At 31.1% G+C, this 60,948-nt stretch overlaps 4 protein-coding genes and 2 long non-coding RNA genes across 9 annotated transcripts; 4 read left to right on the plus strand and 2 right to left on the minus strand.

The window, feature by feature from the left end:
* The first annotated feature begins 7,436 nt into the window (after positions 1-7,436).
* Positions 7,437-15,374, plus strand: LOC108450799 (probable disease resistance protein At4g27220). Of its 2 annotated transcripts, XM_053028495.1 has the most exons (7): positions 7,437-7,886; positions 8,044-8,099; positions 8,255-10,222; positions 11,116-11,971; positions 13,337-13,717; positions 14,204-14,365; positions 14,514-15,374. In XM_053028495.1, exons 1-7 carry the CDS (start codon positions 7,452-7,454, stop codon positions 15,246-15,248), a joined length of 4,593 nt encoding a protein of 1,530 aa, XP_052884455.1. In that variant the 5' UTR covers positions 7,437-7,451; the 3' UTR covers positions 15,249-15,374. The 2 variants fall into 2 exon arrangements, with proteins under 2 accessions (XP_052884455.1, XP_052884456.1); XM_053028496.1 differs by lacking the exons at positions 13,337-13,717; positions 14,204-14,365; positions 14,514-15,374 and adding an exon at positions 12,876-13,047.
* Positions 15,375-18,077: 2,703 nt separating this feature from the next.
* Positions 18,078-32,794, plus strand: LOC108451830 (polyubiquitin). Of its 3 annotated transcripts, XM_017749521.2 has the most exons (4): positions 18,078-18,237; positions 18,888-20,075; positions 25,375-26,514; positions 30,848-32,794. In XM_017749521.2, the coding sequence occupies exons 2-4, from the start codon at positions 18,888-18,890 to the stop codon at positions 32,627-32,629; spliced, it is 4,110 nt and encodes a 1,369-aa protein (XP_017605010.2). In that variant the 5' UTR covers positions 18,078-18,237; the 3' UTR covers positions 32,630-32,794. The 3 variants fall into 3 exon arrangements, with proteins under 3 accessions (XP_017605010.2, XP_017605011.1, XP_017605009.1); XM_017749522.2 differs by lacking the exons at positions 18,078-18,237; positions 18,888-20,075; positions 30,848-32,794 and adding an exon at positions 24,191-24,378 and having other exon boundaries at positions 25,327-26,865; XM_017749520.2 differs by lacking the exons at positions 18,078-18,237; positions 18,888-20,075; positions 25,375-26,514 and adding an exon at positions 29,701-29,854 and having other exon boundaries at positions 30,800-32,794.
* Positions 32,795-34,940: 2,146 nt separating this feature from the next.
* LOC128292814 (uncharacterized) lies at positions 34,941-37,400 on the plus strand. Its single transcript, XR_008282747.1, has 3 exons — positions 34,941-35,064; positions 36,007-36,078; positions 37,189-37,400. It is a non-coding gene; the product is annotated as an uncharacterized LOC128292814 (long non-coding RNA).
* A 6,225-nt stretch (positions 37,401-43,625) lies between these two features.
* Positions 43,626-51,205, plus strand: LOC128292885 (uncharacterized). Its single transcript, XR_008282855.1, has 2 exons — positions 43,626-43,669; positions 50,880-51,205. It is a non-coding gene; the product is annotated as an uncharacterized LOC128292885 (long non-coding RNA).
* Positions 51,206-51,607: 402 nt separating this feature from the next.
* LOC108451137 (uncharacterized) lies at positions 51,608-54,413 on the minus strand. The gene is made up of 5 exons (XM_053027651.1): positions 54,236-54,413; positions 54,075-54,154; positions 53,479-53,985; positions 52,922-53,099; positions 51,608-52,122 (listed from the first exon to the last, which is right to left on the minus strand). Exons 1-5 carry the CDS (start codon positions 54,411-54,413, stop codon positions 51,608-51,610), a joined length of 1,458 nt encoding a protein of 485 aa, XP_052883611.1.
* Positions 54,414-59,665: 5,252 nt separating this feature from the next.
* On the minus strand, positions 59,666-60,312 carry LOC108451972 (2S seed storage albumin protein-like). Its single transcript, XM_017749688.2, has one exon. It carries the CDS (start codon positions 60,235-60,237, stop codon positions 59,821-59,823), a length of 417 nt encoding a protein of 138 aa, XP_017605177.1. The 5' UTR covers positions 60,238-60,312; the 3' UTR covers positions 59,666-59,820.
* Between the last annotated feature and the right edge of the window lie 636 nt (positions 60,313-60,948).

Below are 60,948 nucleotides of genomic sequence, written 5' to 3' on the forward strand. Positions count from 1 at the left end.
AAAAATAGTTTCAACATTCAACAATAACATGATCGGACTGTACGGAATGCCAGGAGTTGGTCAGACAACTTTAGCCCAAGAAGTTGGGAAGCATGCTGGAGAACGAAAGCTCTTTGATAAAGTTGTGATGTTTACTATGTCCCAAAAGCCAAAGATCAACAATATCCAAGATAAAGTTGCAGATGTTTTTGGTTTAAAATTTCAAACAAGTAGCCGAGAAGGAAGAGCAAAAGAGCTATTCAAGAGTATGCAACGCATGAACAAAATCCTCGTAATTGTCGACGATCTCTGGGAAGAATTCGAATTGAAGAGTATCGGAATTCCATTCGGTGATGACCACAAGGGTTGTAAAATTCTTCTGACTAAACGTCATCAACAATTCTGCACTAAAATGAACTGTCAGAAGGAAATTCAACTTGGCATCTTATCCAAAGACGACGCATGGGTTCTATTTCGAGATAAAGCTGGTATAAAAGATGACGGTTCCTCCTTGAATTATGTAGCCAAAGAGGTTGCTGCTCAATGTAAGGGATTGCCTCTTGCAATTGTTGTCGTGGCCAAAGCTTTAAAAGGTGAGAGTTTAGATTTAGATGGGTGGAGAGCCGTAAATCAGAGATTCAAGGACTCAAGGCATTTGGATAATGAAGAAGTTCTCGGAGATGTCCTCAAGCCTCTTAAGCTTAGCTACGATTATTTGAAGAAAAGCAATAACCAAATGATGGAAAATGACATCCATATGTGTTTCTTACTGTGTTCCCTTTTCCCTGAAGATGATGAAATCTCTATTGAGTTATTGATTATGTGCGGAATTGGAGTAGGATTGTTCTCTAATGCTAAGTCGATTGAAGATATATAAAAGGAATAAAATTGGTATGGCACTAAAAAAACTCCAAAAATCTGGCTTGTTATTGGAAAGTGAAGATGCGAAAACGATGAGAATGCATGATGTGATTCGAGATTTTGCTCATTGGCTAACATCAACCGGGGAAAATAGGTTCATGGTAAAAGATGAGTTGAAAGAATGGCCGGATATTGATGGATGTTATACTGCAATCGCTTTGTGGAATTGTAGAAGATACGTGAAAAATTTTCCTCATAAAGTGAAACTTCCAAAGCTCAAGACTTCGTTTCTTGGGGGGGACTGGAAGGGGTATGATTTACTAGAGGTTTCCAGTACATTTTTTGAAGAAATGAAATCCCTCCAAGTTCTATATCTCGAACGTGTCAGTTTCTCACCGAAAGGATCCCATTCTTTACCAAATCTTAAAACTTTGTGTTGTATTGATTGCAAGATGGAAAACTTCTCATCAACACTGTCAGATATGGGAAGCCTTCAGATTCTTGCATTGATTGACACTAAGATTGATGAGATAAGTGAAGAATTAGTGCATTGTTCGACACTGAAATATTTACGTCTTCAACATAATGTACTTGAAAAAGAAATGAAAATACCCCCCAAGTTGGTATCAAGGTAAGAGTGCATTAGATTTAATTATCTTTTTTATCATATTCGTATTTTGTTTGACATCATTTATTTTCCTATTATTCACTTTAATAGGTAACACATTCTTTCCACGTGTTTCAAATAGTCAAGACAATAATATTACAAAAGAAAATTTTAATAAATTAAAATATAATAAAAATTTAATTTTAACATTTATATCATTTATCAATAAATGTTAAAACAACAAAAACTAGGTTTTTTAATTCAATGAATGTAATAAGTAACTAATTAATGGTAATAAAATACGAAAATGGAGCATTTTAACATGTACATTTTTAAAAAGATAAGCCTCGGTTTATGTACATATTTTATCATTCATCCATCTTTTAAAATGTGTAGCATGTATATGTATTAATGCTACTTTTTTTTATGAATATAATAGGTTGACTTCACTATAAGAGTTATATTTGACAAAAAAAAAAAGCAATATCAACTTATTGGAGTTGGATTCATTGTCTCGTTTAACTGCACTATTACGGGATCTTTTTACTTATCAAATTCCTCCAAAATATTTTATGTTCCCTAAACTGCAAAGGTATGTTATAGTTGTCGGTGACCATATGGGATATCACAAGGAGAAAACTCTTAGAACATTGACAATTGAAAGCTTATCATCTCCGTTGAGTGCATTTAACAATTTATTTTGCAATTTGGAAAAGTTGGGGTTATATAATATTAGTGGATTAAAGAACATTGTGCCAAGCATAGATAAAATGAGAGTAAATGAGTTAGACTTCTCTGCATCTTAAGTTATGCACAGATATGGAATTTTTGGTTATAACAAGAGATCAAAGACAAACTGATGTATTCTCTAATTTGGTGGAATTAAAAATAAAAATCATGTTTTCTTTGAAAGGGTTGTACTATGGTCTTTCTCCCTCCCATCGTGCAATTTCAAGCCTCACAAGACTAAAGATTGTGAGAATTAGATCTTGCCATAGATTGAAAACAATCTTCTCACCTTGCCTTGCTCAAAGTATGTTGTGTATACAAGAACTCTACATAAAATCTTGTGATGGACTAGAGCAAGTAATTGGTTTTGCTCGAGAAGAAGAAATGTCTAAGGTAGAGATATCTATTCTCCCCAATAATTTTGTTAATTTAGTTAACTATTTTTGCCTTTTGATAGCATTTTTATAAGATAAAAAATGTGAAAATTATAGACCAATATGAATTCCATCTTTTATTTAATTTATAATTAGGTTTTAATATTTTTATAATATAATAACAAATATTTTACATGAGTGAAAATAATTTAGAAAATACAATATAATGAATATTTTAATTTTTTAAAGAAAAACAATAAATTGAATCTATTTGAATGAAAAAATTCAATTCATTTATTTATTTTTGAAAAATTGAAGCACACATATTGCATATACATGTTTTTATATTTTATTTTGTTATAATTGTGATTTATTCAAATATGAAATTGAATGTGTATTTGAGTTTAATATACAATCAATTTGTAAATCTTTCAATTAATAATTTATCGTATGCTCAATTTCTTTATAATATTAAAACAAAACATTAAAATGAATAATTTACTAATATGTGTGTTTGAAATATGCAGAATGACTATCATCTTTATTGTTGGCCGACATTGAAAAGTCTTCACATACAATCTTGCAAAAGTTTGAAACATGTTTGTGCAAACATTTCGACTCAAGGGTTTCAATCTTTGGAATCTCTTTACATAAGTGATTGTCATCAACTTACACAAATCTTCAACATGGAACAAAACGAGTATGGACAAGATATTGTGCTTCCTGAACTTAGATTACAGGTACTTCTATATTTAAAATTTTTGAGGTTGAACAAAAGAATTGAAGAAAATTGAAAATTGATTTGAATTGTAGTCTTCAATTCAACTTACTATTGATTTTAAATCAATTTTGGTTTCAAAATTATATTTTACCTTACTATTTAAATAATAATGATTATTTAAATTTACCCTATATTATGATTCTTTTTTTGGAAGGCTATCATATTATGATTTGAAAATATATGTGAGATATTAAAACTAGTGTGTATATAAATATATATTGATAGTATTGTATAATGAATTTATTTGAGTAGTGGTTAGTTCTAACTAATAAATATTATTTGTTTATAAGAATTTGCAGTAAATTTAACTAATAAATATTGATATCATTGTCAAAATTGAGGTGCATATGAAATGGTACCTCCATAGTAGAGATTAATATTCTTGAACTAAAAAATTATATTCATAATTCATTGATTTTAAAGTTGAATGGACATTAAAATTCAATCTCTCTCATAGACTATTACAATGAATGTTGTACTTTTTTATAATCATGATTAATGATTTTGAAGTGGTTGGAGCATCACAGCTCCAAAATATACTAAATACATCTCTTTATATTATTTTTCATATGTTTTCACAAATGATACTCCTCAATATTATTTGAAGGAATATATTTTGTATAATATCTAAACATGTGGTTCATTCATGCAGAAACATTGTTGGCCAAATTTGAGAACTCTTCGGATAAAGAATTGTCTAATATTCTCATGCTTCATTGTACAAGCTCAGTTCATGGAGGTATTATTTGTTAGAACCGTAAAAATAAGATTTAATATAAAACTTTAATAAATTATGATCTATCATGTCAGATAATCAAGAATAAATAAATAAATAACTAGATGCGGAAGCATACTTGAATCTATTGATTTCTTGAAATCTTAGGATCTAGTGGTTTTGATCTTCCAAATTAGCACACATATAATTATGAGAAGGTGACTCTCTCTTTTCTAAAGATGTTATTATTTACTATCATAAAATGTTAGCCCAAATTTTTTACTTAGTTTGCAAGTGAATTTCATTTTTCACTCTTTAAAATAAAAATGTAAAATCAAAAAATGGCCTCCCATGTTTAAATAATTTGGTTGAAATTTTAGGGGTTTAAAATTTAAAATATATCCTTTAAAAAAACCAAAGATACATTTACTGTTGAAATGAGAAGTAGCATTCACTATTACTTGGAATATGTAAAATTATGAATATTTATAGGTAACATTTACTCTAGTGTGTTTTTGTGACATTTGTTGACATTTTTTTGTGTATGCAGGAATTGAGTCTTATTAACGTGGAAAATAGCTGCCAATTATGCAAAACTGATTTCCTTGTATTGAATGAAGATTGTATCGTAGTTGGAAATCATAAAGAAGTATTTCAAGTTAAAGGTGGGTACTCGCTCTCAAGCATAAAAAAATTGAAGTTGAAGAATTTATTTGAAATGCGGATTATATGGAATGATTTTTCTCAAGTTGTAACCCTTGAGAACCTTACAACTCTAAAGCTAAGTGGTTGCAAGAAGGTAAGGTATATATTTTCACCTGCGATGGCTCATAGTTTATCACATTTGGTGGATCTTTGCATTGAGTGGTGTGAGGAAATAGAACGACTCATTTTAGCCAAGAATCAAGTTTCTTCATCATCATCATCAAATGGTGATACTGGCCTCGGACCTATAAGCTTTCCAAATTTGACTAAAATCACTATTACAGATTGTGAAAATTTGAAAAGTCTTTTTCCTTTTGGATCTATTCCTGTTCTTCCAAAACTTGAAAGTTTCATGGTTGAAAGGAACTCTAAATTGGAACAAATATTCGAATTAGAAGATGAAGCGAAAGTGGCAGCTAAAAAGGAGATGAAATTTGATAAATTAGAAAGCTTATCACTTGAAGATCTACCAGGCCTCATTCACTTCTGCCCTAAAGGATATCATTTTGTATTATCAGCATTGAGAGAGTTGGGAGTAAGATATTGCCCTAATTTGACTACCGGTTTCTTTATTGATTCACAAGAATTTGTGCATTGCAAAACCAAGGTATACTTTATTCTATGTAGTTATAATATTTACAACAAAAAGGCATGTTTTTTTACTTGAATTACCTAACTGATCTTATAAATTATAAGAAAATATTACATTACAAAGTATATATGTGTTTCTTATTTTTCTTTGATGACATGAGATTAATATATCAGTTATATATTTTTTTCTTCACTTATTTTTTAAGACACCCCAATTGATTGAGCAAGTTGCGATTGAAGAGTTTGCCACTGTTTCAAATGCAATTTTCTCCAAGAATATATTTTGGAGTCGGGGATTTGATGGAAGTCAACTACCACCCATTACATGAAAGAATGGATGATTTTAAGGCAGCTTTCAAAGCCATGTTATATATATCAGTAGGTGGAGGTCTATGTTGTTCAGATTTTTTTGGTTTAGTGTCTAATATAATTTGTGTTTAACACAAGTTTATTGAATTTTTGTAAGGTTTTTTTTATATATTTAAAGGATCATATATATTTATTCATATCCAAATGGACATGAATGCAAAATGGAAAATGAAGATTTGAAGCATGACACAGCAAATTAAAACAAAGTCATCATGGAAGTTTTTCTCAACGAGTTAAAAGAATATATTTTAGTTTCATTTGATGGAAATACGGCAAGGCGAAGCCATAAAATGTTTTTAGGGGTCGAAATTAAATTGTAATTTTTACGATAGTAAAAATACAAATTCACCATTTTAATAGTCTATATCTTTATAATTTTTATAGGATTAAATCATTTTTTATCAATTTTTTATAGGATTCACTTCATCAAACTCTTATCTATGGTTAAATTTTATTATTAGTTTTTAGAGTAAACTATTGAAATAGTTATTTTTGTTTATTTTGGGTTACATTTTAGTTATTCATATTTAAAATTTTATGTTTTAGTCACTTACATTATTGTGTTGTGACATTTTAGTTAATGAGCTGTCAACAGTGTAACGGCACGTTAAATTATCATTTCAAACAAAAAATTTAGGTTAATTTATACAATCAATCCTCTTTTTTTTTAAGCAATTTAAATTTTTTTCTTTTATGTTCTATTAACTTCATTTTTTTTTCTTCTCTCTCTGTTTCCCTCACTTCTCCATTTCTTTTAACGTAATTTTTCCATGTTTTTCATTTGTTAAAACTAATCCAAAAGTTCGCCTCACACGAAAAAATTAAATTGTTCAAAAAAATAAAAGTATAAGGACTAATTTTAACAAATAGAAAACATAGAAAAAATACGTTAAAAGAAATAGAGAAGGGAGGAAAACAAAGGAGTAATGAGAGAGAATGAAAAAAAGTTAAAAAAATAAAAAAATCAAATTGTTAAAAATGAAAAAATATAGGGACCAATTTTAGAACTTAACCTAAATTTTTTGTTTAAAATAATAATCTAATGTTACTGTTATACTGTTAACAACAATTAACGGCTCAGTGACAAAAATATTACAACACAATCTAATATTTTAAATATAAGTGACTAAAATATAACTTGAGGCAAACACAAGTGACTATTTTGATAGTTTACTCTAGTAATTTTTAAGTTCCATATTTAAATTTTATACTTTATTTTTATTATTTTTAGTTTTTAATTTTTTGATACAAGGTCCGAAACCATATTAAATAGGTGTCTGATAAGAATTTTAACCATTACTCCATTCAAGTCAAGACTTCAAATGGTAATTATTAAATTCATTAGGTTAACTTATACTATTTTAAAAATTGACACGACAAACATATTAGAGTTAACTGTAACAATAATCACACAACTATGCTCATGTTCCTAATTTTAATCACCCACCATTAAATTGATAATAACTTATTTATTAGGTGATATTTATACACCATAACTAAGCAAAGGAAGCAGGTAAGGTAAAAGTAGTAAAAAGTAAGAGCGCAAACTCATCAATTATTCATCAAAAAATAACAAGGTGAAGAATTCACCAACAATACCTAAAAAGTGGTGAAGAAACAGACAATCTCCATAATTAATTACTCTCTTTTCTTTTCTTCAACTATTTGAGGAGAGCAAAGCAAAGTAAACTCAAATCAATTGCGTCAACTAACAATTTCACCATCAATAATTCATCGACAATGGCTGTCCCACTAGCGAAAGTGATGAAGAAACCCACAATCTTTACATCACGACTTGTCATCGTCACTCATAAAATTAGTCTAGTCTCCATTCTTTCCTTTAATTATTTGAGGAGCGCAAAGCAAAGAAAACTCAAATCAATGGCCTCAACTAACAATTTCACCACTTTAAATATGCAATTAAGGGAAAAAAAAAAACAAAAAACCTGCTTTCATATCCATTGTTTTTTCATCATCCGAATTGTTTTTTGCTTTCAAATTCTCAAATCTGTGTTTCTGATCGTTTTCACTCTTTGTTTTTTAGTTTTCACATCTTCTTGTATCGTCTCAATTAAGGAAAAAAAAAACCTTCTTTTATTTCTGAAAACCAATCTTTCTTCATACCTTGATTTTCCGCTTGGCAAAAGAAACAGTGCAGAGGATAGTTCAGTGAAGGTAAGTCTTGAGGAACTGCTCCTCATCTTCCTTGCTATATATTTTCATCTTTTTGTTGAATGCCATTCAGTTTGTGTTGGTGTGGATCTCTATTTTATTTATTGGCCTTCACAATTTTCTATTACCTGCTCTAAATTACTCTTTTCATCTTTTACAGCTACTTATTTCTCTGAAGCTCTATTTACTTTCTGGTATTCACAGACAGAAAGAGAGGTAAGTTCATGAATATTTTCTAGCTTCTTCAATAATAATCGCTTTGGTTTACAACAATAATTACAGCTTCTTAATTGCTACCTTCCATTCCATTTTATTTGTCACAATTGATAATCTTCTTACTAATAACCAAAGTTTTTGTTCAACCTCATCAGACCATCAACAAAAATGGCCGAATCTGTTGCCTCTGCTGCTGTCGAAAATATGACAAACCAGGCAATGGAATGCGCATCACCCTATCTCCGTTACTTTTTCTGTTATGGACAGATTGTTCAAGATTTCACGAATCAACGAAACGCACTTAAATTGAGGAAACAGAGGGTGGACACTCGTGTCGATGAGGCTAAAAGGCAAATTGAGGTCATCTATGAGGACGTTGAGGACTGGCTTAAAAGGGCTGAGAAAGAACTGGAACAAACCCAGAACTTGCAAGATGAAATAGATCGCGTCAAGTGTTTCAAATGGTGTCCTCAATGGGGCTGGCGATACTGCTTAAGTAAGAAACTGGCAGAGAAGACTCCTATTATCTCTAAACTTTTACAGACTTCTAACTTTGCACAGGTGGGCTCTCGCGGTTCTCTTCAAGGAATAGAGTTCATCACATCCACGCATTTCATGGACTCTAAATCTTCAAAATCAGCTTTGAACCAGATCATGGAGGCTATGAAAGCTGTCAACATGATCGGACTGTACGGAATGCCAGGAGTTGGTAAGACAACTTTAGCCCAAGAAGTTGGGAAGCATGCTGGAGAACAAAAGCTCTTTGATAAAGTTGTGATGTTTACTATGTCTCAAAATCCAAACATCAACAATATTCAAGATAAAGTTGCAGATGTTTTTGGTTTAAAATTTCAAACAAGTAGCCGAGAAGGAAGAGCAGAAGAGCTATTCAAGAGTATGCAACGCGTGAACAAAATCCTCGTAATTGTCGACGATCTCTGGGAAGAATTCGAATTGAAGATTATCGGAATTCCATTCGGTGATGACCACAAGGGTTGTAAAATTCTTCTGACTACACGTCGTCAACAGGTCTGCACTAAAATGAACTGTCAGAAGGAAATTCAACTTGGCATCTTATCCGAAGACGAAGCATGGGTTTTATTTCGAGATCAAGCTGGTTTAGAAGGTAACAGTTCCGCCTTGAATAATGAAGCCAAAAAGGTTGCTGCTCAATGTAAGGGATTGCCTCTTGCAATTGTTGTCGTGGCCAAAGCTGTTAAAGGTGAGGGTTTAGATTTAAATGGGTTGAAAGCCGTAAATCAGAGATTCAAGGACTCAAGGCATTTGGATAATGAAGATTTCGGAGATGTCCTCCGGCCTCTTAAGCTTAGCTACGATTATTTGAAGAAAGGCAATAACCAAATGACCGAAAATGACATCCAAATATGTTTCTTACTGTGTTCCCTTTTTCTTGAAGATACTGAAATACCTATTGAGATATTGATTATGTGCGGAATTGGAGTAGGATTGTTCCCTAATGCTAACTCGATTGAAGATAAAAGGAATGAAATGGTTATGGCACTTAAAAAACTCCAAAAATCTGGCTTGTTATTGGGAGCTGATGATGCAAAAAGGATAAGAATGCATGATGTGGTTCGAGATTTTGCTCATTGGCTAACATCAACCGGAGAAAATAGGTTCATGGTAAAAGATAAGTTGAAAAAATGGCCTGATATGGTTGAAAGTTTTGAATGTTATACTGCAATCGCTTTATGGAATTGTAGTAGTAACATAAAATTTCCTGACAAAGTGGAATTTTCAAAGCTCAAGACTTTGTTTCTCAAGGGGGAGTGGAAGTGGAGGCGGGATGATGTCCTAGTGGTTTCCAGTACATTTTTTGAAGAAATGAAAGCCCTCCAAATTTTATTTCTCCAACATGTCAGTTTCTCAGCAAAAAGATTCCCTTCCTTACCGAATCTCAAAACTTTGTGTTGTGTTCGTTGTGAGCTTAAAATCTTCCCATCATCGCTGACAAATCTTGAGATTCTTGCATTGTTTGAAACTAAAATTTTTGGGATAAGTGAAAAATTAGTGAAATTGCCTACACTGAAGTACTTACGTCTTTCAGGAGTTCAATTTTATGAGGAATCAGAAATCAAAATCCACCCAAGCTTGCTATCAAGGTAATCTTCTTTTTTATCATATCCGTATTTCTTTTGAAATCATTTATTTTCCTATTAATTACTTTAATAGGTATTTTTTTATTTTAGAATACTAGTTTTAACACATAATCCTTGCACGTGGAGATATCACAATATATATTTCAAATATTCAACTTAATAAATATTTAAAAATAACTTAAAGGTTAGCCCTTAACATTTGCTTGATTTATCAATTTAGTCTTTATTCTTTTCTTTTTAGTTAAATTTTGTTTTGAACATTTTAAAAAAGTCAATTTGAGCATCAACTTTTTAAAATGTGTTAGAATTATTTTATAACGGAAATACTAACTAAAATGTTAAGTTTTTAAACATGAAAGTCCGCATGGTAATTCATATTTACTTCATGCTATTTTTTTTATAGTTTTTGAATTTCAAAATTTTTATTTTTGAATACATTTATAAATTTTAAAGTATTTTGTTTACTTGATATACAAGATATATAATGTAATTTCTGCATGAAGTATACATTCATGTACTAACATGTGAACCAATAAATTCTTTTATTAATAATGATCAAGTAAATATGAAATATTCAATAAAATATTAATTAAGGAAGTTTAATACGGTAGACACTTCAAACTTTAATAGATCATCAAAATTAATAAATTCTTTTCAATATAACTATACAAAATTAATATACAAAATTACTCAAAGTTTAATTTAATAAAAAAGCCAATTAAGGAATTTTACTTTTTTCAAAATTATATGATTTAATCTTTTGCATAAAAAATAAAAATGTGTTTTTTTAAACACAAATAATTGACTCACATGAGAGTTTTTTTTTCCTTTTTTGGACCTAGTATTTATGTCACATAACTTGATAATTAATGCTGCTTTTTTTATGAATATAACAGGTTGAATTCGTTGCAAGAGTTACATGTGCATAGCCAAAACACTATCAACTTATTGGAGTTGAATTCATTGTCTTGTTTAACTGCGCTATCATTGAGACTTTCTACTGATCAATTTTCTCAAGAAGATTTTGTGTTCCCTAAACTACAAATGTACACTATAGTTGTAAATGAGCATTTTTCCTATGAGTCGGCGCTTAGAACATTGAAAATTTGTAACTTCCCATCCTCATTGAGTGCATTTAACAATTTATTTTACAATGTGGAAAAGTTGAAGTTACAGAATGTTAGAGGACAAAAGAACATCGTGCCAAGCATAGGTGAAATGGGAGTAAATGAGTTGACTTCTTTGGAGCTTGAATCTTGCTATGATATGGAATTCTTGACTGTTATAACAAGGGATCAAGGGCCAAGTGTTGCATTCTCCAATTTGGTGGAATTATATATACAAAGCATGGGTTCATTGAAAGGGTTGTGCTACGGTCTTTCTCCGACTAGGTTCTTGCAAAACCTTAAGCAAGTGATCATCAAAAAATGTGAGCAGTTACAAGTGATATTTCAAATTGATGAACTTTCTGAAAAGGTGCAATGTCAGATACCACTTCTCTCAAATTTAACAATATTGAATCTAGATTCATTGCCGAACTTGGAGAGCATATGGAAATTAAAGCCATCACATCAAGAAATTGTAAGCCTCACGAGACTAAAGGTTGTAACAATTTCAGGTTGCGATAAACTAAAAACAATCTTCACAACTTGCCAAGCTCTAAGTATGTTGCATCTACAAGAGCTCACCATAAGGTACTGCGATAAAGTAGAGCAAGTCATTGGTTTTGTCCAAGAAGAAGAGATTATTGAGGTATGGATACCTATTCTCTCCAAACTTTTTAATCTTCTTAATTCTTTTAGCTTTTTGATAGCACCTTTCAGGGATGAGACAAATTGCAAGAAAACCAAAAACTGACTTGAAGTGAATTGCTTGGTTTAGTATTTATTGAGTTTAGATTCTTATATTATTTGTGTATTTGGTTTGTTGGAAGTGTAGTTGCCACTAAAGAAATTTACTTTTATTACTCAAAACAAATACACCAACGCAAAATAAAAATATATTTTCCTCCCCCTCTCAATTACTACCTAACTAGTTATACATTCACCATTCACTCTTTGCTTATTTCCACTCTCATGCACACAAACTCACACACCTTTGTTTTGTTGCATACTATTTAGAAAACATGTTTTTATTTATTAAAAATTTTAATTTGTTAAGTAATTTAATTAAAGTTAAATTAAGTTAGAGAATATATTAAATAAGGATGAATGCATAATAAGACTTTTTACATTTTTAAAAGTTGATGATGTGGCCTTTTATCGTTGGTGCCTGAATATTATATATTTTAGGATTATCTTAATATAATTTATTCCCTTTCTAATTTTTATATTTCACATATATGTTTCGATATTTTTAATTTTTATAATAGTGATTTATTGATTTTTGAAGTTGTAACAACCAAACCGCTGTAACCTCTAGCTTTTGTTCAAGCGCCATGCTATTTTTGTTCCAACTTATTAGTTGTATACTAAAAAAAATCTAAGTATAAATATTGCATATTCGTGTTTTAATATTTTATCTTGTTATAATTGTGATTTATAAAATTCTAAAGTTGAATGTATATTCGAGTCAATTTTTATATTAATATGTCTATAATATTAAAATAAAACATTAAAATAAATAACTTAGTAAGATGTGTGTTTGAAACATGCAGAATGATTGTCCTTTTGTTGCTGGCCGAAATTGGAAATTCTTCGAATAAAATTTTGCCAATGGTTGAAATATGTTTATGTAAACACTTTGACTCTGGGGCGTCAATCCTTGAAATCTGTTTCTATAGAAAGTTGTCCTGAATTTATACAATTCTTCAATATGGAACAAAATAAGTATGGACAAGATATTCTGCATCGTGGACTTGGATCACAGGTACTTCTATGTTTAATTTTTTTTAAATTTGAAGAAAATTGAAAATTGATTTGAATTGTAATGTTCAATTCAATTTTTATTGAATTTAAATCAAAATTTGATTTTAATCAATTGTAATGTAGTATATTATGATTTGATAATATATGTGAGATATTAAAATTAGTGGGTATGTAAATATATATTGATATCATTGTATAATGAATTTATTTTAGTGGCTGGTTTTGACTAATAAATATTATTTAATGACAGGAATCTTTTGTAAATTTAACTCATTTAGAGTTAACTTCAATTGCATTGTTGAATTTCAAATATCTCTTTTCGGAATTCACTGCTCGGACTTTGGAGCATTTGAAATTTCTCATGATTCGGGATTGCTCCTTTTTGGAACATTTAATCGAAGAAGTGGAAAAAGTGGATGAAATATATGTTTCAAACATGAAAAATCATTATCCCCTGTTCTGGCCAAAACTGGAAAGTGTCCATATAGAATATTGTGAAAACTTGAAATATTTGTGTTCAAGTACATTGGCTCAATGGCTTCCCAACCTGAATTGTATCAGTATACTAGATTGTCCTCGACTTATACAAGTCTTCAACATGGAAACAAATAAGGATGATTTTGAATTACAGGTACTTTTCTATATTTTTGCTTGTTTGTTTTTGGACTCAAATCATTTTTATGTTCATAAAATAATTAATATTTCAACTTTATTTTAAAAATTTAAATTTATCAATTGCATGTTAATTTGCAACTTATCAAAATTCGTTTGTGAAGACTTAATATTTTTATTCAAAACTTTTCAAATATAGAATTGGACCGAAAAATTTATATTCATGATTCGTTTATTTTAAAATTGAATGAGCATTAGAATTATATCTCTCTCATTAGCAATTACAATGAATATTGTATTTTTATTGTTCTATAGTCATGATTAATGATTTTGAAGCGGTTGTTGTATAGAGTTAAGTATGTTCAAAGATGAATTTATTTCTTTTCATATGTTTTGATAAAGAAATTATTTATAACTTAAATTGTGTTTTATAAATGATATTTCTCAATTTTATTTAAACAAATATATTATGTATAATATCTAAATATGTGGTTCATTCATGCAGAATCATTGCTGGCCAAAATTGGAAACTCTTGATATAGTAAATTGCCAAATATTGAAATATGTGTTACCAAACACTCTACTTAATGTGCCCTTTCTGCAATATTTAACAGTGATAAATTGTCCCCAATTCTCATGCTTCATTGTACAAGCTCCGCTAATAAAGGTATTATTTAAATTGTTTACATTTTGTATATGGATTAGAGAAGTAGTATTCTCTATTACTTGGAATATGTAAAAATATGAATACTTACGGGTAACATTTACTCCAGTGTGTTTTTATGACATTTGTTAGGATTTCTATGTGTACGCAGGAATTGGTTCTTAGAGACGTGGGAAATAGCCACCAATTATGCAACATTGATGTTCATGTATTGAATAAAGATTGTATAGTAGTTGGGAATCATGAAGAAGTATTTCAAGTTCAAGGTGGATACTCGTTCTCAAGCATAAAAGAATTATACTTGACCAATTTATTGAAAGTACGGATTATATGGAATGATTTTGCTCAAGTCGTAACCCTTAATAACCTTACATCTCTAAAGGTAAGTGATTGCAAGAAGTTAAGATATATATTTTCACCTGCGAATGCTCGCAGTTTATCACATTTGATGTATCTTTGCATCAAGGGGTGTGATGAATTAGAACAAATCATTTTAGCCAAGGATCAAGTTTCTTCTTCATCATCAAATGTTGATATTGGCCTCCAACCTCTAAGCTTTCCAAATTTGACTCAGATCATAGTTACAAATTGTGGAAATTTGAAAAGTCTCTTTCCTTTTGGATTTGTTCCTGTTCTTCCAAAACTTGAAAGTCTAGAATTGAAAAGGAACTCTAAATTGGAACAAGTATTCAAATTAGAAAACGAAGTGGAAGTGGCAGCTGAAGAGGAGACGAAATTTGATAAATTAGAAAGGTTAACACTTGAAGAGCTACCAAGTCTCATTCACTTCTGTCCCAAAGGATGTCATCTTGTATTGCCAGCATTGATAGAATTGGAAGTAAAAGATTGCCCTAAGTTGACTACTAGTTTCTTCATTGATTCATAAAAATTTGTGCATTGCATAACAAACCTGCAATCCTTTAATCTTACTTTGTTCTATGTAGTTATAACAATTACAACAAAAGGCATAAAATTTTTACTTAAATTACTTAACTAATCTAGTAAATTATTATATGTTTCTTATTTTTTCCTTGATGACATGAGATTAAAATTTCAGTTATAATATTTTCTTCAATTGTTTTTTAAGACACCCCAATTGGTTAAGCAAGATGCGATTGAAGAGACTGTCACTGATGCAATTTTCAACAAGAATATAAATTGGAGCCACTGGGGTGGGAGTCAACTACCACACATTACATGAAAGAATGGATTTTTTTAGAACAGCTTTCAAAGCCATGTTACATAAATCAATAGGTGAAGATCTATATTGTTTGGATTTTTTTTGTTCAAGTGTCTAATATAATTTCTATCTAACATGAGTTTATTGATTTTTTTTAAGGTTTTTTTTTATATATTTAGAAGATAATATATACCCATATCCAAATGGACATGAATGCAAAATGGAAAATGAAGATTCGAAGTATCATAAGTTCAAAAATATCAACTAAATGCAGGTAAAAACATGGTTTTCGATTTAAATTTTTAGTTTCTTTTTCTTTTCTAAATTTACCTATGTAATAACCAAATATAGTGTGATTCACCTGTGTTTATTTTTATTATTTTGTTAAAAATAGGTGTGTTGATAACTTTGTTTCTAACTGGTTTAAAAGTTTACTTTAATGGAGTTGTGAAGCAAAAGGATGTATCGTCTCTTACTTCCAACTAATAATTTAGTTAATTATAGTTACGTTGCACCTTTAATTTACACCATAGTAAACCATTGTAGTGTTTTAACTTATTATTATGCTTCTATTTTTAATAGTTTTACATATATAATCTAATCCAACGATATTTCTCACCGAAAATAAAGTCATGATCAGCTTATTATCTATTTATTAGCCCAAACTAGTACCTATATAGGATTTTATACACATAAGATTGGTCGAGATGACAATGTATCCCTATGACCACTAATCACTTGCCATGTTCCCATGATCTTACCTTTCAGGTATTAAAATACCCCTATCATTTAATTAGAATGATTAGAAAGCCCTAAACCCCATATGCTCAAGGCTTAGTGCAATACAGGGGCATCTGTGCTTTTCTAAAAGCATGACACGATAGATTAGAACAAAGTCATCATGGAAGTTTTTCTCAACGAGTTCAAGAATATGTTTCAATTTCAATTGATGGAAACAGGGGAGCAACCACTAAGGAAGGTTGCCAAAGCAGTAAAGTGGTGGTGCAAGCTCAAAGGGAAGTAAGTGCATATTTGTGTCTTAGTTTCCACGTATACCTATGAACTACTTTCAAAAGACCAAAGTTTACTAACAATTATTTCAAGCACTTGGTGAATTTTCAGACTCTTGAAAAATATGAAATTGAAGACCCTTCAGCTGAAACACCTCTTCAACTCCACAATTGTTAAGTTTTACATCTTCCAAATTTAGGAAGTGGTCTCCTTGTGTTTTAGACAGTTGAGTATTATTCTTCTCATCATGAAGACTTAACTTCTGTGAAAACAAAAGTCCAGTTGATTATATCAGTAAGCAATTAAAAAATTATTGAAGTCTGCAATTACCATATCCTCTTCAGTTACAGTGTTTGTTTCATCTTTATGTCCGAATACATGCTCTAATTTAGACAATTCTTCCACTTTGAACTCTTCGAGTATTGGAAGACAGAGAGAAGCACTTAAAGGAAAGACACATTCTAATTTGTTGCAGTTGTTGATCCATATTATTGTCAAGTTAGGAAAGCTTATTTGTCGTCGAAGACCATTTGAAGATGATAGAGAAGTTTGATACTTGAAAATGATTTGGTCCAGTTCATTACCTCATCACAAATTTAGGTCTTTCAATTGCAGAAAATTTGGAGAAAACATGGGTGTGAAGATATGTCTTAATCTCTTGCAATCAACTATTTCAAGATGAGTAAGATTTTGAAGTACTTGCAACTCTTGCATATCCTTCAAATGTAGTTTCTCCAGACTTGAGACAAGGAACCTGCCTTCAAGTTGAACACTTATACACAGTTCCCAATTTTTATATACTCCATATGCATTGACCTGTGTCTCCCATGGAAGCTAACTCCATTGCTTTGTTAACAGCTATTTCCAACTTTCGAGAGCCATAATTTATGTCAAATAGTTTAGTGTAGTTCAATGTCAGAACAAAATGTGTTACATAGAAAAGAAAAGGGTACTATTAAAAGAATACAATTCCTCAGATAATATATACTGTTTAAGTTAATCATTATTTATAAATGATTCACTAATTATATTTTCATCAGTTTCTAGCATGTCAAAAAGAACATAAATTAGAACAGAAATATCTTAATTTGACCCCTCATCATGTATTGAAAAACAAAAGGGGCCAATAGGATGAATTCTTCAACTTCTGACACTTCCAAAAATAGCCGCATAATAACACAATTTGGCAGACAGAAAGTGCTCAAGTTTCTTAAAAATTAATTAAATATTAAACACCCAAAATCATATGTAATACACGTTATATTAAAATTAATTATTTTCAAAAATATTCCTTTGTTGAATATGTTAAAATGTTATAATTATGATTTGAATTTTATATTATAACATTTTAATTAAACTAAATAATTCAAATAAAAATATTATTTTAATTAGCCAGATAATTTAAAATAAGGAATTAAAGAATATATACTTACCAAAATTAGCCACTTTTCCTAGACGAAACGGCAGCGTCTTTATCCAAACTTAGCTTTCTACGTGGCTTCATATGGACCGGTGATTTTGATTTTTTTAACCCACTTTTCTTAACGAAGTCGGCAATCTCTCCCTATAAATTAATCAACAAATTCCCCCAAGTTTCTCATCAAAATTGAGAATTTTCAATCGTCTTCTCTTTTAGTCCTCTCGATCCCAAAGCAAGCTCTCGATTCCGATTCTCTCCCAGAAGGTAATCTTCTCTTTGCAGCTTCTTTTTCTATTTCCGGTTTTGAGTTCTTTGTTCGTGATTTCTCGTAAATTTGTATTGGGTGTAATTAGGGTAAGGTTTCATCGATTAAATTGGATCTATTTCGATAAATATATTGGCATCTGTTTGTAAAGATCTTATTTTTTTCAGAATTCAAGATCTAAAATCCTATTTTGTTTTGTCCAGTCGATTGATTTGCGAACTTTTGTATTGTTGATTTTAGGGTTTCATGGGTTAGATCTGATCTGGCTTAAGGATTTTATTTACTTCATTTGAGTTTTTTGATTTAGTGTCTGATTTGTTTAGTGCTTCGGGGTTGTATTAACTGGCTTAAATGGAAGTTATTCTTGACGTTATATGGTTTTAAATAGCGTTGAACAATAATATTGATGTGATTCCGCTTGATTGATCAATAATATTCTTGATTTTTTTATTTTTTTATTTTTGCTTTTGATAATGGTTTATCTATTAAATTGTCGGGTATTCTTGATGTTCTTCGATTTTTAAGTGGCATTGATCAATAATATTCTTTTATCTATGTCAAATTGAAGTCTAGTAATTTGTTGGATTATTTCGGGAACTTTTTATAAAATTTTTTAGTTGTGAATTAATTGTTTTTTTGTTGGGAGCAGATGCAGATCTTTGTGAAAACCCTTACTGGTAAAACCATCACCCTTGAGGTGGAAAGCTCCGATACTATTGATAATGTCAAGGCCAAAATCCAAGACAAAGAAGGCATTCCTCCAGACCAACAGAGGCTTATTTTTGCCGGAAAACAACTCGAGGATGGCCGAACTCTTGCCGACTACAACATCCAAAAGGAGTCCACCCTCCACCTAGTCCTTCGTCTAAGGGGTGGCATGCAGATATTTGTGAAAACCCTTACGGGCAAGACCATCACCCTCGAGGTGGAAAGTTCTGATACGATTGATAATGTCAAGGCCAAGATCCAAGACAAGGAAGGGATCCCTCCAGACCAACAGAGGCTTATCTTTGCAGGTAAACAACTTGAAGATGGCCGAACCCTCGCTGATTACAACATCCAGAAAGAGTCTACCCTCCACCTTGTCCTTCGTCTTCGGGGTGGGATGCAGATATTTGTAAAAACCCTCACCGGAAAAACCATCACTTTGGAGGTGGAGAGTTCTGATACCATTGATAATGTTAAGGCGAAGATTCAGGACAAGGAGGGTATTCCACCAGATCAGCAGAGGTTGATTTTTGCCGGAAAGCAGCTCGAGGATGGGAGGACGCTTGCGGATTATAACATCCAAAAGGAGTCAACCCTGCACTTGGTGCTGCGACTGCGTGGTGGAATGCAGATTTTTGTGAAAACTTTGACTGGAAAAACTATTACATTGGAGGTGGAGAGCTCAGACACAATTGATAACGTGAAGACCAAGATCCAAGACAAGGAGGGTATCCCACCTGACCAGCAGAGGTTGATTTTTGCTGGAAAGCAACTCGAGGATGGGAGGACTCTTGCGGATTATAACATCCAAAAGGAGTCAACCCTGCACTTGGTTCTGCGCCTTCGAGGAGGGATGCAGATATTCGTTAAGACCCTGACTGGTAAAACCGTAACACTGGAGGTCGAGAGCTCGGACACCATTGACAATGTTAAAGCGAAGATTCAGGACAAGGAGGGAATTCCTCCAGACCAGCAGAGGTTGATTTTTGCCGGAAAGCAGCTTGAGGATGGGAGGACGCTTGCGGACTATAACATCCAAAAGGAATCCACCCTGCATTTGGTTTTGCGCCTTAGAGGAGGAATGCAGATATTCGTGAAGACCTTGACTGGGAAAACCATCACCCTGGAGGTGGAGAGCTCGGACACGATTGACAATGTGAAATCTAAGATTCAGGACAAGGAGGGGATTCCTCCGGACCAGCAGAGGTTGATCTTTGCTGGAAAGCAGTTGGAGGATGGTCGAACTTTAGCAGACTACAATATTCAGAAGGAATCCACTCTGCATCTTGTCCTTCGCCTCCGTGGTGGTTTCTAATTGGGTGTCTTCTGCTTGTTTTCATAATTTTCATTTCTATGGAACTGTTGGGTGTTTTAAGTGGCGAAAGCCATTAGTAGTTTGTGGTGTTGAATGAACACACTGTTTTGTGGTGCTGAAATGGTCAGTGAACCACATCTTTAGTTACTGTATTGAATAAAGTTTGATGTTCAAATAATATTACTGTCTTATACTTAAATCGAGCTTAGCTCAGTTTGTGATTATATTTTAGGTAATAAGCATGATTTCTGTATTATCTCTTTTGTTTCATATGTTCTCTCCCTGGTTATATTATGGTTAGTGAGGATGGTGAATGTGCCCTTAATATTTCTAGAGGAAACCAATTAAGAAATAAGATTAATACCTTCAATAAACAGCGGTCGTCTTAATTTTCTTTGTTGCTCCTGAGTCTGTCACTATGGATTTCGGGATTGGTTTTTAATATTTATGTTTTTAGTAAGAGATAATATTCATTTTAAGGTCTAAAAAATCTTTAAATATTATAAAAATGTTAAATGTAAAATATGTTACTATTTTCTAAAATGTAAATTAATTTGCAAATATAATATTTATGTAACATTTAATTTAAAAAGCAACTTTACATGTTATTAATTAATTAATTGATATTTAAATTATTAGATATCTAAATTGTCTCATTAGAATTATGCAATAATATATTTTTCTTTTATCATTTATTATTTACGATAAATATTTTCATTTAACATATACTTTTATAAAATTAAAATTAAAATGAACTTTGTAATTCTTTTATTTTATTTTACAAATAAATAATTTTAATTTAGTCTTGATTTTTTTCTTTTGAAATTTAGCAATTTATGCTTTTCGAGTTAATTTATATTTTATTTAAAATAACTTTATATGTTTATTACATTGAAATTTTAAAAAATTTATTATATTTTCAACATATAAAAATTTGTAAAGATATAGACTCTATAAATTTATATTTTTATCATCGTAAAAATACATAATTAGAAATTTTATCACACATGTATATATAATATCAAAATAAAAAATAGATTAAATTGTAAGTAAAATTAAATTTAAATATAAAACACACACACACTAGATTAAGAATGCTAAATTAATACAATTGTTTTCATTGATCATGAGTTGGTGTCGTGTTCATTTGTAATACTAATTCAATCAACATTATTCATATATAAAATATATAAAATTTATAACATAAATATATTTATTAAAGTTTCAAATAAAAAACTTTATATGTATGGTGTCCTCGATTCAAATCTTGTTATGGATAATTTTTTATTGGTTATGAAACTATAAGAAAAAAATAAAAATACCCACAAAATCATATAACTTACTTTGCAAATAAAAGGTTTTTTTGGTAATTTCCTAACTAAGCTGAGACTTGATTGATGGGTGAAGTATAGAAATACAACTGTTGGAAATAATAAATTCCACATACTAAAATAAAATTGTATAAAACACATTAAAATGGAGCTTCCTTTTGGTGAAAAAAAGAAGACAAAAATGCCCTCAAATAATATGATTTATTTTAATTACGAAATAACATTTCTATAATTTCTCTAATTGAGTTAGTGCCTGATTGACTTATGACGCCAACTTAGTCAGAGCATAAATAACAATGAGTATAGATATATAAGATAATAAATTATACATATTAAAATAAAAATAAAATACATTAAATTGGAAAATTCAAAGTTTATGAAAATAATTGACGCAAGCTCAAATGAAATAAGCGTTTGTGTCAATATATATTATTATATATATTCAAGATTTTTAAATATTAAGTAGATAAGTTTAAAGGTTTTTTTAAATTCAAAAAGGATAAAATTATTAGAAAGTATTAAAATACACATGGATGTTATGTCAAGTAAAGTTAATGGAATTAATTTTTTCATCTATTTTGGAGTGATTTGATAAACGATAAAAATTCAAGAGCTAAAAGAGAAGAAAAATTAAATGGAGGGCTAAGATGATTTTTTTTATTATAAAGTTGAAGGGTTAAATAAGTTTATAACATCCCAAAAACCTCCTTGGTTGCAAACAATTGTGATAGATTCTTAATGAAATAATGTATAAGATTGATGAAAGAGAAGGTCGTAGGACACTAAATGAAATTGAAATAAGAAGCATGACATGACGTATTAATTTAAGGTAGGGATTATATTATAAAAATATGAAAAGTGTTGTAGCCCTAGTGTAAATATTTAAAAAATTTTGAGGTCAAAATATAAATACAAAACAACTAAAGGACCAAAACTGCAAATACCCCAAGGGAGGAAAGCACTAGAGAGTAAAATAAATTGGTCAATAAGGACCAAATTGAGTAAGTAGAAAAATAAGAGAGACTAAATTGCAATTTTATCAAAGTGAGAAATAACATAAAAGTGAATATTGAGATATTATGAGGGCAAAATAGTCATTTCTCAATCAAGATAATTATCATAATAATAAAGTATGAATATTTGCTGTTGAAATATGATTGGTGGAATATTTTATTATTATCTTTATGTTTTAATATTTGCTGTTGAAATATGATTGGTGGAATATTTTATTATTATCTTTATGCTATTTTATTATAATATATTTTAATATTTTAATTAATTAAATTAATGATTTAGAAATTCCTCTCATCTCTTCACGTTACTATATATATAAGAAGAGGAGGTTTTCATTTTGGTACGATTTGGTCCCTTGTCATGTGATCCCGCTATTTCTCCCAAATTTCTTAGAAATTTCCATTGGCACCAAAGAAGAAAAATGAAGTAAAGACTCTAGAGAGTATGTTTATCAATTTAAAAGCAAGAAATTAGTAGATGGAAATGGAGAAATTAGAAGAAAATAGAAAGATAGCCATGAAGTTGAGGAAGAAAAGGGAAGAGAAGCAACCGGGAGGAAAATAATAAAGGACTTGTAATGCTAAGCAGTAGACATAAACTATGGAATTGCTAATGTTTAAGAGAAATTTAAATGAAATTGTTGGGACATCAAGCGAGAAATTGTTGTATGATGAATAAAAGAAATATTTGTCGATAAATTGAAGTGTTATATGGGTTTAAATTGATTAGTACATGTGTTGGATTACGTGGTATTGATCTTAAAATAAATATAAAGAAATTCTAATTTGTTTAGCAGAAGAGGACTCAGGGTTGTGACACTAGCCACAGGATGTCACGACATGAGCATCAAAGAATCTAGTGTAGTGATACTGGCTCCATGATGTTACGAAACTGATCTTGTTTTCCTTTGCTTTATTCTTTTTAATTTGAAAGAGTTCCGAATGGACCCTGAATGCAATCAAACTTTAGAGAAAGCCTAGAAGTGGCACAATAAACCTTAAATGACTATATTCATTTAAGATTTTTAGAACATATATTCTTACAATATTCATTTAAAAATTTCATTTTAAATTATGTTCTTTTAACAGTTAAATTAATGATTTTAGTAATAAAAAAACCTATTGATATAACCTAGATAGCTTAAAGATGTAATTAGAATGATTTGAAGCTTAGAGACTAAGGGTGAGTTTGGATGGGCGGTGCGTTTAGCTGCGGTTAGTGTAAAAACAACGGTGGCGGTGAGATTAGATACTATAGCGATACTGTAGCGTGAGACAAAAAGTAAGCTAAACGCACCTCACCGCAGTCAATCGCCCATCCAAACGAAGCCTAATTTAAAATTAAGGTCATAGTTTAAGGACATTTAGTGCAATTAACCCTTTTCCTAGTGATATTAAACTATGCTAATATTTAGTGCAATTATTTTTTATAGTTACAAGAAAATATTTTTTTAAATTTTTATCATATAAACTCTTTTTTAATAGCACTCGAACTTACGTATTCTTATACCGATAATAATTTCGATACCAAGAAAATCATCCATACCATAAAATATTTTAACAAAGACAAAACAAGTTTCATAAAAATTTGTTGACCTAACAAACCTAACCCAAAATAATGACCCAAAACGGATACGTACCCAATTTACAGTCATATCTACACGATTAAGCCGGCAATCTCTCCCTATAAATAAATCAACAAATTCCCCCAATTTCCCATCAAAATCCAATTATTTCAATTATCTTCTCTTGATTCCAAATCTCTCCCAGAAGGTAATCTTCTCTTCGCAGCTTCGTTTTCTATTTGTGGTTTTGATTTCTTTTTTCTTGAATTTTCGTAAATTTTTATGCCGTGTGATTAGGATAAAGTTTCATCGGTTCAATTGGATCTATTTTGATAAATATATTGACATCTATTTGTAAAGATCTTATCTTTTTTCAGAAATCAAGATCTGAAGTTCTATTTTGTTTCGTCCGGTTGATTAATTTGCGGCCTTTGGTATCGTTGATTTTAGGGTTTCATGGGTTAATTCTGATCTTGCTTAAGGATTTTTATTTACGTTATTTGAGTTTTTTAATTTAGGGTCTGATTTGTTTAGTGCTTCATGGTTGGATAAACTGGCTTAAATTGAAAGTTATTCTTGATGTTATATGATTTGGAATAGCATTGATCAATAATATTGATTTGGTTCCGCTTGATTGATCAATAATATTCTTGATTTTTTTAGCTTTTGATAAGTGTTTGATCTATGCCTAGGGTTTCGTCTCTGCAGATGAATAATTCTTGTTGGATATTATCATTTATGACTTGGGTTTCATCGATAATATTCTTGATTTTTTTTAGCTTTTGATAATATCATCAATGTTTTTTAGTGCTTCATATTTGAACAATTTTTGTTGAATTCTTTTGGGAAGTTTTCCCATAAATTAGTTGTAAATTAATTCTGTTTTCTATCTATGTTTATTTACTTTATTTGATTTCTTTTATTTCGGGTCTGATTTTTAGTGCTTCATAGTTGAATAAACTGGCATGAATCCGAAGTTATTGATTGATCAATAATGTTCTTGATTTTTTTAACTTCTGATAATTGTTTGATCCATGGCTGGGGTTTCATCTATGCCAAATTAAAAACTTAGTAATTCTTGTTGGATTCTTTTGGGGTATAATTTTTTTCAATAAGTTCTGTTAGTTGTAAATTAATTGTTTCTTGTTGATAGCAGATGCAGATCTTTGTGAAGACCCTTACTGGTAAGACCATCACCCTTGAGGTAGAAAGTTCTGATACTATCGATAATGTCAAGGCTAAAATCCAAGACAAAGAAGGGATCCCTCCTGACCAACAAAGGCTTATCTTTGCCGGAAAACAACTCGAGGATGGCCGAACTCTTGCCGACTACAATATCCAAAAGGAGTCCACCCTCCACCTAGTGCTTCGTCTAAGGGGTGGCATGCAGATATTCGTGAAAACTCTTACTGGCAAGACCATCACCCTCGAGGTGGAAAGTTCTGATACAATTGATAATGTCAAGGCCAAGATCCAAGACAAGGAAGGGATCCCACCAGACCAACAGAGGCTTATCTTTGCCGGTAAACAGCTTGAAGATGGCCGAACTCTTGCGGATTACAACATCCAGAAAGAGTCTACCCTCCACCTTGTCCTTCGTCTTAGGGGTGGGATGCAGATTTTTGTAAAAACCCTCACTGGAAAAACTATTACGTTGGAGGTGGAGAGTTCTGATACGATTGATAATGTTAAGGCCAAGATTCAGGATAAGGAAGGGATCCCACCGGACCAGCAGAGGTTGATTTTTGCTGGAAAGCAGCTTGAAGATGGCCGAACTCTTGCTGATTATAACATTCAGAAGGAATCGACCCTCCATTTGGTGTTACGACTCCGTGGTGGCATGCAAATTTTTGTGAAGACTCTCACCGGAAAGACTATTACTTTGGAAGTTGAGAGTTCTGACACCATTGACAATGTAAAAGCTAAGATCCAGGACAAGGAAGGGATTCCACCAGATCAGCAGAGGTTGATTTTTGCTGGCAAACAGCTCGAAGATGGTAGGACACTTGCAGATTACAACATCCAGAAAGAGTCTACCCTTCACTTGGTGCTCCGACTGCGTGGTGGAATGCAGATTTTTGTGAAAACTTTGACTGGAAAAACTATCACATTGGAGGTGGAGAGCTCAGACACAATTGATAATGTGAAGGCCAAGATCCAAGATAAGGAGGGTATCCCACCTGACCAGCAGAGGTTGATTTTTGCTGGAAAGCAGCTCGAGGATGGGAGGACCCTTGCGGATTATAACATCCAAAAGGAATCGACCCTGCATTTGGTTTTGCGACTTCGAGGAGGGATGCAGATATTCGTGAAGACCTTGACCGGTAAAACCATCACCCTGGAGGTCGAGAGCTCGGACACCATTGACAATGTGAAAGCCAAGATTCAGGACAAGGAGGGGATTCCACCAGACCAGCAGAGGTTGATATTTGCTGGGAAGCAGTTGGAGGATGGTCGAACTCTAGCTGACTACAATATCCAGAAGGAGTCCACACTGCATCTTGTCCTTCGCCTCCGTGGTGGTTTCTAATTGGGTGTCTATGTTAGTTGATTTCGCAATTTTCTTTTCTATGAACTGTTTGTGTTTTAAAGTGTGTTTGTGGTTTTTTAAGGGAACTATGCTTTGCGGTGCTGAAATGGTCAGTGAACCACATGTTTAATTACCATTTGAATAAAGTTTTATGTTTACAATTAACAGATTTGAAGCTCTTTGACTAATCAATAGGGATTGTATGTTGTCTGTGATCATCGTATCATATTATTCAGGGGGCTAGGCTCTGGTTCGATTAACATATTTGACTCCATTTTTATTTTATCTGCTCTGGTTCGATTAACATATTTGACTCCATTTTTATTTTATCTATTAAAATTTATGTTCATTTTGACGTTATAAAATCTGATAAATATTTTTTTAATATTAAATGAGCTGTTTTGCTCCACAAATCAACTCCATTAGTATACTAATAATTACAGCTAGGGTAAATTAATACTTAAGAGCAATAAACCGAGATAAAAAACGCAGCCTGTAAGATGCATGTGTTTTTGTCCAAACGGTAAAAAATTAACAGCTGATTTTTAATGAATTGTTTTCAAATGGTTAAATTTTTTCTATTGGTTAGTTTATTTGTTATATATATTCAAATATTTCTTTTCATTAAATCCTTTTTACATTTTTAATCTCCTTAACCCTAACTCTAAATTCTGAATTCTTGAACATGAGAATTCTAAATAAAATTCAAATATACAAATATTTTTAAAACTGCTTCTTGTTAGAAGTGATTTTAAAAACTATTCAGATTTTTAGAGAACCTTCTAACAAGAAACTTGAGAATAAAATAGTTGAGAGAATTACGAGAATAGACGAATAAGATTTAGTGAATTGAGAGAATAATAAGGAAAAAAAATGAGTTGGTTATATATAGTAAATAAACTAATCGTTATAAAATAAATTTAGCCATTTGAAAAAAAATCGTTCGTTGGATTTTTAACTATTAAAAGAAGTTTCGTTGGACGAAAACCCAAATATTTTTTTTCTAAAATTGATTTATTTTCTTAAATTTGGAGAAAGAAAAACAATCTAATTTCTTAATTATTTTTAAACCAGCTTTTAAACTAATTTACCCTCAATAAAATGTAATCAAAATAAAATATTATTATAATTTGATATATTAATAAATTTAGGGATAATTCATATGTAATTTATGTGAATTAACGAATAATAACATTTTCATTCTCCAACTGTGCAAAAAGTCATTTTATCCTCAAAATAAAATTCCTGAAATCACAAAGTTTATCAAAATGGCTCAAAACGGACGGAAAACTTAACAGGCCGTTAACAATATGATGTTGTGTGTCAGGGTGTTAAAAATTTTATCACGTGATATTCCATGTCTGAAAATTAAAAAAAAAACAAGAAGAGAAAGAACAAAACAATTAGAAAACAAATTTTAAACCCTAAATCCCAAATTGTAAATATTTTAAGTAAAAAACATTAATATACTTTTATTATATTAAATATAATTTGTAAAATTTACATTATTTAGTTTAATAAATTTTTTTCTAGATTCTGAGTAATATTTAATTATTATTAAATTAGTAATCTATTATAAATATAAATATAATTAATATACTATTTTTTAATATGTGCTTAAAGCCTAGTATTTTAAGGTAAACTTCATCTGATGGCATGATGGTTAAGGGTGTTCACCGTCTTAGGTATGGCCTGAATTCGAGTCGCATTAATTGTGTTTGTTGTTCAGACTTTGTCCTGTTATTATAATTCACTAAAAAAAATCCGGTATTTTAAATGAACCTATTTACCTTGCTAATTTAAAACCCAATCTTATTAATTCCAATTCTATTTGATTTTGAAAATAATCCAAACCTTAAATAATGATCTCTAAATCATTAATAAATTCAAATGTTTTAAACTGTGATTCCATATTATTTTAATTTTTTCTCTTAATAGTTAGATTTGAATTTTTTCGGGAGGAAAAAGCTGAAAATTAAAAAAAAAATCTGATTTGTCATTCTTCTATTGAGAAAAAATAAGAATAACGGTGGAATCACAATTTCATTTCTCTTTCTTCAGAGAAGGGATTGTATTTACTCGCAAAATTATAGTATATATGTATGGATAGATATAAGAGATAAAAATTCTAAACCCAATGCACACGACAATGTGCTTTATTCATATCAGATATACTACAAAAACATGCATTGCACTTATTTTGTGTTTAGCATTTTAGGGTCTTACATTTTATATCTAAAACCATCTTCGAGATTGCATAAAAAAAATTTGAGAACCAACCCGATGCAAAAAATTACCAACCTAAAACTTAAAAGCATTACAAAAAGTATCAGACATGAAATCTCATGTGTTAAACTGTTTAACACCCTGGGATGCCACATCATACAGTTAACGCAAGGACGTAGTTAGGGGTTGGCAAGGCCTCGACCTCCTAAAATGAAAAAATTTTCATTTAAGCTCCTTAGAATTTTAAAAATTTTAAATTAGTAATAGTAAAATTGTACTTTGGCTCCCTTAAAAATGAAAAAAATTTAATTTTATCCATTAAAAATTATTAAAATATAGGATATTAAAATGATGAATTGCATTTTTATTGTTGTAAAAATTATAATTTAATTTCAACCCCTAAAAAAGTATTTTAGCTTCACCCCTGAGTTCGCGACCTATTAAGTTTTTATCTATTTTGGGCTATTTTGGCGAACATTGTGATATGAAAGTTACAAGTGACAAGATTTTATTTTGAGGGTTAAAATGATATATTTGCAAAATTGGAGGATGAAAAATGTGATTATACATTTTAACTTTTATTAACAATGTCGGAAGGATAGCCTGCCCTAAAAGGTATCATGTTTTAAGACCTAAGTTAAAAATAAATATTTTTGTTATTTTATATTAATAATAAAATCAATACTAATTAAATTAAAACTGATAAAATATTTTAACTAAGACAAAACAAGTTTCATTAAAATTTGTTGACCTAACAAACCTAACCCAAAATAAGGACCCAAAACGGATACGTACCCAATTTACAGTCATATCTACACGATTAAGTCGGCAATCTCTCCCTATAAATAAATCAACAAATTCCCCCAATTTCCCATCAAAATCCAATTATTTCAATAGTCTTCTCTTGATTCCAAATCTCTCCTAGAAGGTAATCTTCTCTTTGCAGCTTGGTTTTCTATTTCTGGTTTTGATTTTTGTTCTTGAATTTTCGTAAATTTTTATTCCGTGTAATTAGGGTAAGGTTTCATCGGTTCAATTGGATCTATTTTGATAAATATATTGACATCTATTAGTAAAGATCTTATCTTTTTTCAGAAATCAAGATCTGAAGTTCTATTTTGTTTTGTTCGGTTGATTAATTTGCCGACTTTGGTATTGTTGATTTTAGGGTTTCATGGGTTAATTGTGGTCTGGCTTAAGGATTTTTATTTACGTTATTTGAGTTTTTTTGATTTAGGGTCTGATTTGTTTAGTGCTTCATGGTTGGATAAACTGGCTTAAATTGAAAGTTATTCTTGATGTTATATGATTTGAAATAGCATTGATCAATAATATTGATTTGATTCCGCTTGATTGATCAATAATATTCTTGATTTTTTTAGCTTTTGATAATTGTTTGATCTATGCCTAGGGTTTCGTCTATGCAGATGAATAATTCTTGTTGGATGTTATCATTTATGGCTTGGGTCATCGATAATATTCTTGATTTTTTTTAGCTTTTGATAATATCTTCTATGTTTTTTAGTGCTTCATATTTGAACAATTCTTGTTGAATTCTTTTGGGAATTTTTCCCATAATTAGTTGTAAATTAATTCTGCTTTCTATCTATGTTTATTTACTTTATTTGATTTCTTTTATTTGTGGTCTGATTTAATAGTGCTTCATGGTTGAATAAACTGGCATGAATCCTAAGTTATTGATTGATCAATAATGTTCTTGATTTTTTTAACTTTTGATAATTGTTTGATCCATGGCTGGGGTTTTATCTATGCCAAATTAAAATCTTAGTAATTCTTGTTGGATTCTTTTGGGGTATAATTTTTTTAAATAAGTTCTGTTAGTTGTAAATTAATTGTTTCTTGTTGACAGCAGATGCAGATCTTTGTGAAAACCCTTACTGGTAAGACCATCACCCTTGAGGTAGAAAGTTCTGATACTATCGATAATGTCAAGGCTAAAATCCAAGACAAAGAAGGGATTCCTCCTGACCAACAAAGGCTTATCTTTGCCGGAAAACAACTTGAGGATGGCCGAACTCTTGCCGACTACAATATCCAAAAGGAGTCCACCCTCCACCTAGTGCTTCGTCTAAGGGGTGGCATGCAGATATTCGTGAAAACTCTTACTGGCAAGACCATCACCCTCGAGGTGGAAAGTTCTGATACAATTGATAATGTCAAGGCCAAGATCCAAGACAAGGAAGGGATCCCACCAGACCAACAGAGGCTTATCTTTGCCGGTAAACAGCTTGAAGATGGCCGAACTCTTGCGGATTACAACATCCAGAAAGAGTCTACCCTCCACCTTGTCCTTCGTCTTAGGGGTGGGATGCAGATCTTTGTAAAAACCCTTACTGGTAAGACCATCACCCTTGAGGTGGAGAGCTCCGATACTATCGATAATGTCAAGGCCAAGATCCAAGACAAGGAAGGGATTCCACCAGATCAGCAGAGGTTGATTTTTGCCGGAAAACAACTCGAAGATGGTAGGACACTTGCAGATTACAACATCCAGAAAGAGTCTACCCTCCACCTTGTCCTTCGTCTTAGGGGTGGGATGCAGATTTTTGTAAAAACCCTCACCGGAAAAACTATTACGTTGGAGGTGGAGAGTTCTGATACGATTGATAATGTTAAGGCCAAGATTCAGGATAAGGAAGGGATCCCACTGGACCAGCAGAGGTTGATTTTTGCTGGAAAGCAGCTTGAAGATGGCCGAACTCTTGCGGACTATAACATTCAGAAGGAATCGACCCTCCATTTGGTGTTACGTCTCCGTGGTGGCATGCAAATTTTTGTGAAGACTCTCACCGGAAAGACTATTACTTTGGAAGTTGAGAGTTCTGACACCATTGACAATGTAAAAGCTAAGATCCAGGACAAGGAAGGGATTCCACCAGATCAGCAGAGGTTGATTTTTGCTGGCAAACAGCTCGAAGATGGTAGGACACTTGCAGATTATAATATCCAGAAAGAGTCTACCCTTCACTTGGTGCTCCGACTGCGTGGTGGAATGCAGATTTTTGTGAAAACTTTGACTGGAAAAACTATCACATTGGAGGTGGAGAGCTCAGACACAATTGATAATGTGAAGGCCAAGATCCAAGATAAGGAGGGTATCCCACCTGACCAGCAGAGGTTGATTTTTGCTGGAAAGCAGCTCGAGGATGGGAGGACCCTTGCGGATTATAACATCCAAAAGGAATCGACCCTGCATTTGGTTTTGCGACTTCGAGGAGGGATGCAGATATTCGTGAAGACCTTGACCGGTAAAACCATCACCCTGGAGGTCGAGAGCTCGGACACCATTGACAATGTGAAAGCGAAAATTCAGGACAAGGAGGGGATTCCTCCAGACCAGCAGAGGTTGATTTTTGCTGGAAAGCAGCTCGAGGATGGGAGGACCCTTGCGGATTATAACATCCAAAAGGAATCGACCCTGCATTTGGTTTTGCGACTTCGAGGAGGGATGCAGATATTCGTGAAGACCTTGACCGGGAAAACAATCACCCTGGAGGTGGAGAGCTCAGACACGATCGACAATGTGAAAGCGAAAATTCAGGACAAGGAGGGGATTCCACCAGACCAGCAGAGGTTGATATTTGCTGGTAAGCAGTTAGAGGATGGTCGAACTCTAGCTGACTACAATATCCAGAAGGAGTCCACACTGCATCTTGTCCTTCGCCTCCGTGGTGGTTTCTAATTGGGTTTCTATTTTAGTTGATTTCGCAATTTTCTTTTCTATGAACTGCTTGTGTTTTAAAGTGGGTTTGTGGTTGTTCAAGGGAACTATGCTTTGCGGTGCTGAAATGGTCAGTGAACCACATGTTTAATTACTATATGAATAAAGTTTTATGTTTATAATTAACAGATTTGAAGCTCTTTGACTAAACAATAGGGAATGTATGTTATCTGTGATCATCGTATCATATTATTCAGGGGGCTAGGCTCTGGTTCGATTAACTTATTTGACTCCATTTTTATCTTATCAATTAAAATTTATGTTTATTTTGAGGTTATAAAATCTGATAATTTTTTTTATATATTAAATGAGCTGATTTGCTCCACAAATCAACTCCATTAGTATACTAATAATTACAGCTAGGGTAAATTAATATTTTAGAGCAATAAACTGAGACGACAAAAAGGGTAACAATTAACAGCTAATTTTTAATGAATTGTTTTCAAATGGTTAAATTTTTTCTATCGGTTAGTTTATTTGTTATATATATTCAAATAATTTTTTTTTTGCATTTAAATCCTTTTTACATTTTCAATCTCCTTAAACTTAACTCTTAACTCCAAATTCGAGATTTTTAGACTCGAGAATTTTGAATAAAATTTAGATATACCAATATTTTTGAAAATGCTTCTTATTCAAAGAGATTTTAAAAATTATTTAGGCTTTTAAGAGAATACTTCTAACAAGAAAATTGAGAATAAAATAATTAAGAGAATTGTGAAAATAGATAAATAAGATTGAGAGAATTGAAAGAATAAGATTTGAATGCTAAAGAATGAAAATGAATTTAGCCGTTTGAAAAAATTGTTCGGAATTATTAGTTTGAGTTTTTAACTATTTTTTAAATTTAAAAAAACTTAATTTCTTAATTATTTTTAAACCAGCTTTTTAACTAATTCACTCTTGATAAAACTGTAATCGAAATAAAATATTACTGTAATTTGATATATTAATAAATTTAGAGATAATTCCTATGTAATTTACGTGAATTAACGAATCACATTTTTATTCACCAACTGTGCAAAATGTCATTTTATCTCTCAAAATAAAATTCCTGAAATCACAAAGTTTATCAATATGGCTCAAAATGGACGGAAAACTTAACGGGCCGTTAACTATATGCGTGGCAGGGTGTTAAAAATTTTAACACGTGATATTCCGTGTTTGAAAATTTTTAAAATAAAAAAACAAGAAGAGAAAGAATAAAACAATTAGAAAACAAATTTTAAACCCTAAAATCACAAATCCCAAATTGTAAATATTTTAAGTAAAAAAATTAATATACTTTTATTATATTAAATATAATTTGTAAAATTTACATTAATTAGTTTAATATTTTTTTTTCTGGATTTTGAGTAATATTTAATTATTATTGTCGAAACCCTTTTTTATTTTGAAAACAATGGGGATCGACTTTTGAAAACAAAAATGCGGAGTCGCCACCAATCTCTTGATTTAGGTGTGATTGGACCACCTACTAAAACATTTTTATTCCATAAAAAATAAATTTGGTTTATGTAAAATAAAAAAAAGGGGTTCGGGAATCGGTTACTCATGAGGAAGGGTTAGCACCCTCGTTACGCCCAAAAATTGGTACCAAATTGATTTGATGTTGTCCTTATACCAAAAGGTTTTTTAAAGAAAAGATTTTCCAAAGTATGATTCTTTTTAAAATGTTTGAATAGCTCAAATTAGAGATCAAAATTCTCTCGTTTCAAAGATATGCAGTATCATACCCAGTACGATTGGATACGATCCTTTATACCTTTAAAAATACGATTGATTTTTGACATTTGAAAACTCGTACACTAAAATTATAAAAAGGTTATCCAAATATTTAGTTCACCGAAAAAATCATACCCAGCATGATTGAGCACGATTTTCCGAATTCTCAAATATTGGATATTGCCTTATTTCAAAATTGTAACGACCCGAATTTTACCGTTACCGAAAAAGTGTATTTTCGGGTCTCCGTTTCTGAAAAATGGATTCGTAAATATTTATTAAAATATTTACGAAGTCAATTGAGTGGTTAATTAGAGTTTAATTAAGTAAATTTAGTTTAATTAAGAGTAATTAGGAAAAATGACTAAATTGAATAAATGATGAAAGTTGAATTGTAGATTAAAAGAAAATGAAGAGGACCAAAATGGAAATTATGCCATTTGTCCTAAGTGAGGTGGCATAAACATAAAAATCTAAGATTTTATGTGTTAAAATATATATTATATTATTATTATATTATAGTATATTATATTATATATTATATTATATAAATAAGTAAAGAAACATAAGAAACAGAATGAAAGCAAACGAAACAGAGAAGAAACAGGTGAGAAAGAAAGAAAGAAAAAGAAAAAGGAAAATTTGGGTTTCAAGGCTCAAAGTTTAATTTGGTAAGTCAATTAAGTCATTTCTTCTTAAATTTTGATGTTTTAGAAGCTTTGGAACAAGACTTTGATGAAATTAAGTTGATATTTTGAGAGTTTATAGATTTTCAAGTATAGTTCATGTTGAATAAAATAGTGAATTAAGGGTTTAATTGAGTAAATTTCAAGCTAGAATTGATAATAGGATCAAATTGTAAAGTAAGTTATAAGTTTTATGTTGTAGGGACTAAATTGATGAAATTTTGAAATTAGGAAAGTATGCTGGAAATTTAATATTTAAATGAGAGTATGGATGAAATTTGAATAGAAATAAAGTATGAATTAAGATAGAAAAGTAAGTGAATTTAGTTAGAATTAAATTGAAATTAAAGTAAATCAACGTTTTGTACTAAGACTATTTTAGACAGCAGCAGTAGTCTAAGTTTGAAAAATCACCAAAATTGTATAAATTGAATTAGAGGATGAATAAAATATGAAATTAAATATTATTGAGTCTAGTTTCTTATAGAAAAACGATAAGCAATTGAATTGTAAATTATGAGATATAATGAATTTTGTGAGACAAGGTCAGAATGAATTTGGGTTCCCTGTTCTGACTTTGGAAAATCACCAAAATTGAATAAAAATAATTAGAGGTTAAAGTTATATGTTTAGAATCCCTAATGAGTCTATTTTCATTAGAAATCAACGAGAATGTTATCCGAGTTCTGTACTGTGAGATAATTAATTTTTAGTGAAGAAGGGATGAAACTGTCAGACAGCAGAATAGGGGTGAATTTAAAGAATAAACTGTACTTAATGGCTAAACCAAAAATTCTGAAAATTTTATTGTAAGAAGATTTGTGAGTCTAGTTTCAGGAAAAATTAGCGGATCTTAATTTAGAATTCTATAACTCAAGATATGAATTAGTAATGTATTAATGATTATGAATTGTATTAATTTCGTAGTCAATGTGGTACCAGAAATCTCGGCTAAGAAAGGACAAGACAAAGTCAACGGGAGTTAGCTCGAAAATTATGGTTTGTATTTCTATAATCCGAACCTAATACTTAATTGTTGAATTTATTTCTTAATATGTATATTAAGTGTTTTGAAGTAAGAATTATTGTGTTTTGCAAATGAAATGGATTGATATAGTATGTGATGAATTTATTGAATTTATATTGATTGAATTGGCGTATATATATAGATATATATATTGAATATTGAATATATATTGATTATTTGAATTGAATTGAAATATAAATTGTTTGAAAATTTTAAATATGAGATTTGTGATATTTGGATATTTGTTCTTGAAAAGTGAATTAAATTGTATTGAATTATGAATTTATGTGATTAATTAAAATGTGTATTGATTGAAAAAAATTGAAAGTGAATTGAATACCCTATTAACAGTATCGGGCTGAGTCGGATATAGTTGGCATGCCATAGGATTGGAAGTGTTCAGAGATTCTTCGACCTCGAGTCGATGAGACACTGGGTGTCACCATGTTTCTTCGGATAGATTCGATGAGGTACTGGGTACCAACTTTACTTCGGCTAGGCCGATGAGACACTGGGTGTCAAATATTGCTTGAACTATCCGATGAGGCCTTGGGTGCCATATTGGTGTGTTTGGTTGGATCCGTGTATCCGCCAAGGTCCGAGTCTTGTTAATAGGGGTAAATAAGTGAAAAGATAAGTCGAGTGAATTTGATTGATTGAGCTATTGGAATGAAATGAGAAATTGAATTGAGAATTGAAATTAAGATATGAGATTGAAAACATGAACCAAAAGGTTCATGAAATGAGTGAAGTTCAAATGGATGATGATTGATGTTAGAATGAATTAAAATGGTATATTGTTAAGAAGTAAAGTGTGAAAACAAGTGAATTGTGAATATATTGTATAGAATTTATACGGTAAGTAAATGAAAAGAATTGAACAAATATGTTATTGTGTTTGTTATATGACTTGTATAGAATTTATATGGTAAGTAATTGAAATTTTATCTATAAAACAAATAAATGAATACTTATAATTGTTATTGTGATTTTAAGTTTAATTGTTATATTATTAAGTGTTCGGATTATGGAAATACCACTGAGTATACCATACTCAGCGTACGGTTTGTTTCCGTGCGCAGGTTTAGTAAAGATAGAACGTTGAATCAGCATCCCAGTTCGATCCCGAATTCATTAAGGTAAAGTGTGTTAATTATTGGTAACGGCATGTACCTAGGATGTTTTATGAGAGTCATTTAGGTTGTAGATGTACTCATGAAATGAGTAAATTATGGTTGGCAACGGTATGTAGTATGAATTTTGAAATTTACTAAAAATTCGTTGTGATTCTAAATTAGTCCCGAATTAAATTTACTGTTCATATTGGACCGCGAGGGCCCATTAAAGGGACGACATCTTAAAATTAGGATGTGTGTAAATATTTATTTTAATTAATGACCGAAATTGGACTGTACTGACTGGTAATGTCTCGTAACCCTGTTCCGATGACGGTATAGGGTTAGGGGGCGTTACATTTAGTGGTATCAGAGCTATTCAGGTTTAGCCGATTCTCGGACTAAATCGAACTCAGAATTGAGTCTAGGGGTACATGCCATAATTGAGTCGAAATTGAGTCGGGATCGGATGCTGATATATTTGTTTTGTATTGTTTTATGGTGAAAATGTTAGACAAAAATATCGATGGTATTGATTATGAAATGTGTACTAGAGACGAATAGTCTCGTGAATTAGATGAAAACTGAATCAACAACACTGGGTATAAACTCAATGGGTAATTAATTACTGAATGATGACTGATGAAATAATAGAAAAAAAAAAGGATACATAATTATTTAGAATTATAACTGATGTTTTTCAGTGAATAGAAGAAATTGTATTTGTTATGATATCTACCCCTCCTGTTTCTCAATCGGTTCCCGAAGTGCTTCAAGGTATAGAGCTTGTCTGAACGGGTAAGTTATCTGCTGTTAATGATCTGGACATGTATATATATATGGTGTGGATGAATTGAGAATTACAGTTGAGAATGATCTTGAAAGAAACTGAAACCTGGTTAGAGAATATTATCGGGATTGTAAATGAATTGTTCGATCACCGATTAAATGTTAGAAGGGTATGATATTTACGTTAAAAGATTCAGCTTACGGTGGTAGAAAACATTGATTATGTTGTGATTAAGAAAGGGTTATTTGAAAGTTTTCGAGATGAGTTCGAAAGAAATATATATATATATCGATCGAGATTTCTTGATCGAAACGTCTGAAATTCTTGAAGCTTAAACAGGATCATATAACGCAAGCGTGTATGAAGGAATTTGTTTGATTAAATAAATATATCAGAGGATATATTCCGATAGAAACTGTATGATACAAATGGTTTGAAGATGGTTTAAATGAAGACAGAAGCTGAAGAATATAGAATAAGGAATGGAATATGTGTTAGACATGATTCTCCTGATTATTATCTTAGTGATTGCTTGAAGAAAATTGAAAAAAAAAACATTATTCAGAGTTCAAGACCGAGTAATGTAGTTAACAGAGGTAGGTTACCCTGTAATCTCAAAAATACGAGTGAAAGCCGAAGTGTGACAAATGACTTCACTGTAAAATCTGGAGAATGAACATCAGCCAGGGTATATATTAATTATATATGAGAAGATTTATCTCTACCGGATGTCATTACAGGTACTTTCTTCTTTATCGACACTAATATGATTATTTTAAATTGATATTGGTTTGACTATTCCTATGATAACATAAGTTCAGTATCTATTAAAGATTTGCTGTTGGGTTTGCGAAATTTTTGGGTTGAAGCATTAAATTTTTCAGATTAGTATTTATGGGTGATAAGATCTGCGAGGAACTGCTTGATAATGATACTCTTGTTTTTCGAGCGATTTGATGTTCTTACTGCTTGATATAATCTCAATAATGGAATGGTTAATTCTGCATGATATGGTGGTAAATTATACTGTGAAGTATAATATGTTGCAAGATCAAGATGATGAAATGTTTTGTTGAATCGAGAGAAGATTGAGCTAATTGTCTATTGTGATATTGAACATGCCAACATAGATATATGCGGAAAAGGGTCATGGTATTTACCTTGTTTATGTATTGAATATTAAAATATTTAAGTTAAGGTTTAAATCGGTGGCAATAGTGCAAGAGAATTCTAATGTGTTTCGGAAGAGTTACCGAACTCTGTTGATTGAAGAAGTTGAATGTGCTATAGATTTTGTAACTGAAATGATAGTGAAAAATATATTTGAAATCGAGGTTTTCTAAAACTAGTCGGTTATTATAGAAAGATGTGGAATTGGAATGATCGATAGACGTTAGCAAGGTTACGATTAGTTGAAAGCTCGATTAATCAAGCACTAGTTACGTTCGATCTGAAATCCGATAAAGAAACTTGTGGTTTACAGGGATAGCAGTGTTTTGATGTAAAAAAAAAAGAAAAAAAAGAAAGTGAAGTAATGGTTTATGTTACGAAATGTTAGAATCACATGGGAAGAATTATTTGATACCTGATTCGAAGTGGTAGTTATTGTTCTTGCATTAAAAGATCAAGATATGATAATTAATTATCATCCAAAAAGACAATGAATGTATGTATATTCAAGTTGAAAGCTTTGTTTTGTGTTATGAGCTATGAACATCTGACTGTTATCATTTGAAGATGGTTCAATTTTGGTAGAGATAAAAAATTTAAACCGACTTCTTTACGATGATCTGCGAAGCTCGAAAATGTGGTAATGAGTTATCGATTAAATGGATATAGTATCTGATTTACGATTAAACATTTCAGATTGGATATGATGGTTGTTTGCTATTTAGAAATAAAAGCTGAACAGAGATTCGAACTTATACGGAGAATTTGCATGAAATTATAGTAGTACTATGTCTATGCATTTTGGAAGAATAAGATGTACAGTGATTTGAGGAAGATGTGTTGAAGATCGGAAAGAAAAGTAGTACTTTGAAATTGTATATAAATGTTTATATCGATCTGAGATATCTTGAGCTATTACGACTAGAAAGGATATCAGAATGGAAATGGGATATAATTTCTATGGGTTTGAATTGGAATTATCTCGATCTTTGAAAAAGAAAGACGGTATTTGAGTAATCATCGAAGGTATGGTGAAGCTTGTATATTCTATTCTAGTATGAATAAGTTTCTTACTCAATAATTGTTTGAAATCTAGGTTTCTGAGATTATCAGATTACATGGTATGGTGGTTTCTATTATTTCTGATTGAGATACGTGGTTTATACTCTGATTATAGAACAAGTACAAGAAGTTCTGGGTGTGTAATAATAGTTTTCAACACTGTATGAAGTTCTGAATAATGATTGATGTAAAACTGCATGGGATTTGATTAAATACAGTGAGAAAAAGAATATGCAGAGTTGTTTAATTCGTGAAATTGAAGAAAAGTGGAAGTGATTTGAGATAGATTGAAAGTAATTTTGACAGATAAGAATCATATGTGGACTTGAAACGTTGGGATATTGAGTATTTAATTAGTGATATGATATTTCTTAAAGATCCACCTTGGAAGAAAATTTTAAAGATCAGGTTGAAAAAGAAATTGAGTTCTTGTTCTGTTGGACTATGTGAAGTTGTAGAAAAGTCAAATTGGTAAAATATTGCTTGGTTTTGCTTCTAAAGTTACAGAAAGTTTATGATAATTTTTCATGATTTGAAGCTCAGAAGATTATAGAGATCAAATCTCTTGCATGTTATACCGACAAAGGATATTGAGATTTGATGCAATCTATAGTATGAAAAAGAGCCGGTTGAGATACTAGCCCGAGCGGTAATGTCATAATATTGAAGAAGCAATATGGGAACCGAGAGGAACAATGAGATCTTTGTACTTATACCGCACCTCTCTCGAGTAAATTTCGAGGACGAAATTATAAAAGGGGAGAATTGTAACGACCGAATTTTACCGTTACGAAAAAGTGTATTTTCGGTCTCCGTTTCTGAAAAATGGATTAAGTAAATATTTATTAAAAATATTTACGAAGTCAATTGAGTGGTTAATTAGAGTTTAATTAAGTAAATTTAGTTTAATTAAGAGTAATTAGGAAAAATGACTAAATTGAATAAATGATGAAAGTTGAATTGTAGATTAAAAGAAAATGAAGAGGACCAAAATGGAAATTATGCCATTTGTCCTAAGTGAGGCGGCATAAACATAAAAATCTAAGATTTTTATGTGTTAAAATATATATTATATTATTATTATATTATAGTATATTATATTATATATTATATTATATAAATAAGTAAAGAAACATAAGAAACAGAATGAAAGCAAACGAAACAGAGAAGAAACAGGTGAGAAAGAAAGAAAGAAAAAGAAAAAGGAAAATTTGGGTTTCAAGGCTCAAAGTTTAATTTGGTAAGTCAATTAAGTCATTTCTTCTTAAATTTTGATGTTTTAGAAGCTTTGGAACAAGACTTTGATGAAATTAAGTTGATATTTTGAGAGTTTATAGATTTTCAAGTATAGTTCATGTTGAATAAAATAGTGAATTAAGGGTTTAATTGAGTAAATTTCAAGCTAGAATTGATAATAGGATCAAATTGTAAAGTAAGTTATAAGTTTTATGTTGTAGGGACTAAATTGATGAAATTTTGAAATTAGGAAAGTATGCTGGAAATTTAATATTTAAATGAGAGTATGGATGAAATTTGAATAGAAATAAAGTATGAATTAAGATAGAAAAGTAAGTGAATTTAGTTAGAATTAAATTGAAATTAAAGTAAATCAACGTTTTGTACTAAGACTATTTTAGACAGCAGCAGTAGTCTAAGTTTGAAAAATCACCAAAAATTGTATAAATTGAATTAGAGGATGAATAAAATATGAAATTAAATATTATTGAGTCTAGTTTCTTATAGAAAAAACGATAAGCAATTGAATTGTAAATTATGAGATATAATGAATTTTGTGAGACAAGGTCAGAATGAATTTGGGTTCCCCTGTTCTGACTTTGGAAAATCACCAAAAATTGAATAAAAATAATTAGAGGGTTAAAGTTATATGTTTAGAATCCCTAATGAGTCTATTTTCATTAGAAATCAACGAGAATGTTATCCGAGTTCTGTACTGTGAGATAATTAATTTTTAGTGAAGAAGGGATGAAACTGTCAGACAGCAGAATAGGGGTGAATTTAAAGAATAAACTGTACTTAATGGCTAAACCAAAAATTCTGAAAATTTTATTGTAAGAAGATTTGTGAGTCTAGTTTCAGGAAAAATTAGCGGATCTTAATTTAGAATTCTATAACTCAAGATATGAATTAGTAATGTATTAATGATTATGAATTGTATTAATTTCGTAGTCAATGTGGTACCAGAAATCTCGGCTAAGAAAGGACAAGACAAAGTCAACGGAGTTAGCTCGAAAATTATGGTTTGTATTTCTATAATCCGAACCTAATACTTAATTGTTGAATTTATTTCTTAATATGTATATTAAGTGTTTTGAAGTAAGAATTATTGTGTTTTGCAAATGAAATGGATTGATATAGTATGTGATGAATTTATTGAATTTATATTGATTGAATTGGCGTATATATATAGATATATATATTGAATATTGAATATATATTGATTATTTGAATTGAATTGAAATATAAATTGTTTGAAAATTTTAAATATGAGATTTGTGATATTTGGATATTTGTTACTGAAAAGTGAATTAAATTGTATTGAATTATGAATTTATGTGATTAATTAAAATGTGTATTGATTGAAAAAAAATTGAAAGTGAATTGAATACCCTATTAACAGTATCGGGCTGAGTCGGATATAGTTGGCATGCCATAGGATTGGAAGTGTTCAGAGATTCTTCAACCTCGAGTCGATGAGACACTGGGTGTCACTATGTTTCTTCGGATAGATTCGATGAGGTACTGGGTACCAACTTTACTTCGGCTAGGCCGATGAGACACTGGTGTCAAATATTGCTTCGAACTATCCGATGAGGCCTTTGGGTGCCATATTGGTGTGTTTGGTTGGATCCGTGTATCCGCCAAGGTCCGAGTCTTGTTAATAGGGGTAAATAAGTGAAAAGATAAGTCGAGTGAATTTGATTGATTGAGCTATTGGAATGAAATGAGAAATTGAATTGAGAATTGAAATTAAGATATGAGATTGAAAACATGAACCAAAAGGTTCATGAAATGAGTGAAGTTCAAATGGATGATGATTGATGTTAGAATGAATTAAAATGGTATATTGTTAAGAAGTAAAGTGTGAAAACAAGTGAATTGTGAATATATTGTATAGAATTTATACGGTAAGTAAATGAAAAGAATTGAACAAATATGTTTTGTGTTTGTTATATGACTTGTATAGAATTTATATGGTAAGTAATTGAAATTTTATCTATAAAACAAATAAATGAATACTTATAATTGTTATTGTGATTTTAAGTTTAATTGTTATATTATTAAGTGTTCAGATTATGGAAATACCACTTGAGTATACCATACTCAACGTGCGGTTTGTTTCGTCTTGCAGTTTAGTAAAGATAGAACGTTGAATCAGCATCCCAGTTCGATCCCGAATTCATTAAGGTAAAGTGTGTTAATTATTGGTAACGGCATGTACCTAGGATGTTTTATGAGAGTCATTTAGGTTGTAGATGTACTCATGAAATGAGTAAATTATGGTTAACAGCGGTATGTAGTATGAATTTTGAAATTTACTAAAATTCGTTGTGATTCTAAATTAGTCCCGAATTGAATTTACTGTTCATATTGGACCGCGAGGGCCCATTAAAGGGACGACATCTTAAAATTAGGATGTGTGTAAATATTTATTTTAATTAATGACCGAAATTGGACTGTACTGACTGGTAATGTCTCGTAACCCTGTTCCGATGACGGTATAGGGTTAGGGGGCGTTACAAAAATTTTTGAATAATAATAAAAATTAGAAATTCACTCAAAACGCCTTTATTTGTTTTAAAATAGATGGAATACTTAATGCATTGTGTCAAAAAAATTATATAGAAAAGGATTAATGAGCATGAAATAATATAGTACAATAAACCACAATTAATAAATCCAACAGTTATGTACAACTGTTCTAAGTAAAATGTAACCCAATTCTTAATCATGGATGGAGAACAATTGATACAATGGATAAAACAATGACTAAGTAAAAATGGCACAATATAAAACAATTCACAAAACATTTACAAAATAAAATGAAAATTTGAAGTCAAAGTGGTGAGACAATTCTAAAATAGTGATGAACGAATAAACACATAATATATATGATATATAAATTGATGAATTGATGAATTTGAAATTACTCAAGAAGGAAAAAAACTAGATATATATATATATATGTAATCATTAAAATAAGCTATAGAATGAAGATGTTAGAATTAAGTGACCCAAATTTTTATTTAAATAAAATACGATGGAAAATAAAATAAAAGTAAAATCCATATAGAACTAGACTTCTTTTATTTTATTTTAGAATAAGGTTTTTAAACCTTATTAAACTCCATCTATTTTATATTGATTAGGATAAGGTGTTTCAATCCTACTAGAATATGGCTTTGCAAGCCTATAAATAGACACAGTCTATTCCTCTTGTTTTTGAGTAAAATTTTTCGACATAGTGAATTTTCTTCTCCTCTGCCCGTGGTTTTTTTCCCGAAAGGGTTTCCACGTAAAATTTGTGTGTTCTTTATTTTATTTATTTTATTCTATTTTATTTTTTTTTTCACAAAGTGGTATCAGAGCTTCCGGGTTATTCATCTCGATCACGGTAATGGCGTCTTTAAAGTATGAAATTCATTGTTGGATCGCAACACATTTGCGTTGTGGCAAATTAAGATGCAAGCGATTCTTGCACGATGGATCTAGAGGATGCCCTGCTAGGATAGATAAGATGCCTTCGACATTAACAGATGAAGAGAAGAAGCGTAAGGATCGAAAGGCATTAACACAATTACATCGCATTTGTCCAACGAAATTTTGCGGGATGTGATGAAAGAGAAAACCGCCATTGTATTATGGAAGAGGCTAGAACAAATATGTATGTCGAAAACTCTAACAAGCATGTTGCATATGAAGCGGCGTCTTTATGCTCATCGTTTGGAGGAAGGTGCGTCGACACGAACACTTAACAGTGTTTAAAGAAATTCTCTCAAACTTGGAGGCCATGGAGGTTCAGTATGATAAGGAAGATCTAGGATTGATTCTACTTTGTTCGTTGCCCCCGTCTTATTCAACCTTTAGAGACACGATTTTATATAGCCGCGAGTCTCTCACAGTTGATGAGGTTTATGATTCTTTAACCTCGTATGATAAGATGAAGAATCTTGTGGTTAAACCCAACTCTCAGGGAGAGGGTCTCATTGTTCGTGGGAGACAAGACCGGAATGTTGATGATGATCGTGGTAGAACACAGGAACGGAATCCTCGTGGTAAATCTAAGGGTAGATCAAGTCTTCAAACAGAGGTAAAACTTGCAACTTCGCAAGAAGAAAGGGCACATTAAATCTGAGTGCTATAAGCTACAAAATAAGATTAAAAGGAGGTGCGAATCAAAAGGAAAACAGACCGAAAAATTCGGTGAAGTCGATGTTGTAGAAGACTACAGCGATGGTGAACTTCTAGTCGCTTCATCAATGATTCTAAAGTGGCGAGTGGATACTTGATTCAGCTGCACCTTCCACATGAGTCCCAATCGGGATTGGTTTACAACTTATGAAACAAAGATGTCAAGGTGTTGTTTTGATGGGAAATAATGCTTCATGTAAAATCGCAGTGTTGGAACAATTAAAGTTAAGATGTTTGATGGAGTTGTCGAACACTTAGTGACGTGCGGCATGTTCGAATTGAAAAGAAATTTAATTTCGTTGAGTACTCTTGATTCAAAAGTGCAGATATACAATGAAAGTGGGGTTTTAAAGATTTCAAAGGGTCCTTGTTGTGATGAAAGGGCAAAGAAAGATTGCCAAGTTATATGTTTTGAGGGGTTCTCTTATTCTCGGTGATGCAATTGTCGCTTCCTCTTCCTTGTCGGATGATGATATTACTAAACTTTGGCATATCGCCTAGGGCATATGAGTGAGAATGGCATGGCGAAATTAAGCAAAGAGGACTTCTTAATGGGCAAGGAATTTGCAAACTGAATTTCTGTGAGCACTGTGTTTTGGGAAGCAAAAGAGAGTTCGATTCACTAGAGGAATCCATAACACGAAGGAAACGTTGGAGTATATCCATTCGATCTGTGGGGCCGTCCGAGTGCCTTCGAGAGGTGGAGCTAATTATATGCTAACCTTTATTGATGATTTTTCCGAAAAGTTTGGGCGTTCTTCCCAAGCGAAAAGCGATGTGTTTTCCGCATTTAAGTCTTGGAAAATTATGATTGAAAACAGACGGAAAAGCAGATAAAATACCTCCGCATGCACAATGGCTTAGAGTTACGCTCGATGAGTTTAATAGATTGTGCAAGTCGGAAGGATCATGAGACACTTGACGATTCGTCATACTCCACAAAAAAGCGGCGTTGCGAGCGAATGAACGAGCGATCATGGAGAAGGTTCGATGTATGTTGTCAAATGCCAACTTACCAAAGTTATTTTGGGCGAAGCGACCTCTCTGCATGTTTTTGATCAACCGATCTCCATCCGTTGCCATTGAGAAAAGACTCCACAAGAGGTATGGTCCGTAATCCCGCTAATTATTCGATTTAAAGATTTTTGGGTGTCCTGCGTATGCTCATGTTGATAATGGAAAATTGGAACCGAGATCCATTAAATGCGTTTTTCTTGGTTATAAAGTGGTGTAAAAGGCTATAAGTTATGGTGTCCTGAAAATAGAAAAGTTGTGATTAGTAGAGATGTTGTTTTTGATGAAACCGCTATGCTACCTAACTTATCTCTTAAAGACTCTTCCAATAAAGAAAACCAAAAGCGGTGGAGCATCGATTAATACGAATCAACTCCTCAAGCCGATAAAAATTGAGAATAGAGTTGCTTCTTCACCGCAATACTCTATCGCCAAAAACAGGACAAGAAGAGAAATTAAACCTCTAAAGAAGTATGCCGAGGTTGATCTAGTTGCTTATGCTTTAAATGTGGTGAAGATATAGATGCGAATCAAGAGCCATTTAATTATTCTAAGGCGATTAGTGTGAAGACTCGAAAAAGTGGATGTTTGCTATGCAAGAGGAGATGGAATCACTCCACAAAAAGCGAACATGGGATCTTGTAAAACTTCCTAAAGGTAAAAAGGTCATTCGTTGTAAATGGGTGTTTAAAAGAAAGAAGGGACTCAGGAGTTGAAGAACCCGGATATAAAGCAAGGCTTGTTGCAAAGGGTTACTGATCAAATTCCGGAGTGGACTTCACAGATGTGTTCTCTCCAGGTTGTTAAGCATAGTTCGATTCGAGCTTTGCTTGGTATTGTGGCCATGCATGATTTGGAGCTTGAGCAGTTAGATGTAAAACTGCATTTTGCATGGAGAACTTGAGGAAGATATTTACATGCAACAACCGAGGGTTTTATAGTCTCGAAAAAGAGGACTATGTTTGCTTGTGAAAAAGTCCCTTTACGGTTTGAAACAGATCACCAAGACAATGGGTACAAGAGGTTTGATTCCTTTATGACTTCTCATGATTTCAAAAGAAGTAGTTTTGACAGTTGTGTCTACTTTAAGAAAAAGTTGATGGTTCTTTTGTGTATCTACTTCTTTATGTTGATGACATGTTGATAGCGACAAAAGATAAAGAGAGATAAGAAAGGTTAAAGCCCAACTAAGTGAAGAATTTGAGATGAAAGATTTAGGACCAGCAAAGAAGATACTTGGTATGGAGATTCTCGGAGATAGAAAAGCAAGTAAATTGTACCTAAGTCGGAAGGGTACATTGAGAAAGTTCTTTGCAAGTTCAATATGCGAGTGCTAAGCTCGTTAGTACTCCTTTAGCGACCCATTTCAGACTTTCATCGGCCTTATCTCCTCAATCGATAATGAGATTGAGTACATGTCACATGTTCCATACTCTAGTGCGAGAGGATCTCTCATGTATGCTATGGTTTGTTCACGTCCGATTTATCATATGCGATCGGTCGCGATTAGCGAGATACATGGCGAATCTCGGTAAAGAACACCGGAAAGCGATTCGATGGATTTTAAGATACTTACGAGGCACTACTAATGTTTGCTTACAGTTTGGAAGAACTAAAGATGGAGTTATAGGGTATGTTGATGCTGATTTTGCTGGAGACCTTGATAGAAGAAGATCTCTCACGAGTTACGTCTTTACAATCGGAGGTTGTGCAATTAGTTGGAAAGCCACTTTGCAAACTACATCGCTTTGTCTACCAATGAAGCTGAGTACATGGCGATTCTCGAGGCTTGTAAAGAAGCTATTTGGTTGAAGGGACTATTTAGTGAACTCAATGAAGACCTTCAAATCAAGACATGATTTTGTGACGGTCAGTGCCATCTTTCTTACAAAAGATCAAATGTTTCATGAGAGAACAAAACACATTGATATTCGGTATCATTTTGTTCGTGATATTATTGCTCGTGGTGATATTGTTGTGAGCAAAATTAGCACTCATGAAAATCCTGCAGATATGATGACTAAGTCACTTCCTATAACCAAGTTTGAGCATTGCTTAGACTTGGTTGGTGTTCATTGTTGAAGTTAAACCCTTAAGGGGTTTTTGGAAGAGGTGAAGAACTTGTTTATTGAAAGTTCGCGATGAAGAACTTGTTCATTGAGAATTTGTGTCAAGGTGGAGATTGTTAGAATTAAGTGACCCAAATTCTTATTTAAATAAAATACGATGGAAAATAAAATAAAAGTAAAATCCATATAGAACTAGACTTCTTTTATTTTATTTTAGAATAAGGTTTTAAACCTTATTAAACTCCATCTATTTTATATTGATTAGGATAAGGTGTTTCAATCCTACTAGAATATGGCTTTGCAAGCCTATAAATAGACACAGATCTATTCCTCTTGTTTTTGAGTAAAATTTTTCGACATAGTGAATTTTCTTCTCCTCTGCCGTGGTTTTTTCCGAAAGGGTTTCCACGTAAAATTTGTGTGTTCTTTATTTTATTTATTTTATTCTATTTTATTTTTTTTTCACGAAGATTTTTAGATCAAATAATATACCAAGTGCTAAAACATTTGTTAAAATACATGCAACAAAGGAAAATTTAAATAATATATAAAATATGAAAGGAGAACTAGAATTCATAATAAAATATAATTTTAGGAAATACATAATAATAGATTTACAAAACACATATGTACCTAAATAGACCTAGAATTAATTATTTGTAAAATTAGCACGAAATTTATAATGCATATTAGCTTAAGTTAATTTTATCATGAATTATATGTAATGCAAAAAAATGTAATTATATATACAAAGAAAAACTATATGTATGGAATACGTGAATTTAATAATGTATATAGGTCAAACATACGTATCAATATATGTACATGCATATATAATAACAATTTAAAAGATATATGAGATATGTAAGATTTTCCATAAACAACAAAGATATATAATAAAATATAGGAATAAATTTAAAAGATATTATATGTATAAATAACATAAAATTGATAATGTATATAGAATAAAATTAACTTTATCATGAAACATATATATAATAATATATAAGAACATTTATACAAAATATTATATAGAATATTGAAATAATATGATGTAAACAAACTTTACAATAATGATATAAACAAATAAAGTAAAATTATCAAAGTAGCTAGAAATATAAAATAAAATAATCAAGAATTAAAAATGCATGTTAAGTGGATTTTTAGAATAATAATGAATTATATAAAAATAAAGAAACTCAATTAAAATAAAGTTAAAATGAGAGGGATAATTAATAAATTAAACCAGTGAAATCGTAAATGGCTAAAGTGCAACACACGCCAATGTCCAGGGATCAAAAGTGAAAATATTCCAGATCCCAAAACATGGCGTGTAAGCGCGGACTAAATTGCAAAGACACGCAAACTCTATGACAAATTTGAAACGAAATGAAATGGAAATAAGAATTAATTTAAAGATATGCGCGAAGATGAAGGACTAGTCGCGAATTTGACCATTCGAGGTAAAAGGTCGCGGATCCAGGCCATGAAAAGGGTCGGCGCACGGATCTTCTCCCTCCTGACGACACCGTTTCATGTTCTGCACAAAACAAAGTAAAAAAAAAACCTAAAACTAATAAAAGCAAATCAAAATAAAACCAAAACCTAAGGCCTTATTCATTCGGCCGGATTAAAACTTCACAACTGTCCCTTCGTCTACATATTCGACGGACGACGTCAAACGAGGGCTTAATCTGGTCCTAACTGGCCGCAAATTCGCAAATTTTTCTCAGCTTTAACTTCAATCCTCATCTAGGCTTCGATTACCACGAAGCAAACAAGGATTTCGAAGCTTCAAAAAAAGGATAAGTCTCTTCCCTTTACTCACTTTTTTATATTTGGTTTCATATGCAGTAGAAAAGCTTTAAGAAACAGGAGATGAATCGAAAAGAAAATAAAATCACCTTGTGAAAAACTGCTCTCGAGATGATTTCTTATTCAAATTCTTTTTTTTTGTATAGATTTGTATCCGTAATTTTTCTGTGCTCCCTTTTACATTCGATTTCACAAGCTTTTATAGTCGAATAAAAAGAATAATAATCATTAAAAATACAAAAAATTTCCCTTAGATCTATTTGCTGTCAATCTGTTGTGAGTTGTTTTCTGTTATTTTCTTCTCGCAGGTGTGTATGGCGCGGTGTTGCTGACATGGCGAGGCTATTCGTGAGGCATGACGCGAAGTCTTCCAGAAGCCTCACTGTTTGGGACTGCTGATGGTGTTTGCGGTGCATGGGAACGGTGGCTTAGGCTTAGTTTGGCAATGCTTTTGAGAAGTGCTTTTGAGAAGTGCTATGGAAAAGTGCTTTTGAGAAGTGCTTTTGAGAAGTGTTTTTGAGAAGTACTTTTGAAAATTTTAAGTGTTTGGTATTGCTGTCAAAAAGTGCTTTTGAGAAGTAAAATGTCTATTTTAGACATGATATTATAAAGTAACAAATATGTATTTATATAATTTTTAAATTAGTTAATATTATGATATTTTAGCAATAATATAAAAATAATTTATTATAACTCATTGTTAATATTTTAATATATAATATTAATTTTAAATATTTCTAAGTAATTAATATTAATTATTTATTAAATTTAATTAGAATATATAAACTATATTTAAACATTTAAATATAATAATTAAATATTTGTAATTAGATATTGACACAATTGTATTATTTTTAAAATTATTTTTATTTTTAATTAATGCTTTTAACACATTTGTAAAACTCATATTAGATAACATAGAAAATATAAACCTAACAAATTAAAATATTACATATATTTAGATTAAAGTTTCAAAAAGGGATAATATTTATATACCAAATATAAATACTAAAAATTTTACAATAGCATTTAGAATTTAAAGTGAATTCATTAAACTAGAAGTTATAGCATCTCTTGTTAATTCCATTTCAAAACCACTTGAATTGTTTGATTCACCGTCATCATCACCATCATCATCACCATCATCGTCGTCGTCGTCGTCATCATCACTTTCTCGACCATGCACAATTTCTAAATCAATATTATTCTCATATGCCCAGTTAATATCTTCGTATTCCATAAAATCTGCATCATTTCGGCCGGCATGTTTTCGGATAAAATTGTGTATCATCATTGCAGCAACAACGATCATCGTTTGCTTTTCAAAACTATAACTTGGCATATCTCTTAAAATGGCCCATTTTTTTTTCAAAACACCAAAAGTTCGTTCAATCACACTACGTAATGATGAATGTGAATGATTGAATACCTCTTCTTTACCAGATACCGGTCTACCTCTACGAAAGTCAGGTAAATGATACCGCTGACCTCTATATGGTCCAAGATAACCTTTCATTTGAGGATATCCAGAATCAACAAGATAATATTTTCCTACATGTCATAATATAACAAACAATTAATTCAAGAATTTTTTTATAAAAATTATCAATTAAAGAACTTATACTTTATTTTTTAAAAAATCACATATAAATAAAATATCTAACCATTTGGTGGGTGCGGAAATTTGTATTTTGGATCTCAAATTGCATCAAGAAATATTCTAGTGTCATGTGCCGATCCTTCCCATCCAGCCATGACAAAGGTGAAACACATATTAAAATCACATACTGCCATGACATTTTGAGTAGGGATACATTTCCTTCCAATATAGGGAATTTGTTCATTTGGTGGAAGAATAGCGGCAATATGAGTACCATCAATTGCACCTATGCAATCCTGAACAAATAATCATATTAGTCTCGTGCATATTTTAAGTCGACCAAAAATATTAAAAATATAATAAGATAAAATTAAATTTTAACCTTAAAATGCGGCATATATCTAGAATCATTACGTATTTGTTCGGGTATTGAGCTAAAAAAAGGATCTTCGGGTGCAATTAGATCAGTGGCCATCCTTGAAACTTTTTCAAGCACAATTGCAAAGTACTGACTTATTGTTGATCTAGACCTTTGAAATCTTTCTCGATATTGGGAAACTTTTGCACCGGTACCCAAAATGTATAAAAAAATTCCCAATATTTCACTAGAAGATATGTTTCTTGAAGTTCGCAAGTTGTATCTTGTCTCCAAAACTCTCAACAAACTTGTGAATACCATTTTAGACATCCTAAAATTAATCATATAACGTGACTCGTGACCGTCAAGGATCTCTCGAATCCATGTTTCACCTGACTGTTTTGAATTCATGCATGGCTGCTTTAATATATACTTCTCGTAATATAATTGTACGGAAGAAGATGCAACAACAAATAATCGATTAAAACATTCCATGCGTTGTAAAATCTCTTTCTTTTCCTTTTCATCATCACAGTCATCACTGTTGTAATTCTCAACTATACTCATCACCTGCCAAAAAATTTGAACATCCAAAATCATATATAAACAACTATTGATAAAACTAATTTAGTATAAATAAGTAGAACATAAATTCAATAACCAAAGACCAAACATAAACAACTATTAATAAAAGTAGATTACACATAGATAAGTAGAACATAAATTCAATATCCAAAAACCAAACATAAATAACTATTGATAAAACTAGTTTAGGATTTTTGTTTAGTCACATAATAGATATCTCCTAACCCTAGAAGATTAGAAAATTTTCAGCTATCCTCCATTTCCGTCTTAAGCCACAAAGCTCTAATCTTGGGATTAATTGATAAAAACATAATTCGCTTGTCCTTATTGAGCAATAATCTAAGTGCGAAAAAGTATAGCGAACTAGCTTCGAACTTCTTCCGACATCTTTGTCGAGCACTTTGACTGCTTGTGGAATACCATATGGATCCATAACATGAGTCAAACTAGATGTGGCTTGACTCATATTGTCAGCTGCATCGTATAATTTTTCTATTTGACTAGACAATCTTGCAGCCCCTCCAATTTGCTTTGAGGATTTCTTTCTTCTAGTTTTAAAATGTGAACTTGATATCTCAGGGTTTTTCCTTTTTTGACCGTTTCCATCAATTTGAACATCATTTGAAATGTGAACATCATTTGAAATGTGAACATCATTTAAAATGCGAACATCATTTCTCACATTTTTTTCTTCATTCTCTTCAGGTATTTCATTGTTAACAACTTCAAAAATATCACTACGGAGTGTACCAGAAGAAGGTGCCCATGCTTTATCACCTGTTGCAACTATCCCCATAAACATTTGGTCTAACTTCCCTTCGAATTCAGGATCAATGCCCGATGTTCTAAATTTTTGAGCTTCAGGCACAACCTACATATCAAAAGATAGTTTAATAACAGTAATTATCAATAAACTCATAAATAAGAAAAAAACAAAAATATAGGGAATTATTAATGTACCTTTAGCCTACTCTCCCACCAATCATCCGATGCATCAACGGTTCTTTTTATAGGATTCCACCCTAGACCAGTATCTTCGCCTTTAAGTTTCTTCCAAGCTTACCATTCTTTTTTTAAGGCATCCCACCTATTTTTAAGTTGTCTTTGTGAAAAACCCTTGCCTGTTTCTTTCTCAAAGTTAGTCATTATTTTCAACCATCCATCTTTTGTGAAATGAGTACCAGGCCTATTGCCTTTCAATATCTCTTTAATACAAATATCACAAAATATTTCTGTCAATCTCTTATCCCACATTGCTTTCACTTTTTCACCACTAACTTCAATCGCCGACGTACTCATCTATTGTGTATATGAACAAATTCGTTTCAGCCAGTAAAGCAATTAAGAAAATCAAATGTCACAAAAGTATATTTTTTTAGATGTGTATCGAAATCAAGATAGGATCCTAAGCTTTTTTTTTCTCAATCAAAATCAACTTTCTAAGACCGGAATAATAACCATGAAAAAGAACACAACTAATAATAACATCAAACACAATTAAACCATGCAGCTTCAATGGCAAAACAAGCATACTAATAAAACATAAAGAGGCTGTTTAACGCTGAAATTATTAATGATTAATAAAATAACCTGAAATATTTTGCATTGGTTAAAAGTGCTTATAGAATTAATTTCTTTACGTTGGAGTAGAAATATGGAGAAGATAGCAATAAGCAATGAGCCATGTTGAGAATTTTCTCGACAATTGGTATCGAAATAATTAACATAGATAAAATAGTTTTAGGTGATAAATCAAAGTTAGCTTTAGCAGCAAACTTAATTAGCTCATTCATATCAAACATAATTCTTCTAATTTTAGATTCTTGATTAAATTATTCTTGACAATCTAATAATTGTACAAATTTATCTACATCCTCTATCTTTTATCTGTATGAACTTCTCTGTCATTCTATACTATAAATATATAATATCACTATCTGTAAATTCTTCCTTTAAATATTTCATTATTAATATTTATCTCATTAATCCTATCTTTTTCCCTACAATATTTAGCTATATCCTATTTTTCCACAACTAAAACATTTACATTCTTTTATAGATTTTTTATCATTATCTATATTATTTTGAGAAAGTATTTTTCCTCATATATTTCTCTCTTTTAGAATTTCTTCTTTTATTTCTCTTAAAATCTTTGTATCTATATTTCTTATAAGGATATTTTTACTTCTTTTAATATTATCTATTTTGTTAATATCTGAATAATCTTCCGACTCATAATTTATATTATTTATTATGTCTTTCCTATTACATCCTAGTTTAGGTGCTTTAAGATCTAGGCATACATCTTTAATAAATTTTAGATTAATTTTTGCTCTATCTTTGTTAGATTCAAGACATTGTCTTCTATTTGACTACAGCTAATATGGTGGCCTATTGTTTTGCAACATTCTGCTATTTTTTGTTGGGCTGAAGCAACACTAACCTTTTGACTTTCCTTCTTTCTATAAATAAACCAAATTTCAACAATCTTACCCAAACTTGAACGAAAAATTATCAACAAAACTAACCCATCACTGGAAGCAAAATCTTTATAAAGATAAAAGGCATAGACATAGTTCTTTCAATCTACAAACAACTAAAACAGTTTAATAAAAAAAAAGAAGACCCCAAAAAGAACCCTTTTTCAGAAATAAATAATATGAAGCATACTTAACAACAAAATTCAACAGGAAAAAAGAGAGCAAGATTTTGCTATAACGATCAATCGATTGGAATCAAATATATGGGAAAACAAGATCAAAAGTACCAGATTTGTGGGCGATTTGAGCTTAAGAGAGTGAGTGCAAGAAAGATTTGTGAGCTTTCAATAAAGCAGAGAGTGAGTGAGCGAAGCCCCAAACTGAGAGAAGAAGAGAAGAAGATGAGAACGAAAAAATTAAAGAGAAGAATGATAAGGAAAAGAAAAAACTCATCGGTGGTGGAGAAGAGGATCAAACCAGAGAAGAAAATATTGTTGAAAATTAAAATGGAGGAACAAAACACTTCTGCAAGAATTACAGCAGATGAGACATGTTTTGGTTATGATTTTGCTTTTTTTACTTAAAATGGAGGAAATAGGTTCTGCAAGAAATCTTTTAAAGCAGCAGGTGAAGATGAGAAGAACAAACCAGAGAACAAATCAGACAAGAAAAAAGGAAAATAATATCCTCTAACGTCTAGAAAAAGCAGAGGTTAAAATAGTAAAATACTGCCAAGAAGTACTTTTGGCTGATAAAAGCCAAAAATTTCTCCTTTTCATCTGTGCAAAAGTCCTTTTTTTAAGTTGAAAAAAGTGGTACAGATGAAGGTTGTTCTTTATTACTTTTAACAAAAAAATCACTTTTTTGCCAAAAGCCCATCAGGCAAGTAGTGCCGAACGGGGCCTTAGTGGCCTAGGGTTTCCACTTTCTGAAAAGAGTCAATGGACTAAGTTTTGGGTTAGGTTATTGGGCTATGTAATGGGCTAGGATTAGGTTTTAATGTTTTGGGTTTTAGGCTTGGTCTGCTATTGGGTCCTGGATCGTTTAAAGGGACTTAGATTATTTATTTGGTTTTATTTTGTATGGGTTAGTAAAGATTGTAAGCGGACTGTTTTTAGACTATTTAATTTAAAATATTTTTTTTGTTTTTTTACATTTTGTTTTATTGCTTCTGATGGGCCCGGGCAAATTGGGCCGCTTACAATTATTATTAAATTAGTAATTTATTATAAATATAAATATAAATTATATTTAATATAATTAATATGCTATTTTTTAATACGTGCTTAAAGTCTAGTATTTTAAGGTAAACTCCATGTGATGGCTTGATAGTTAAGGGTGTTCACCGTCTTAGGTATGGCTTAAATTCAAGTTGCACTAATTGCGTTTGTTGTTCAGACTTTGTCCTGTTATTATAATTCACTAAAAAAATCTCGTATTTTAAATGAACCTATCTACCTTGCTAATTTAAAACCCAATCTTATTAATTCCAATTCTATTTGATTTTGAAAATAATTCAAACCTTAAATAATGATCTCTAAATCATTAATAAATTCAAATGTTTTAAACTGTGATTCCATATAATTTTAATTTTTCTCTTAATAGTTGGATTTGAATTTTTCCGGGAGGAAAAAGCTGAAAATTAAAAAGAAAAATCTGATTTATCATTCTTCTATTAAAAAAATAAAGATAACGGTGGAATCACAATTTCATTTCTCTTTCTTCAGTATATATATACGGATAGATATAAGAGATAAAAATTTTAAACCCAATGCACACGACAATGTGCTTTATTCATATCAGATATACTACAAAAACATGCATTGCACTTATTTTGTGTTTAGCATTTTAGGGACTTACATTTTATATAAAAAACCATCTTCGAGATTGCATAAAAAAATTTTGAGAACCAACCCGATACAAAAAAATTACCAACCTAAAACTTAAAAGCATTACAAAAAGTATCAGGCATGAAATCTCACGTGTTAAACTTTTTAACACCTTGGCGTGCCACATCATACAGTTAACGCAGGAGCGTAGCTAGGGGTTGGCAGAGCCTCGACCCCCTAAAATGAAAAAAAAATTCATTTAGGAGCTCTTTAGACTTTTCAAAAAAAATTTAAATTAGTATCAGTAAAATTGCACTTTGGCTCCCTTAAAAATGATAAAAATTTGATTTAATCTTTTAAAAATTATAAAGATATAGGCTATTAAAATGGTGAATTGCATTTTTACTGTTGTAAAAGTTACAATTTAATTTCAACCCCTAAAGGTTTTTTTTGGCTTCACCTCTGAGTTGACGACCTATTAAGTTTTTCATCTATTTTGGGCTATTTTGATGAACATTGTGATTTGAAGGTTAAAACTGACAAGATTTTATTTTGAGGGTTAAAATGATATTTTTGCAAATTAGAAGAAAAATGTGATTATGCATTTTAACTTTTATTAACAATGTCGGAAGGATAGCCTGCCCTAAAAGCTATCATGTTTTAAGACCTAAAGCTAAGTTAAAAATAGATATTTTTGTTGTTTTTCCCACTGGTCTGAACCATGCTAATATTTCTCAACTAATCTAAAATGCAGAGTATGAAAGAAATTAAGGGGCAGTTTAGATGTGTGGTTGTGTGTGGTGTAGTACGGTATGTTTAGTTTATTTTTTCTCTCACGCTATAATATCTATTTAATCATACTGCCACATTTGTTTTTACACTAACTGTAGGTAAACACATTACCCATCCTAACTAAGTCTAAATCAAAATTAAAAACTTTGATTTAAACAAGTTAATCATAGATCTAAAACTTTTTAAAAATATACGAAATTTTTATTTTCGATTTCAATCATAAATGATTAAAATATAACGATAAATACATGTGACATTTTTTTCTTGTATAGCATGCTTATCTCATACATATACATGAATACATTTTCGTCAATTTCAATTTCATCATATACTATATGTGCACAAAATAAACTGACCCTGATGAGCCAAAAGTTTCTATGATTCTATTTTAAGAAAATGACAAACTACATAAATAGTTATCAAACTATAAAAATTTATTATAGATATTTAAAATAAAAGTTAATAATTTAAGCACCCACGTACGTTATATAGTACGGTCATTTTAGTCACTTCTACTAAAATTACAAATAGTAAACCCACGAACAGTTAAAAATCAAGATAATAATAAATTTAGCTTACAATTTTATTTATCACATCAACTTATTTGTCATTTTAAAAATTAACTCTCAAAATTTACAAATAATCTTAATTTAATTCTAAATCTAAAAATTCAAGTAAATATATAGAAGTACATAAATAATTTAAAAATGATATAATAATATATTTTGAAATATATAAAACAAGAAAAATGATTGGTGATAAGAAACAATAATATATAAATTTAAATATATATATACATAAATAGATAAATATTTTAAAAATATAATAATAAATGTTTATGGATAAGGCGGGTCGGATTTGTGTTGAATTTATACAAAGTATTTAAATTAAAATTTCAAGTTTAAGTATGATTCGATTAAAAATTAAGTTTATTTTTTGTTCAAATTAATTTTATTTAAAATTAATTTTATAAAAATTAATACATTAAAATGAAAATAATTTTTAACATATTAAAATTCATTAAAATATTATTTTTATTAAAAAACACTATCAAATATAATTAATTTAATATAAATATAAATATATAATTAATAATTAATATATAATTAATATTTAAAACTCAATCTTATTAATTCCTATTGGATTTTAAAAATAGCCCGAATCAGTAACCTTTATAAGGTAGATAAGTTTGAATAGAGAGTACATTTACTTGCCGTGCCGTTAGTAGATGAGATGAAATTAGTAGATGAGATAAAATTAACAATACTGTAATATGAAACAAAAAATAATACTCAAATCTAATCGTGAACTAAAATTTGTTGTAATTTGTTGAGAATTAGGCATAGATTAATATGATATAAATGGTTTAAACTAAAATTTTCCCATTTCTTCATATGTAGTCGCAAAACTATAATTATAGTATAATATGGATAGATATAAGAGTTAAAAATACTAAACGCAATGCACACGATAATGTGCTTTATTCATATCAGATATACTACAAAAACCTCAACCGGTGAACAACTAAACAACATGCATTGCATGCATTACACTTATTTTGCGTTTAGCATTTTTGGGTCTTAGATTTTATATCTAAAGCCATCTTCAACTATGCATATCACATCTCCTAGAATCTAAACGACACCTATTCAGTGCCGTCTCTGCCGCTTCACACATATCTTCAGCCTCTCGACTCTCCCACCGTACTCCCTGCAGCTTCAGCTGTTGTCCTAACGCCTGTTTCAAGCCTTGGCACCGGCAATCCTGCCTTAGGTTCTGGAGCTCGTAGCAGCACGAGTTGAGGTAGTGGGTGCCGTATCCGCTGTGGCTGCGGCCGGCCTGTTCGTTCATGTACCACTGACAGTTTGGGAGGTAGCCTTGCTGCCATATCTGGTCTTGACACGACCGCCGGTCGTGTCGGTACCAGTTTTCTTCGTCGCCGTCCGTGGTCCGGTAGATGGAGGCGTTGACGAGGAAGAAAGCGAGAGCGAAAGTGGCTACGAGGAGAGCGAACTTTGCCATGGTACGTTTTTTTATATATATAACTGGATTGATTGATATATGTGATGGGAAGAAAATGGGGGTGGCGGATGAAAGGATATTTATAATAGATTTAGGCCTTTGCATGGCGAGTACGTGTAATGTAGGGTTTCAAGTTTCAACACGTAGGTTTTTTTGCATGCAGATGGTGGTGAGAAATTAGATTTGTTTTTGTAAGTTTATACAACTAAAACCTAGGAAGAGATGCATAAATAAATCACTTATCAAAGATGCATCAACTTAAACATATTACTGAAATTTACGTTTGACGACAAGCACTGATCTACCAAAAAACAATTACCAAAAGTGTCAAGAGACCTACTGCATGATGCACAAAAGACCAAATCTCAAATGATTTATTCTCCTCCTCCTCATCTTAAATATATTATCATCACTATAATATATAAGAAAAGAAAGTTAATTATAAGTTTAAAGTATAACTATCAATATTATTTTTATTTAACATAAATTTAATTCGAGATTAATTGAATTTAACTCAAATAATTTAAATTAGACCAAATTTTGAATTTAAACATAAAAAAAAGTTCTTTTTACTTCAAAAATTGCTTATTATAATCAATAAGTAGTTAAGTGAAATGGTAAGGTACATTATACTATAAAAAAGAACATATGTTTAAAAAACAATATTTATTAAAAAAGATAACCTTAAACTCTAAACATGTACCATAAAAC

The sequence above is a fragment of the Gossypium arboreum genome, chromosome 5 (genome assembly GCF_025698485.1).
Source record: "Gossypium arboreum isolate Shixiya-1 chromosome 5, ASM2569848v2, whole genome shotgun sequence".
Classification (NCBI taxonomy): domain Eukaryota; kingdom Viridiplantae; phylum Streptophyta; class Magnoliopsida; order Malvales; family Malvaceae; genus Gossypium; species Gossypium arboreum.

What these genes read in the sequence shown, in the direction of transcription:
- LOC108451137 (XM_053027651.1), bottom strand. Translation starts at nt 54,413, where the DNA reads ATGAGTACGTCGGCGATTGAAGTTAGTGGTGAAAAAGTGAAAGCAATG. An exon ending in GGTGGGAGAGTAGGCTAAAG is followed by an intron (nt 53,986 to 54,074) that starts GTACATTAATAA and finishes TTTGATATGTAG; the next exon opens with GTTGTGCCTGAAGCTCAAAA. An exon ending in TCGGAAGAAGTTCGAAGCTA is followed by an intron (nt 53,100 to 53,478) that starts GTTCGCTATACT and finishes ATTTTTTGGCAG; the next exon opens with GTGATGAGTATAGTTGAGAA.
- LOC108450799 (XM_053028495.1), top strand. Translation starts at nt 7,452, where the DNA reads ATGGCTGTCCCACTAGCGAAAGTGATGAAGAAACCCACAATCTTTACA. An exon ending in CAGAGGATAGTTCAGTGAAG is followed by an intron (nt 7,887 to 8,043) that starts GTAAGTCTTGAG and finishes CATCTTTTACAG; the next exon opens with CTACTTATTTCTCTGAAGCT. An exon ending in CACCCAAGCTTGCTATCAAG is followed by an intron (nt 10,223 to 11,115) that starts GTAATCTTCTTT and finishes TGAATATAACAG; the next exon opens with GTTGAATTCGTTGCAAGAGT.
- LOC108451972 (XM_017749688.2), bottom strand. Translation starts at nt 60,237, where the DNA reads ATGGCAAAGTTCGCTCTCCTCGTAGCCACTTTCGCTCTCGCTTTCTTC.
- LOC108451830 (XM_017749521.2), top strand. Translation starts at nt 18,888, where the DNA reads ATGCAGATCTTTGTGAAAACCCTTACTGGTAAAACCATCACCCTTGAG. An exon ending in GGAAAACCATCACCCTGGAG is followed by an intron (nt 20,076 to 25,374) that starts GTGGAGAGCTCG and finishes ATCACCCTTGAG; the next exon opens with GTAGAAAGTTCTGATACTAT. An exon ending in GTAAAACCATCACCCTGGAG is followed by an intron (nt 26,515 to 30,847) that starts GTCGAGAGCTCG and finishes ATCACCCTTGAG; the next exon opens with GTAGAAAGTTCTGATACTAT.